This window comes from Dendrobates tinctorius, unplaced genomic scaffold, assembly GCF_039654945.1.
Source record: "Dendrobates tinctorius isolate UK_male_01 unplaced genomic scaffold, ASM3965494v1 ptg000496l, whole genome shotgun sequence".
NCBI classification, from domain to species: Eukaryota; Metazoa; Chordata; class Amphibia; order Anura; family Dendrobatidae; genus Dendrobates; species Dendrobates tinctorius.
The window spans coordinates 5,412-77,500 of record NW_027362156.1 but is presented as its reverse complement, the minus strand read 5'-3'; the positions used below and the strand labels follow the sequence as shown (position 1 = coordinate 77,500).

General features: G+C 43.2%; 1 protein-coding gene across 2 annotated transcripts; it reads right to left on the bottom strand.

The window, feature by feature from the left end:
• Positions 1 to 29,245: 29,245 nt before the first annotated feature.
• On the bottom strand, positions 29,246 to 57,867 carry LOC141078060 (transcriptional coactivator YAP1-A-like). 2 transcript variants are annotated; one of them, XM_073564869.1, is made up of 6 exons: positions 57,733 to 57,867; positions 53,305 to 53,406; positions 36,674 to 36,864; positions 35,201 to 35,331; positions 34,882 to 34,994; positions 29,246 to 31,509 (listed from the first exon to the last, which is right to left on the bottom strand). In XM_073564869.1, exons 1-6 carry the CDS (start codon positions 57,800 to 57,802, stop codon positions 31,271 to 31,273), a joined length of 846 nt encoding a protein of 281 aa, XP_073420970.1. In that variant the 5' UTR covers positions 57,803 to 57,867; the 3' UTR covers positions 29,246 to 31,270. The 2 variants fall into 2 exon arrangements, with proteins under 2 accessions (XP_073420970.1, XP_073420971.1); XM_073564870.1 differs by having other exon boundaries at positions 36,686 to 36,864.
• Between the last annotated feature and the right edge of the window lie 14,222 nt (positions 57,868 to 72,089).

The window sequence follows — 72,089 nt, the reverse complement described above, 5'->3', positions numbered from 1 at the left end:
TGTTTTTCATTCGTCTCCATCTCTGATTCGGATCAAATTGTAAGCCCCTCTGAGATCCAGCTTGGTGAAGATCCTGGCCCCTTGGAGACGGTCAAACAGTTCTGAAATTAGAGGCAAAGGGTACCTGTTTTTTACCGTGATCTGGTTCAGTCCTCGGTAGTCGATACAGGGCCGCAGGGATCCGTCCTTTTTCTTCACGAAGAAGAAGCCTGCTCCTGCCAGTGACGATGATTTTCAGATAAACCCTCTGGCCAAGTTCTCCTGGATGTAGTCCGACATAGCCTGAGTCTCTGCCTGGGAAAAAGGGTAAACTCTCCCACGGGGAGGAGATGTTCCAGGAAGAAGGTCTATTGGACAGTCATACGACCTGTGGGGAGGAAGTTTTTCAGCCTCCTTTTTCCCGGAGACATCCGAGAAGGACCAGTAAGTGGATGGTAATCCAGGCAGGGTAGCAGGTTGGACCGGGGGTGAAGCTGGTTCAATCCGGGTTAAACAACGGTCCGAGCAGGAATCTCCCCAATGTAGAATTTCTCCTGTTCTCCAATTAAGGACTGGTTCATGTTTCTGAAACCAAGGCAAACCTAGAAGCAAGGAGTGAGACAAACCAGGGTACACATAAAAACGGATTCTTTCAGAATGCATAAGACCTACCCGGAGTTCCACTGGCTCAGTCTGGAACTGGACGGGTTCGGTCAGAGGCTGGCCATCGACAGCAGTTACCCGCAACGGGTTGGGAAGAGCCTGAACTGGTAAGTGGTAGCGATCCACAAGCGTCTGCTGGATAAAGCTTCCGGCGGCTCCGGAGTCCAACAGACAGAGTCAAGAAAATTTTATTGCTCCGCAGGTCACGGAGACTGAGATCTGCAACGAAGGAGAGGAACGTTCTCTACCTAGGGTGGCCTCTCCTACTGAGCCTAGGCACAGAAGTTTTCTGACTTCTTTGGACAGGAGCGGATCAGGTGTTCGGAACTACCACAGTACAGACAGCTTCTGTTTTTGCGACGCGCCTCCTGGCTGCTCCATAGCTTCAGGAGAAGAGGATGAGGTAGATGTCTTGGAAGAATTAGAGTCCAGGTGGTAGGACCTCCTGTCACGCTTAATCTCCATGGAACGCACCTGAAAACGCAGGTCAATCCGGGTCGCCAAGGAAATCAGGTCATCCAAGATGGTAGGCCTGTCCCGTCCCGCCAGCTCATCCTTAATTTTTCCAGATAGGCCCTCCCAGAAGGTAGCCAGCAAGGCCTCATTGTTCCAAGATAACTCAGACGAGAGGGTGCCGAACTGAACAGCATACTGAGCCACCGTGAGGGTTCCTTGGCGTAAGCGAAGCAGGGCAGAAGCGGTCAATGTGACCCGGCCAGGTTCATCAAAGGTCCTGCGAAAAGTTTCTAGGAAAGATTGAAGATCATTAACCAGCGGGTCTCCTCTCTCCCATAATAATGGATTCAGCCAGGCGAGAGCCTCTCCTGCTAGATGTGACATAATGAAGCCCACTTTGGCACGGTCAGAAGCAAACATATGCCCCAATATTTCGAAGTGTAGGGTACACTGATTGAGAAAACCCCGACACTGAGTGGGATCACCATGGAAGCGGGTAGGAGCCGCCAGGCGGGGGCCCTTGCTTGTCATGACAGCAGGTACCTGGGTGTTTCTAGGTGAATCAGGAGCAGCCGGGTTCTGCAGAGAATCCATGCGGGTGGACAGGTTACGTAGATACGTCGTGATCTTATCCTGTTGATCTCTTAAACGGGTCACCTCTTGGCAGAACTCCAACGTCGGAGGCCTCTGGGGTCCAGCGGATTCCATGGCCGGAGCAATCTGTAACGAATGGAAGCGGAGGCAGAGATGGTGAAGTTCATATTCGTTTTTATTTTTAAAGTGGAACCTCGGGACCACGGTCCGGGGGGCTCCAAAGGGGGCGTGACTAGTGAGCCCCGGATACCCGTAGTAAGGCCCTTTAGCCAGGGCCAGAATGGAATACCCGGAGGACACAGGTGCTACCTCCAGTTAGACCCCGAACACGTGGCAGCTGTCCCAGCGGGACCAAAAGGGGTAACAAAAGTTACAGCAGAGTGCGTAATGCGCTGGGTCCTGGATCTGGTTAGTTGGTAAGGAGTCGGTTCCAGTGACCTTCACACAGTCCTTGGACCCGGATGGCTGTAGGCGGAACGGGATGGCTTAGGCCCAGATGGTTGCTGATATAACCAGGTAACACAGGATACTGATATGCTGTGGAAACAGAGAGCATTAGACAATGCTCAGAGACTGCAGATGCAGTGCAGACAGGTTAGCATGAGAACCGGATATAGCAATGATAGATACTCGTTGCTCCGGCGCTCTCCCTATGGAGGAGAGGCCAGAAATAGCAGCCAGTGCACTGCCATTGGTTGATTGCATTTTTTGAATAATGCACACCGCCCCTTTAAGAAGGCAAGAGAGCGGGCGGGCATGCCCTAATAGCCTTAGTTACAGATCTCCTCACAGGACGCCAGGAGGAGGAGTCAGGAGGGAGGACAGAATGCTGAGCAGCAGCATGAGAGGCTCGAGGTGAGTGCCCAGAACGGAGAGCAGCGGCAGGCCTGGACGCAGCGCCAGGACGGGGCCAGGTGTAACAGCGGCAGACCTGGGCGCAGCGCCAGGACGGGGACCGGGTGTAACAGTATCTCAGCCCTTCCACTTTACAACCCACAGAGTGGGCATCCATGAAGGACATATGCACCATTTTGAAGTGCTTCGAGAACTCCACTCTGATGGTGAGCGCGGATGCTGCCCTACTCAGCTTGACTATTCCCCTTATATGCCTTATAGAATCATCACTTAAAGGACTAAGGGATGAGGTTTCTCTGGAGGAGGAGTATGATGAGACACTTGCACCAACCAGGCAATCTACATCGGCCCGGTTGGTACAAAGTTCTGTGGGTGCCTCACAAAGGTCCAGGCAGGACACAGCAAGCGAGGAGGATGAGGAGGACTATGGGGATGAGCCAGAGGAGGAAAGTACACAGCGCTCTCTACTAGTAGTCACCAGATAGAGCGTGGATGGGGTGATGCAGAGCAGCCAGAGCACATTCCTCCAGCTGGTGACAGCGATGAATGGCCAGTTGGCAGCCTTCAGCACATGAGTGAATTCATGCTGCAGTGCCTGAGAAACGACCCACGCGTGGCTCGTATTCTCCACACAAATGACTACTGGGTGGCCACCCTCTTTGATCCACGTTACCGGGACAGCCTTCAAAGCCTAATTACTCCGTTGCACCAGGCGCGTAAAATGCAGGAGTACCAAGACACACTGGTTAATTTACTCATGTACTCTTTTCCACCGCATAGCAGTGATGCGCGTGCACTAGCAGGCACCTCAATGCGTCCTGGGCCCAGCAGAATCCATTCAGAAGCCGGTAGCAGAAGCAGTACATCTGCTACTGACAGGTTCAGTATACCCAACCTGTTCCAACGGTTTCTGAACCCGCAAACAGTTCGGGCACCATCAGCACAGACAAGTGCAACGCACTAGGAGGCAACGTTACCATGACATGGTGGCACAATACCTCTCCACCCCTGTCAGTGTGCTTCAGTATGGATCTGCCCCCTTCAAATTTTGGGTCTCCAAGTTGGATACATGGCCCGAGATTAGCCAGTATGTCTTGGAGGTCCTGGCTTATCCTGGTGCCAGTGTGTTTTCTGAACGCGTCTTTAGTGCAGCTGGCAATGTACTTACAGACCATCGTACCAGACTATCCACTGCAAATGTGGACCGGCTTACATTCCTAAAAATGAACCAGGCCTGGATTTCTGGTGACTTTTGCTGCCCTGGGCCAGAGTAGACAGGTTACATGCATGGTTGGTAGCAGTATGCATGCTCTGTCATGTGCCTATGTTGCACACAGCATCATCTGTTATGCCCGTGCTCTGGCCTCTACTACCAACATCTAGCACCTGGTTCTGTGACTGACTCTTTCACCTCATACTGTTTTCCATGGGCTCTAGTACCGCCAGCTAGTGCATATTTCCGTGACTGCTGATTTCACAGCATGCCGTGTTTCTAGGTTCTAGTACCGCCAGCTAGTGCCCATTTCTGTGACTGCCACTTTCACAGCATGCCGTGTTTCTGGGCTCTAGTACCGCCAGCAAGTGCCCATTTCCGTGACTGCTGATTTGACAGCATGCCGTGTTTCTGGGCTCTAGTACCGCCAGCTAGTGCCCATTTCCGTGACTGCCACTTTCACAGCATGCTGTGTTTCTGGACAACAGTACTGCCAGCTGTACCTCGTTAGACCAAAGTGGAAAAAAAGGACGGCAGATGCCAAACACCTATAGGCAGAAGCACAAGAGGCAGGATCCAGCCACGCCGGCTGTTTCCTGGCAGTGAAGTGCGGACACAGGTGCCTCCCCCGAGGGGTAAACCGAGTTCCAGCATCGCCAGCTGGTTCTCAGGAGTGCCCAAGGGCACGGGTACCTACTGCTCCAAACCGTGTTTCAACAACGCTCGCCGTTACACGGTTGTGTCCGCCGCACTGTTCCACGCCCCCGCCGTACATCATTCCGGCTCAGTTTGCTGTTATCCATGGTGTCGGCAGTGTAGGAGCTCCCTATGTGGACTCCGGGACCTGGCGCTCAAGGCTGGTCTCGACAGTGCCATTAGGCCCTGCTCCTCCCCTGCTGCGACTGCGGAATAAAGAAGACTGTGTCCGGGTTGCGGGGGGCAAATGTGGCTCTTGCACCTTCTGCCGAGAAGACATTACTCCGGTAGAAGACCCAAGACAGGAAGACAGATGCAGAAGACCCAAGACAAGAAGACAGATGGAGATGTCCCCGGACTCCTGTCTTTTTGCTCTTGAACTTGCGTCTTTGTGGGGGTTTTTTGGGCTTCTCGGCAGTGCTTTTGGCTTATGTCACTACTACATTGTGGTATCCGGGCTACAGTAATGTCAGCTGTTGCCCAGTACAGCCACTGGCACTTTTACGTTCTGCTGCTTATCTGGGTTCCAGTAACGTCAGCTGGTTCTCAGTAGAGTCAATGGCTTAGGTCCCTCCTTTGTGGTATCCAAGTTCCAGTATCGTCTGCTAGTCCTTGGTAGTGCATTCTGGCACAGGTACCTCCTGCTTAGTTAACGGGCTCCGGTATCATCATCTGGTGCCCGTTAGTTCCATTGGCTCTTATGCCGATTTCTGCTGCCTATATGGGTTCCAGACTCACCAGCTGGTTCTCTCAAGTTCCTGTGCCTGCTGTTACTTCTGTGTATTTCCTCTGGGTTTGGGACATTCTGCGACCAGCCAATAGCAGAATAACCATAGACGGAGGTTTAGGAAACAGTAGGAGCAGATGTACATGAACCAAAAGCAGAATATCAATATGCAGAATTACTGAATAACAGTAATATAATCAGCAGAAGAAGACTAAGCATGGTTTAAAGGGAGTGTATCTGTTCCTCCACGTGGTGCTCCTGGAAACTCCCTGCAAAGCAAGGTGAGCTGAACGCGGACACGTCAGTCAAAGGGAATATTGACACCACCATCGGCAGTTTTAATTTAATAATGTAAAATCACTAACCCTAACCCTACTAACCCTAAACCTGCTAACCATAAGCATAACCCTAAACCCTAACCCTACTAACCCTAACCCCTAACCCTACTAACTATAAGCATAACCCTAACTGTAAACCCTGACTCTACTAACCCTAACTAACCCTTACCCTAACCACTAACCATAGCCCTACTAATCCTAACCCCTAACCCTACTAACCATAACCCCTAACCCTAATAACCCTAACCCTACTAACCATAACCCTAACTAACCCTAACCCTACTAACCATAAACCCTAACCCTACCCCAACTAATCCTAACCCAAAGAAAAAACACCGCTGTTAAGAAGATGGCGACCAGTTTTTCTGCTACAGCTTTTTCTCTGTGCAGTTTTCTAGGGATTTTTTTTGCTCCTCTGCCTCTGCAAACTCCTTCCCCATTATCCTGAGGTGTTTCCCCTCCATTTTATCCATTATATAGCACTGTAGTGGTCATTTTGTAATTCCGATTTTTTTTCTCCCATTGACTTGCATTGATATCGGAAATTCCGATATCCGATATTTTTCAATATCGGAAATCGGAATTACGATACGATATCGGGCAATATCGCTCATCCCTAGTGGTGACGTGTTTCTATTATACTTTTCCTCTGATTGTTCCACTCATGGTTTTGGCTTACAAATACTGATGTAAAATACTGACCAAATACTGAAAATGTAAATATGGCTTCAAAGAGAGTCTATTAGCACAAAATGACTGATCAAACCAAGCACAGACACTTAGTGTACACTTGTTGGAGGCAACCAGTTCAGTACACCTGTTTTCCACCTATCACTCCTGTAAAGCTAGAGTTGTTAACAACAACTCATCTCTTACATGCCGACACTTTACATGAAGGTGGGGGTCTTAGCTGGGTGTATGAACTTTTTGGTATGGGGGACGCTACGCCCTTGCAAGGCCGCATGTTACCGACGAATTTGGTTGTCCAGTACCAGATGTTGAGGACCTCAATGAGGGAGACCACCAGTCAAAAACAATAACATAACATGGTAATTCTATGCAGTTGAAAGGGGGCACATAATTTGATGAACGTTTCCTTCACAATACGGAGCATTTTTCACACACAGTTCCAATTCCTTCCTCTTTACTTGCTTGTTCACCGTTACTCTCTACCTCACCACAGCCCATCCCAGAATTACAGTCGTATTCTCAACACGTGGTTCCTCGTCTTCTTTCCCCTCTAGGAACTATATAGAGTACTTATCTTCTCATATGCTCTGTAACTCGCGCCCTCGCTTTGTCTCATTTACTCTGTCTTGTCTTGGCCCGTTACCTCTCGGACTTCTACACTCTGGCCTTATTTCTAGGTGTCCTTCTCCTAGAGCTATCACCGATCGATAACTCTGCCTTTCGGTCACTTCTCTCCAATATCCTGTCACGGTCTACACTCCTATTAGGGACACCCACATCATACAGCGTTGTTACTGTCTAGATCTTAGGTCTACTCCAGATGCCCACAGGGCCCTATTTGTTGTTCTGACAGGAAACTGTCCAGCCCCTTTGCCCAGCAATTCCCACTCTGGGCTAGTCCCAAACTTAACTCTAACTTTCTCTACGGTCGGACAACATAAACATTAACACTATTAATGCATGTCACAGTTCACATCTTACACAATACAATAATACACATGTTCTTCGAGAGGGAACATGGGCAATGTGTCCATTTCATCTCCTTACAGGTGCACCGCGCGATTGTGCTTGGTTTGAACAATCATTTTGTACTGACAGACTCTGTTTAACTGTGATCACTACACACTATATAGTTACAGTATGTCCTCGCTTGGTGTAGACACGTCATATGGTGGCACTTAACAAAAAAGTGAAATAAGTAGGCAGATCCAAATATGTTGTGAATGTGATGTAAAAGCAAACAGAAAGAACTACAGAAAATCTGCAGATGGTAATCTATGTAGACGAACAAAGTTTCAACATGATTTGTTTCTTGTGTCAAAAACTCTACATTATTTCCATACTCCATTCATACATGAGGCCCAATGACTAGGACTAATTTCATGTTCACAGTGGAAATGAAAGTATCAGACAGACAGGCTCTACAGACTAAATATAGTTAACCACAGATCTTGTGCCCTAAGGCCCTGAGAACTGGCAGCGGCTCCTGTTTTTTTTTTTTTATTCTGCCACAGGCTTCACAATGTCATATTCTGCCAAGAACTAGCGTGCCTTTGTTGCCACAACACTCAATATGGAAGCATGAGGAACACTATTAGAGGGACACATGACTAGACAGAACTTTACATTACCTTAGGTAGGTAAACCGGTCACATTTGAGGTCAGCATCACGCAACACATGTTCGGCATGGGAAGAGAGTCTAAAAGAAATGGGGAAAGCCTTGGTCAAAAAATAAGAAATCAGTTATGAAATAACATGTGCAAGTGTTCTCTAGCAGGACATCGCAAAACAGTTGTGCTCCTAATTCATTGTTACGGTATGATTTTAGCAGTCTGTGTAGTATCCATATCTGATTTCTGAGACTTGTGGTGCCACCCCGAACGGAAGCCTGTGGGTTAATACCTTAACATTGTTGATCTAGTTAGCTCCAGGCTGTGAGCCTTGGCGGTGCCACGCTAAACCCTCAGCAGCTACTTCTAACTGCCAGTAATAGTTCATTGCTACCATGGTCTGTTGCTTTGTCTGCCCCTTGTGGCTTGTATCTCCTGGTATTTACTGGTTATTTAGTTCCTGACCTTGGCTACTTTATTTTTATTTGCCTGACTTCCTCACAATTCTGTCCCTGACCTTAAAGACACAGCTTGATCCACCCTTTTCACTGCCAGCTTTCTCTACCATCTACCACCAGCAGCTACTCCACAGACATAATCCCGGGCACCTTTCCTAAGTCCATATACCTGTATAGAAGTTAAAGAAAAAGCCCAGGGTCCCCTTGGGACCTGCTAATGGAGTAGCTTGTGCAAAGCCTTCTTGTGGAAGCTCTAGTAAGAGCTCATTTATATCTGGTTCTGAGAGCCAGCATGTAGGACTCATGCTAGCAAGATGACCCCAGGCTTGGACCTTCTTCCAACCCTTTGCTGCTCTAGAACTCTCCTCAAATAAATTTCTTTGAGGCCATAGGTCTCCTTTATGATGACCCTGTCTAGCATTAGCAGAAAGTAAAATAACATCCCTATGCCAAGCAAACCACTGCTCAGGAATTCTGTACTGAGCATATAGACTCTCAATGGCATTATCGGACCCTTCACTATCTTTTTCGTACTTGACTTTCTGACCAAATTAATGACGTCAGTACAGTTTCCTCCTCCTGATACCGACCTACCTCCTGTTACCTGGTAAGTAATGGTCACCAGGACAACATTGTACAATGGGAATATATCAAAAGCTTTTCCGAGTGATTTGTCGAAAATATGTATTAATTTTGCTGATGTCTTTTCGGTGTATCTGAAAAATTACCCAATACAGAGTTTGATTGTCTCATTAATCTGGTGCCTATCTCCCACCTCCTCAAGGGTGAAATCTATAATCTTTTGGGTTCAGAACATCAGGCCACAAAATATTATATAGCAGTTTGCAAAAAGGGTACATCAAACCGTCCACATCGCCATTAGGGACAGGTTTCTTTTTAGTTGCTAAAAAAAGATGGTGGTCTAAAACCATGTACTGCCTGCTGAGAACTTAAAATTACTGTAAGGAATCAGTATCCTCTGCCACTCATCCTCGATCTCTATAACCAGCGGATGGGAGCGCTTTGTTTCACCAAATTTGATTTCAGGGTGGGATTGTAACCTGATCCATAGAAGAGAAGGTGATGAGAAGACAGCATTCAATAAACCTGAGGGTCACTATGAACATCTTTTGATGCCTTTCAGGCTCAGTAATGACATATTCAGAGATATGTAACGGTCAATGTAGATGGCATATTCGTGTATTCACAAGATTCACATATCCTACTTGTATGCAATGTGCTTAGAAGACCCAGACACTTCTTTGTTTGCTTAAAGGGGTTGTCCGGGCTTGTCACATAATCTCAGTACATATCTGGGCTGCAGAATTATGACAATAAGTAATTTACTTTCTGTCACTAGTTTGCACGGTTTTCTAGATATTCTGAACAGAATGTCCAAGGGGGGGTGTGTTATGGCATTGAAATGAGAACTAGTCGTAACCTCCTACTCTACTCCAAACATGCCCTCTATAGCAACAACCCCACCCTCCATAGCTACAGGCCCTCCCCGTCCACACGAAGCAGCCCTCATCACACAGTAACGAATTCTTCCCCTCCAGCAGCCTCAGTGCCGAGAGCAGAGAGCTGCTCCTCCCCCAGACACACGCTGAACAGTGATCTATGGAAAGTGAAACTAGTAAGGAGGGAAAATCGTCCTGTATTCTGGGCCACTCCATGATTACAATACATAACTCATTATCAGTAATTCCTTCCCTCACTGTCCCAAGCTCCACCAAGCTCCCAGCAAGCTCCAGTGACCAGCACCACCCACTGCCCACTCATTGGCTGGCAGTAAACTGCACCAGCACTCATCTTTATCATCATTCCAGCATTGGAAAGAACACAGCAGTGATCCTGTATTTGTGAAAGCAGCACAATACATACATACATACACCCCCCAACACTTCACACTGTTACAGCTGCTGATTGGACAGGCTGCTCCCATCAGTATTTGTGTCATTAGAGACACAGTGTTCACACATACACTGCACCAAATCTGCTGCTGTGTGAAGACATCAGTGACACAGAGCTGTCTCATTCACACAGCAGAGGCTTTGTCACACAACAGATTACACCAGTGACTGCCATCCCCTGTGCTGATTAGAAGCTGCAGACCCCCATCACTGGCCATCACACAGTCTGTTCTCACTGCTGCCAGCAGTCTGGGACAGTGAGGGAAGGAATTACTGATAATGAGTTATGTATTGTAATCATGGAGTGGCCCAGAATACAGGACGATTTTCCCTCCTCACTAGCTTCACTTTCCATAGATAACTGTTCAGCTTGTCTGGGGGAGGAGCAGCTGCTCTCTGCACTGAGGCTGCTGGAGGGGAAGAATTCCTTACTGTGTGATGAGGGCTGGTTCATGTGGCCGGGGAGGGCCTGTAGCTATGGAGGGTGGGGTTGTTGCTATAGAGGGCATGTTTGGAGTAGAGTAGGAGGTTACGACTAGTTCTCATTTCAATGCCATAACACCCCCCCCCCTTGGACGTTCTGTTCAGAATATCTAGAAAACCGTGCAAACTAGTGACAGAAAGTAAATTACTTATTGTCATAATTCTGCAGCCCAGATATGTATTGAGATTATGTGAAAAGCCGGGACAACCCCTTTAACATAAAAAATAAACTTCCTTGAGTATATCTTGTCCACCAAGAGTTTTCCAAAACTCCGAGAACTTTGTAGAGCTTTCTTGGGTTTGCTAATTTGCAAGAACATGCAGCAGAAGGACAAACTAATCAAGGATACTAGATGTGGTAAAGAGGACCCAAGACAGGGTACTCAGAAGGAAGCTAAGAAAAAGGAAGCAAAACTTCTTTCCTGCATGCTGACCAATGCAAGAAGCCTGACCAATAAGATTGAAGATCTGGAGTTGGTAATGTATGAGGAAAAATACGACATAGTTGGAATAACTGAGACATGGTTAGACGACAGCTAGGACTGGGCAGCTAACTTGCAAGGACATGATTTTTTTAGGAGGGATCGTAAAAAAAGGAAAGGGGGTGGAGTCTGTCTATATATAAAGTCCACTTTAAAGCCCACACTAAAAGAAGATATACAAGAAGCAAATGAAGAGGTGGAGTCTCTATGGGCGGAGATACAAGGAGGGAAAAGTAATAAAATCCTCATAGGGGTTTGTTATAAGCCACCAAATATAACAGAAGCCACTGAAAATGTATTATGGAAACAAATAGACAAAGCAGCAAATCACAATGAGGTGATTATTATGGGGGACTTCAACTACCCCGACATAGACTGGGAAACTGAAACCTGCGGATCTCAGAAAGGAAACCAATTCCTGTCAGTGACCAAGGATAATTATCTGTCAAACTTGTGCAGGGCCCAACTAGAGGGTCAGCCCTTCTGTACTTAATGTTAAGCAACAGGCCAGATAGAAGTACGAGTCGATGGGCACCTAGGGAACAGTGACCACAATATAATACAATTCCACTTGTCCTTCAGTAAGGTGCCCTGGAAGGGGGTTACGAAAACGCTGAATTTCAGGAAAGCAAAGTTTGATCAGCTTAGAGAGCACCTTCGCCGAACTGATTGGGACAATGTCCTCAAAAATAGGAGTACAGAAAGTAAATGGGAAATATTTAAATCAGTTTTACACCCCCACTGCGAGCTAGCCATACCGCACAGAAATAAAAGGGCTAGGAACAGGAGAACACCAATGTGGCTAAATAAGGATGTAAAAAGGGCAATAAATAACAAGAACAAGGCATATAGGAAGCTAAAACAAGAAGGCAATGAAGAAACATTAAAAAGTTATAGAGAAAAAAATAAAATGTGTAAAAAAACAAATACATTTAGCAAAAGTGGAAACTGAGAGACTCATTGCTAAGGAAAGTAAAACAAACCCCAAACTATTCTTTAATTATATAAACAGTAAAATGATTAAAATTGATGGTGTTGGCCCTTTTAAGAACAATGAGGGTGAAATCATAGAGAGCGATGTGGGAAAGGCAAATGTTTTAAATACTTTTTTCTCAACAGTGTTCACACAGGAAAAGGATTTGCCAGGGGAAATGCAGAGTGATAATGTAAACTCCCCATTAAGTATTACCTGCCTAACCCAGGAAGAAGTGCAGAACCGCCTTAGTAAGATTAAAATTGACAAATCACTAGGCCCTGATGGCATTCACCCTCGGGTATTAAGGGAGTTAAGTAATGTGATAGACAGGCCTCTATTCCTTAAATTTAAAGACTCTATAGAAACAGGGTCTGTTCCTTTTGATTGGTGACAAGCAAATTTGGTACCAATATTCAAAAAGGGGTGTAAAAGGGAACCTGGAAACTATAGGCCGGTAAGCTTAACATCTGTTGTGGGTAAAATTTTTGAAGGGTTTCTATGGGATACCATTATGGAATATCTCAATGTTACTAAATGTTTAACTCCATATCAACATGGATTTACGAACGATCGCTCCTGTCAAACTAACCTGATCAGCTTCTATGAGGATGTAAGCTCTCAAATGGACAAAGGAGAATCATTGGATGTCATTTATCTCGCCTTCTCTAAAGCATTTGACACTGACACACATAAAAGATGGGTAAGTAAGATGAGAAAGCTTGGGCTAGGGGAAAATGTGTGTAGATGGGTAGGTAGCTGGCTTAGTGATAGAAAACAAAGAGTGGTTATTAATGGGGCATACTCAGATTGGGCCAGGGTTACTAGTGGGGTACCACAGGGGTCTGTATTGGGCCCCCTACTATTTAATATATTTATTAATGATCTAGTGTATGGCTTACACAGTAAAATATCAGTATTTGCAGATGATACAAAACTATGTAAGGTAGTTAACACAAAGGAGGACAGTTTGCAACTACAGACAGATTTGAGTAAATTGGAGAATTGGGCTGAAAATGGCAAATGAGGTTTAACACAGATAAGTGTAAGGTTATGCACATGGGAAGGAGAAACAGATGCTACAATTACTTACTAAATGGGAAACTGCTGGGGAAATCAGACATGGAAAAAGACTTAGGCATCTTAGTCAATAAGAAGCTAAATTGGAGTGCCCAGTGTCAGGCAGCTGCCACCAAAGCAAATAGGGTCATGGGATGCATTAGAAGAGGTCTGGGGACACGAGATGAAAACAATTCTCCCTCTGTACAAATCACTCGTCAGACCACACTTGGAGTATTGTGTGCAATTTTGGACGCCGGTGCTCAAGAAAGACTTTACTGAACTTGAAAGGGTTCAAAGGCGGGCTATTAAAATGATACATGGAGTTGGTTCACTACAATACCCAGAAAGGTTATCAAAATTAGGTCTATTTACTCTAGAAAAGAGAAGACTTAGGAGAGACCTAATATATATGTACAAGTATATCAGAGGGCAATACAGAGATCTCTCCAATGAACTGTTTGTACCATGGACTGAACAAGGGGGCATTCTCTTCGTTTGGAGGAAAGACAATTTCTGCACCAGCATAGAAGAGGGTTCTTCACGGTAAGAGCAGTGAGGCTCTGGAATTCTCTTCCTGAGGAAGTGGTGATGGCCAACTCACTGAATGAATTTAAGAAAGGAATGGATGCTTTTCTTGTGAGTAACAGTATAGAAGGTTACGAATAACAGAATATTATAGGTAGATGGTTGACCCAGCTTAGGGGAAGGAATTTTTTTCCCTATGGAGAAAATTGGCTTCTACTCTGTGGGTTTTTTGTCTTCCCCAGGATCAACAATGCAGAACAGCTGTACCAAAAAATAGGCTGAACTAGATGGATATAAGGTCTTCCTTCAGCCTTCAAAACTATGTTACTATGTTACTATTTTTTTCCAAGATTGCCAAATTGATTTAACTAAGAAAGAGGCTGATGTGATTAACTGGAAATTTGAGGCACTCGTGTCTTCACTGAGTTCAAGGTAGTTCCTTATCTGACCCTGTGTATTGGTGCAGTCTGATCTAAAATTACTTTTGTGGAGGAGGTTGATGACCTGTCTCACTCCATCTGTGTGTTTCTTTTCACAAAAGTTTTCATCTGCTGAGAAGAATTATGATATTGGTAATTGTGACTTTTTGTCAATCAATTGGGCTTTCAAGGAATGGCGCCACTTCCTCAAAGGTGTCAAACATAAAGTCACTTATCACGGATCACAAAAATTTTACACATCTAGAACCAGCAAAGAGATTGGCTAGATTAATTTTGTTCTTCTCTATGCCGGATTTTGTGGTGAAATTTAGAAATGGTAATAAAAACATTAAAGCCAATGCTCTATCATGACGTTTCTGCACATCTCGAACAAAGGATTCTGAACAAGTTCCGACCCTAACTGAAGGTCTAGTCATGTGCTCAGTTTCCCTGGAATTTGTTAAAAAAGATCTACAGATCTCAAGCATTAGTTTCAGGAAAATAGAATTATTCGACTTACCGGTAATTCGGTTTCTAGGAACCTTCCACGACAGTCACCTTGGAGGTTGTCTCTCCGACCAAATGGGGGACAAGAAACACAAAGAGGTTAAATAACCCTCCCTTCCTGCTACCTCCAGTGTTTTTTCTGGACATACTAGCATGAATAGTTACCGCCAGTAGAGCAGGAATCGTCCGGTAAGATATTAGATAGGGAGGAAAGTTAGTGCTGTCGTGGAAGGTTCCTAGAAACCGAATTACCAGTAAGTCTAATTCTATTTTCCCCAGTCACCTTCCACGACAGTCACCTTGGAGTTATACCAACACTAATTTTTAGGGAGGGACTACGGCTTGCAGAACGCGTCTGCCAAATGTTAGATCCCTATTAAAATTCAGTCTATAGTGTCTGGTAAAAGTGTGTACAGAGGACCAGGTGGCAGCTCTGCATATCTGCTCTGAAGACGCGTTTCCTCTTGCTGCCCATGATACATAGTGACATAGTTTTGAAGGCTGAAGGAAGACCTTATGTCCATCTAGTTCAGCCTATTTTTAGTGCAGCTGTTCTGCATTGTTGATCCTGGGGAAGGCAAAAAAAAACCCACAGAGTAGAAGCCAATTTTCTCCATAGGGAAAAAAATTCCCTCCCCTAAGCTGGGTCAACCATCTACCTATAATACTCTGATTCTGAATATTCTGAGTATTGATGATATGGCGACTGATCGAGTGGAGTGGGCCTTTAGCATCTCGCGAGGAGAGAGATCTCTTGATGAATATGCCAGGGAGATGGACTGCTTGATCCAACTTGCTATCGTGTTTTTTGCCACCTTCTTTCCCTTATTCCGTCCTGAATACTGAATGAACAGGTTCTGGTCAATTCTCCAATCCCTGGTTAGTTCAAGGTAATGGAGGACCACCCTGCGAACATCCAGGGTGTGGAATCTTTCTTCTTTCGTATTAGAAGGATTTGGGCAGAATGAGGGCAACACAATATCCTGGCCTCGATGGAAGTCTGACACCACTTTTGGCATAAAGGAGGGGTCTAGGCGCAGTACTATACTGTCCGAGTTAAGTAGGAGGCATGGTTCTTGTACCGATAGGGCCTGTAGTTCCCCACCTGCCTAGCAGTTGTGATTGCTACAAGAAAGACTGTTTTGAGTGTGAGAATCCTCAATGAAATTTCTGACAAGGGCTCAAAAGGGGCCTGTGTTAGGCTATTCAGCACTATATTAAGATCCCAGGGGGAACCCGACTAGGGAGTGTAGGCTGTATTCTGCTTGCAGCGGTCATGAATCGTTTAACCCAACGGTGTCTGGCCAGGTCTTGGTCAAAAAAGGAACTAAGGGCAGATACCTGAACCCTCAGTGTGCTTGGAGTAAGTCCTAGCTCTAACCCTTTTTGTAGGAAATCTAGGACGTGGGCAATATTGGGATGGAAGGGGTTAGGGACCTTAGGAAGACACCAGGAAGAAAATTTCTTCCATATTTTGCCATATATGGCATTAGTTACCGGCTTTCTACTTTTTTGCAGGGTCCGGATTACTTCATCCAATAGCCCTTTGGCCCTCAGAATGTTGGCCTCAATAACCAAGCTGCTAGACTCAGTTTGCTCGGGTTTGGGTGCAGTAAGGGCCCCTGGAAAAGGAGGTCGGTATTTTGGGGTAGAAGCAAGGGACCTTCCAGGGCCATGTCCAACAGGGCATTGTACCAGCTCCGTCCTGGCCACATTGGAGCCACCAGTATTGTCGTGACCCTGTCTGATCTGATTTTCTGCAGCGTCCTTGCCAGCATAGGGATTGGTGGAAAGGCGTAGGCCAGTCTGAAGACCCATGGATGAGCGAACGCATCCGTCCCCCGGGCTCCGTACGTGGGACCGAGGGAGAAGTAGGTTGTGGTCTTCGCGTTTTGAGCATTCGCAAATAGGTCGACTTCTGGGTCTCCCCATCTTAAGGTCAGAGCCTGGAAGACTTCCTGATTCAGACACCACTGTCCCGATTGGACGTCCTTCCTGCTTAGGAAGTCCGCCTGGATGTTTTCCGACCCCTTCAGGTGTACCGCGGAGATGGATAATAGGTGTTTTTCTGCCCATAGGAAGATTCTTTTTGCAGTCTTCAGACTGGCATACTTCATAAATACCCTTGGTGCCGGGGATACGCCAAATGGGAGGGCGTTGAACTAGAGATGGCTGATCCCTTGGTCGTGGGACACCGCGAACCTCAGGAACTTCCGGTGATCCGGATGAATTGGGACATGGTAATACGCGTCCCTTAGGTCTATCGTAGCCATCAGCCAGCCCTGTTCAGTAAGAGGGATTGCCGATTTTACTGACTCCATCTTGAACCTCCGGTATGTGATGAAGCGATTCAGGGGTTTTATGTTTATGATAAGTCTGTGCTTTCCGGAGGGCTTCTTCACCAGGAATAGGCAGGAGTAATGTCCTCTGCCTATTTCCTGTTGAGGTACGTATGAAATTACTCCTTCCCATAATAGATCTTCTATCTGAAGAAGTAGAACTTTTTGGAGACTTGAGGACTGTGTAGGGGTGACTCTTAAACAGTGGGGGAGAGGGTGTTTGAACTCCAGTTTTAACCCAAATTGTATCGTATGCAGGATCCACTGGTTCGAGGTCGTGGCCTGCCATTGGGCGAATAACTGAGTGAGTCGGCCCCCCCCACCGGGGAGTCACTGTTTGTCCGGGGGTTGTTGTTGCTGAGGGACAAGGATGTTTTTCCCTCTACCCCCCTTCGGGTAGCTCCATCGTCCCGTCTTGCCTTTCCCTCCTAACTCCCTTTGGGAGGCCTGCTTTCGTGGGGGACGAAAAAACCGTCTCTTGGCGACTCTCTGCTCGGGTAGCGATTTCTTTTTGTCGGAGGCCTTTTCGAGGATGTCATCCAAGACTGGTCCGAACACGTGGTGCCCCTGGAAGGGGATGGCACAGAGTTTTGTCTTGAAGGTGATGTCACCTCCCCATGACTTCAGCCAAAGGGCTCTTCTAGCCGAATTTGTAAGGACTAGGGACCTTGCTGCTACCCGCACCGTTTCTCCCGACGCATTGGCTAAAAAGCCTGTTGCTTTTTGGAGGAGGGAATCTAAGATTTCTTCTCTGGGAGTAACCCCCCGAGAGGTGTTCCTCTAACGTACGAAGCCAGAAGAACAATGATCTGGCGACGCAAGTGGAGGCTACGTTTGCCTTAAGCAAGTTCGTAGAAGCTTCCCAGGATTTCTTAAGCTGACTTTCTATTTTACGATCCATCAGATCCTTCAACTGGGAAGAGTCCTCGAAAGGGAGGGATGTCTTTTTAGTCACTTTAGAGACCTGCACATCTATTTTAGGAACTTCCCAAATAGACCTGTCACGCTCGAGGGGAAAGCGGCTTTTTAGTTCTGATGGTACACTAAGTGCCTTCTCGGGGGAGGACCACTCCTGGGCTATTAGATTTTGTATGTTTTCATGAACCAGAAAGCCTTTTCTACTTCTGGGTTTCAGCCCCCCAAACATCTCATCCTGGACTGAGAGCTTCACCTCCTCCTCCTCAACCCCCATGATATTTCTCACCATGGAGACCAACTCCTCCATATCCTCAGAGGAAAAATAGTATTTCTTTGCATCGTGCTTGGAGGTGGATGTGGAGCCCTCATTCTCCCAAATATCCTCTGACCCTGAGGAACGGACTTCTTCTGAATCTGAGTCGGCCTCCGTAGGTGCCCTTTTCCTCTTTTTTTGGGGGAGGGCCCTGGGTTGCCGGGGTCTTGGCCGCCATGGAGGGCTGAACCTCCTGTCTAATGAGAGTTTTTATGCTGTCAAACAGGGAGGGCTGTTCGGTGCACAGAATGTTCTGCGTACAGGGCTGGCATAGCTTCTTTTTATAATCAGAAGGGAACCTGGCACCACACATACCACATTTGCGAGGGTTTCTTGGGGCAGAGGCCTTGACATCCAAGAAGAGAGAGAAGGCTTGCTCAGACCCGTGCCGCCAAAGTTTGACAGTTTAGAGACCGGCCCTGCTACTCACGGTAGGAGGGGGAATGCTGGGCTCTGCAGATTCAGCAGTTGAGGGCTTGTCACCGTCCATGTCCGCACTCATAGACACACTGTGCCTACCTGAAGTCTGTGGCACCTTTATATGGGCGTTTGCAGCGTCCGTCATATTGTGTCCCTCCTTCCCCCTGGTCCATGGGGAGGAACTGCCGTCCGACCCCTGCTGCCATCGGATCCCCCGGGTCCCCGGCGTGCGTCCCCGTCCCGGGAGACGCTGGAGGACGCGAACCGAAAGTGCGCCGACATCACTTCCGGTCTGAAGCTCCGCCCCCCGACACGCGCACGGCCTCGAACAGCAGCGTGGGAGGAAGGAGAAGCCAGGGAGCTAACGGGAGGACACCGGCCAGCACTATACCGCCCCGCTTTGCCCCAGGGGGCGCGGGAGGGGCGGACAAGTCCCAAGTCACACCGGGAGGTGGAGACAGGAGCAGCGACACGGAGAGGCGAACCCCCCGACCTCGGCTGCCCAGCTGTATGTAGGAGCTCCGCTTGCTGGCCACGGCAGCCCCCTCTGTAACCTCTTCATGCCCCACTGGGGGGACAAGAAAACCATTGGAGGTAGCAGGAAGGGGAGGGTTATTTAACCTGTTTCCTGTCCCCCATTAGGGCGCGGAGACAACCTCCAAGGTGACTGTCGTGGAAGGGGACTGGAGAACTATTCCTTTCATAAAAAGTATTTATTCCTCCTCATTTTTGGCTTTGAGTTCTTCAGGAGTCCTATGATTTAGTATTTGCAGGTCATCCTGGGATTAATGATACTATCCATCTAGTAACAAGGAATTGTTGGTGGCTAACTATTGGAGATGATGAGAAATATGTGATTGTATGTGAAATCTGGGATCACGCCAAAATGCCCAGAACCCATCATGCTGGACTTCTCCTGTTCTTACCTACTCCTAAAAGTTCTTGGACCAAGCGGTCCATGGACTTTTTTCTATTGACCTCCCATCCTACAATGGGAAGACTGTTATTTGGGTTGGGGGTTGATAAAGTCAACACACAGTGTTCATCTAAAAGTTACCAAACATCTGAACATTAGTGTTATTCATAAAACAGCTTACATATTGGCATGGTAGTCCAGAAAATATAGTTTCTGAGTAACTCCAATCGTTTTCAAATTTTGGAGGGCAATCTATAATAAGATCAATATTGAATTGTCTTTTTCATTTGCCACAACCTCCTTCCCTCGGCCAGTGATTCTATTATAATTTTCCTGATTGTGTCACTCCTGGTTTTGGTTTATAAATACTGATGAAAAATACTGAACATGTGAATGTGGCCCAAGTGTTAATGGGGAAGGTCAGAGTTCCACTGGGACCTGCTAAATGGAGTGTCTTGGGCAAAGCGTGTCCATAAAAACCCTAATAAGGCTACATTCACACATTCAGTATTTGGTCAGTTTTTTGGATCAGTATTTGTAAGCCAAATAAGGAGAGGAACAATCATAGGAAAAGCATAATAGAAACCCGTCACCACTTCTGTATTTATGCCCCACTCCTGGTTTTGGCTTACAGATACTGACCAAATACTGATCGTGGGCTAAGAGCTGCTAGGATACCTCAAACTGAGCTTCATTACGCTGTGGTTTTAATCTTTATGAATACTTCCCGCTATGCAAGAAAATGTGTCAGATCAAGTGAAAATTTGTCTTTTTACTGATGTAAAAGTTCCACATTTCCTATACAATAATGACTGCAGCACTGATGTATCATGTCAGCGGTAAGCTCCTCCAAACAAAGCCATTATGATACCTATTCATAACTAAAGTTATCCGACACAAAACTGTCAAAAATTGAATACGTTATACGGGTTTGACAGCTTAAAATAAAAAACATTAACATGCAATTAACTCCCCTTTTTCCCCCCAGCCTCCCTTTGGATCTCTCTATTGCCAACTCCCTGTATTGAGGAGTCATTCATACTGATGACGAGTCACCCTAGGGCGCTGGCTGATTGCTGCTCCGAAGTGATATGTCAAAAGACTGTTTCTCGGACAGATTATGCCAGTTACTGGAATTCTTAGTAACATTTTCCCAACAATCTCTTTCCAGACTTGTTACATTCTGTACAAGAGCAACAAAAATCAACTCAGACCAAGTAAGAAACTTACTAGTAAATCAAGGTGTTATCCGCCATGCTCGGGTGCTAACCCAATGTCTTCAGCGTGCTCAAACAATATGTTCATGTCTCGCAGCTGTGCGACAGCCGCAACACATGTATGGACTGCCTGTTGGGATAGACAATTCCTGCATGTGTTGCGGCTGTCGAACAGTCACGAGACATGCAGCCGCAGGGTCTCGAACATATTTTTCGAGCACGCCGAAGACACTCGGCCAGCACACGAGCATGGTGGACAACACCTTATCACAGCATGTTCGTTCATCACTACTATTTATAGATATACAGTATATATTATATATACACACACACACATACATGCATGCATTTTGGGCTAACACCCTTTAGCCAAAGGTTTAAAGATTTTATACAATTTGGCTTCTACAGCCTCTATGCTTCACTGTACATTGACAGCAGAATGAGTTGCCAGAGAATCCATCATTGAGCTTGTAATGACGACAGGATTTGTAATCGTTATCCTTCTTTTCCTCAACATTCCTCTAAATTATAATCACATAAAAGTTCTATTTGGTCCAAAAATCATAATTTGCATAAAAACCTGGTGTAAAAATATAAAAAAAAAATTCCTGTAAAAAAACAAAACAAAAGAAACAAAACACAATCCTAACGCTACATTTTCATAATGAGATTTTGATGTTGTAGATTTTCTGCACCTATTAGGTAAACTGCGGTTTTTATACATGTGTTTTTAGTGTGTTTGTCTCTTTTTGGTGAGACATGTTTTATATAAAAGCTACCATTTTTCATACCTACTTTAACAAATCATTATTGATCGTTATATACAGATTACATGCGGTTTTGATGGGTTTCCGCTGCACAAAGGCACTAAAAAAAAAAATCATTCAGACCCTCACTTTTTCACGTATGTTTTCCATCCTTGTTTTTTTTTTTACAATCTATGGAGCTTTTCACATGTCTGCTTTTTGCAGATCTTGAGTCCACATGAAAAAAAAAAAAAAATCACTGAGATCCGTCAATTTTCGATCAGAGTCGCAGATCAAAATTACCTACACAAGTCTACGGGTCCAGGAAAATCTCAGACAGCACACGGATGGCTTCAGTGTACGTGAAAATCACCAGATAAAAACTCATGGTATAAACTGAAACATTGATGAAAATAAATCATGGATGTCTGAATGAGGTCCAAGGTGTAACGTTTCTCCCTATGGAGAGTGACATGCCTGGAATTCTTCAGAAGATCTCGACTCCCCTCCCACATCCTCAATATTTGAAAACAAAAGAAAAAATTGCGACCAAAGAGACCAATTAAGCAAAATATATATAAATTTTATTGAAAGTGCATATAGATATAGGGAGAAGGAGGAATGACACCCAAAAAAGGCACAAGTAGATAAAGGACACAGCCAGATCAGAGCATACATATACTATACACTAGGCACACATATGCATAGACAAAGTATAAATAAAGGCGTGGCCCCTTGAGAAAGGCTCCTCAGCCGAAACGCGCGTCGGGGTGACGCTCCCGGACACCGGCTCCTGCCCTTGTGTTTATTTCAGGTATTTACCGTCTTTCATACTTGCAATGGGGATACAGGTTGCTGTTGCATACGTACCTATGTGTAGTATGGCACGGTATTAACTGCTGGATTTATTTGCATTGTCAGTTTGCCTTTTTACTTCCACTGGCTACTTAGCCTTTATTTACACTTTGTCTATGCATATGGGTGCCTAGTGTATAGTATATGTATGCTCTGATCTGTCATTCCTCCTTCTCCCTATATCTATATGCACTTTCAATAAAATGTATATATATTTTGCTAAATTGGTCTCTTTGGTCGCAATTTTTTCTTTTGTTTTCAAGTGCTATGTGCGATTCCTGTTGTCTATAGGTCCTGATTATTTCGTCACACGATATGTATATGATTTCTCTGTGTGATGTATCTCACAAGTTATTTACATTATCCTCAATATTTGCCTAATTATCAAAGTATTGACCTATAGGTAGAGGACAAAAATAAAAAATCACACCTACACACACACAGTATATATAGATATATCTCCATCTATCACACCCTGGTGTATTAAGCTGGAAACAATATATTCAGAATGTATCAGTGTATTGCGATTTCCTAATTTGAAACCAATGTACATATAGTACAAAAAAAAAATAGATTGTCAAAAACATTGAATCATGACAAGTATTTGGTCTGTACATTTCGGGTTGCAGAAAATTTTAAAAGTTTAATTTTTCAGCTTGAAAAAACGGAGTTTTATGGACTGTAAAAATATAGAATAGCATAAAAAAGAAGTTTAAAACAGATAAAGATACAGTGTAACAGAAGTTTGCTAATAATACACCGGCACGCCGAAAATAAACACATACTATACATGTGGCTTTTCAAATGAAAGGCAAAAATAATAATGATAAAAATAAAAACGCATAGTACAATTGTACAGCCTAATTCTCTTGGATGAGAGAAAATGCTGTTCCTAAGGCTGGTCAAAAATAGTGATGAGCGAGCGTGCTGGGATAAGGCGTTAGCCGCCATGCTCAGGTGCTAACCGAGTGTCTTTGGTGGACTCGAAAAATATGTGAGTCCCTGCGGCTGCATATCTCATGGCTGTTCGACATCCGCAAACCAACAGGAAGTCCCTGCATGTGTTGCGGCCGTGAGACATGCAGCCGCGGGGAATTAAACATTTATCGAGCAAGCTGATAAAGACACTCGGTTAGCACCCAGGGACAATCGGATAACGCCTTATCCCAGTACATTCGCTCATCACTAGTCACTAACAGTTGGTAAAATCAAAGTCTGAGGCAATGCAATATCAGTCACTTAAGGCTTTCAAAAACTTTCCAATATTTTAGCTAAAAAGGTACTAAAGAAAATAAGATCACAGGCCATCATTTACCTGTAGACGGGGGAATATGGCAGAAAATATCTGATTTTCCTGCATCACCATTACAAATAAAGAATTATATTGCGAGAGCAGCCTTCATTCCATTCCGGTTAATAAATGGGAGATTTTTTTACTGAAAGCCTCATGTCTATTAATGTGTCCTAATATAAAAAAAAAAACAACTTTCTGAACACAGCAAGTGAGAGGTTAATATTGAAATTAGTATTAGTATGAATGATTTGCCGGATCCAGTCCGGTGGCCATGTCTATTCTGTGGTCGCTGCGCAGGAGTATTGAGAACCACTGTCTACCTCTTGGCCTCCGCGGCTCTTCTTGTGATTAGCCAGCCTGGCGCGACATTACATGCGTGTCACGCCACAATGACGTCGCTCTAGGCTGGATAATTCAATGAAAAGCCAAGGATCCCGTTAGGTAATGGGCCGTTTTCAAGGCTCCTATCCAGCGGCCACAGATTATTGACATGGCAGATCAACCGAGTCATGTCTGTTGATTCGCACCAACTCTAACTGGAATCATTAGTCCTTCAGAATGAATAATATTCTAAGACCAGATCTATGAATGGTTTATTGTGAACTCAATGCATTCATGAGAGAGTCCTGGCCAACACTAGTCATGTTCCTGTATGCCCTGGTGCTTATACATCAGATCACTGGACAGTTTGACGTTAAAATTTACATCAGCCACATCCAAAATCTAATGGACAATTTCATAGAACGCCAGTAAGTTTTATCAGCAACCAATGCAGGACAAAAATCTGAGATTTCCTTCCTTTCAGGGGTTTAGTACTTGATAGGGGTAGTTAAGTTCAGAGAGAGAAAAGTAAAATAAAAAAAAAATGGGGGGAGGAATATAAATAAAAAGTTAACTTCAACCCTTACTTGTCATTTAGAAGACCTATAAAAGGGTTACAATTAGTGATGAGAGCATGCCCGTATGCTAACAGAGTACTGTATCTTTGGCGTGCTCGAACACTATGTTCGAGTCCCCGCAACTGCGTGTCTTGCGGCTGTTCAAACAGCAGCAACCCATACAAGGATTGCTTAACAAACAGACAATACCCGCATGTGTTGGGGCTGTTGAACAGCTGCGAGACATGCAACCGCAGGGACTGGAACATTATGTTCGAGCACTCCGAATAGACTATTAATGCACAAGCATGCTCGGCTAACACCTTACCTGGAGGAGCACACTCGCTCATCACTAGTTAAAAAATAAAAAGTAATATTTGTGGATAGGAGTGTCCCAGATTAGGCACAGTCCTGTTCTACTCTGGCTGTAGGAAGGCATAATACAGGCCTCACCCCTGAGAAACCTGAAAGACGTCTTACATTGCCAGTAAACATACGGTAATTTATTGTAAATTTCCACTTAAATTCCCAGCCCTTAAACTGCTTTATCATCTTCCCAACTGACACATCAGTCAGAAATACCAGGTATTGTGTCATCAGCTGTATAATGAGGGAAAGTGTTGTACTCATATTTCCAGACACATTAATTTCTACATGCCCAATCATTTCTTCTCTTTCGAGACAGGATACCTATGGTGGTGTCTAAGGAGAACTCATGTATGCTTGGCGCCGCATGTTTATGAAGGTGACAAGTTACCCAACCATATATTAAACAAGGGTAATATTAGTCCCTCGGTAAGCAATGTCTGATATCTCCAAACATTTTTGCTTATTCTCAAAACCAGGAGAAGACGTCCATCATAAATAAGTCCTTGCAAATTTCCAATGTACTTTTTCGATAGGACACAAACTCTTATATCTCTCTAGAAATGGTTTAATATGTAGACAAAAGCCCATTGTTGATGCTAAAATACTTATGCCGGTGTCACACATGAATCCTGGACCGTGGTTGGATTACAGCACTCAGCCTGGGTCATCTGACCCGTCTCCCTGCCATACAGGAGGCACTTAGCTCAGGTCAGGAGACCCTGGCGTTCAGGCCTGGTATTGTGGTCCAAGCACACTCCATGTATCAGACACGTGAAACTGGCCTATCCCAATATGTAGTAGGTGTAAAAATGAATAAAAAATAATATTATTAGCAAATACCTGGCTCAGTGGTTAGCCTACAGCTTTGCAGAGCTGGGTTCAAATCCCGCCAAGGATGACATATGAAAGGAGTCTGTATGTTCTTCCCGTGTTTCCATGGGTTACTCCTGGGTTCCCCAGTTTCTTCCCACACGCCAAAGACATACTAATAGGGAACTTAAATTTGAGCCCCAATGGGGAAAATGGCAGATGTCTGTAATAATAATAATGTCTGTAAAGTGCTGTGGAATTAATGGCGCTATGTCAGTGAGTAAAATTAGAAATGTTGTATATACTTCTTCTGATTCGCTATGTCGCTTACCCCATGCGCAGGTCACTGCAGTAGCTTAGGCATCTATGGTTACGACCATTCATATAGTGACAGTTAGCTGTTAGTGGTCGTAACCATGGATACCCAAGCTGCAGCAATTCCCTGCACACAAGGTAAGCGACATACCGAATTTCTAATTGGATGTATTTGCTAGTAACATTATTATTACACCTACTACATATTGAGATAGGTTCTTGGAGATGGGAATACATCTTTAATACCTAAAAGGTGCAGAGAACAAGTCAGAATGTATTTTTGAAAGTTCAATGTAATTATTCCTAACACATCTCTATTGCTATACCAGCTTCTCAAGGGTTTTTTGTCCTGAAACAGACAGGACATTTTGTGAATCAAATATAGAAAGTTAAAAAAAAGTGAAAATAATTAAAAAATAGTATAATATTTCATTAGAATTAAATTAAAAAAAAAAATCAAAAACATTAAAGTTTTCTCTAGTAAATTTCAGGAAGGTGTGAGGACTTATTGGCGGGCTTATAGTGTACACTCCCTGACAGAAGTTATGTCGCTAATCCATGTTATGTAAATAAAAGCTTATAACCTGACGTTAAATTCATCCATTGGTTGTATAAATTATTCTTTTGAAAGCTGAAACCCTCCGAAATGTGGTTTAGGTTAAGAAAATAAATTGGCATCAATGCAAAAATATTGATCATTTAATGGACTCAGAATGGTCAGATTTTGGCAAAAGTTTTGTCCCCTGCTCATATAATGCACCCAATCCTAGTTTACATCCTCACCTGGTTCTCAGTAAATGATCGGTTAATTAGTGGGTGTCTATAAAAAGAAACCCAGCACCCCAGACCTTCACTTGAGCTTTGACAACATGCCAAAAATCCACCCTGCGACCAAAGCCTGGATTATCAAGGGCTGAGGACCAGATCCTCTGCAGAGTTGGCTGGCACCTTTAATGTGTCTCAGCATCAAGTACAAAGAATTAAAAAAAGATTCGAAGAGACTGGAGATGTGTTTGACAAGCCCACAAGACAACTGCTCAGGAGGAATGTTTGTTGGCTAGAAAATCCAAAGCAAGCCCCTCTTCCACTGCAGCAGAGCTCCAACAGGCCTGGTCACCTCAAGTCCCTGTGTCAACTAGAACAGTTTGTAGGATTCTGTCTCGAAATAGCCTCCATGGTCGAATCAGTGCCCAGAAGCCAGCACTAAACAAAAGGCAAATAAAAAACCGTGTGGCATTTGCACAGTCCCACAGCCTGCTAAACAGATGGACGCTGGAAAAGTGGCAGAAGGTGGATTTCTCTGATGAATCTTCAGTAGAATTACACCACAGCCGCCGCAAATACTGCAGGAGACTTACTGGAGCCCGTATGGATCCAAAATACACCCAGAAAACAGTTAAATTTGGTGGTGGAAAGATCATGGTCTGGGGTTACATTCAGTATGGGGGTGTGCAAAACATTTGCAAGGTGGAAGGCAATATCAATAGCCTAAAATATCAAGAAGTATTAGCTACCTCTTATATTCCAAATCATAAAAGGGGTCAAATTCTGCTGCAGGATGGTGGTCCATCTCATCCATCTCTACAACAAAGTTCCCCCAGGCTAAAAAGATCAAGGTGCTCAAGACCTGGCCAGCCCAGTCACCAGACATGAACATCATTGAGCATGTTTGGGGTAGGATGAAAGAGGAAGCTTGGAAGCCAAAACCAAAGAATCCAGATGAACTCTGGGAGGCATGTAAGACTGCATTCTTTGCTATTCCTGATGACTTCATTAATAAATTGGATGAATCATTGTTGAACCGCATGGATGCAGTCCTTCAAGCTCATGGAAGTCACACAAAATATTAAATATGACTAGTAGCACCACAGCTTCATTCACCAATGTTATGCAACATATATTTGTATTTTAAGTTAATTATTTGTTTGAATATCACATTACTTTCTGTGGCCGACAACTTTTGTCTTGCCAAAATCTGACCAATCTGAGTCCATTAAATGATCAATATTTCTTCATTGATGCCTATTTTCTTAACCTAAACCACAATTCGGAGGGTTTCAGCTTTCAAAAGAATAATTTATACAACCAATGGATGAATTTAACGTCAGGTCATAAGCTGTTATATACATAACACGGATAAGCGACATAACTTCTGTCTGGGAGTGTAGTCTTGCAAGTAGGAAGAAGGCAAATACATAACATTCATAATGTATAAGATTTTCTGTTGTTGGGGGTCAGTTATTACTCCTCTGTATACCTACACTAATATGTCAGCATATAGTCTGGAACACAATAGATGAAATAGTAAAAAAAAAACAAAAAAAAAACAAAAAAAAAACCTAACTTAATCCTTTTAATGTTTTTTTATGCAATCACTTTAAATAACAAAAACTGTGAATGATGTTAAATGCATGTATTAATACAGGCTTCAGTTTGATTAAAAAAAAATTAGAAAGAATAACTTTAAAAGGATTATCTCACGATAGATTTTTTTTTTATTAGTGTTTCTAATTACTTATGTCCCGGGAAACCTTTTTGACATTGACTGATATTGATGAAAATGCATCATAAATAATCGTCACAAAGCAGAAACCCAGACTCTGGTGAACATTGAGCCAACTGAAAACTTAGTTGTAGGTTTTTGGCAAGTAAAACGAAAAAATGAAAAACAGGACTACAATAGGGACGCCAGATCGTAAAAAGACAAAACTGTGAATATTTATAAAAAAGAAAAAACCCTGATGCCACAGATTTACTGTGCAAAAAACCCCATTGTGACTGACAGTCGAAGACTACACAGGGCCAAAGAGGTCCTTGGGAGGCCCGGTAAACCCTCCTCAAAAATACAGTTATTACGAGTGGTTGTATTGTATTTCAGGACATGGTTTTGAGCTGGGACTCAGGATCTTCATCTGATGCCTTTGTGGACATAGTTTGAGACTCAAGCAGTTCATAAAGCTCATACAGACAGGAGAGGATCAGTGGTGGATGACCTTTTGAAGTAGTTTTGGTGCAGTTTTTGTAACTTTTTTTTCTTTTAACTCAAAGTAAAAAAAAACAAAAACATTCTTCTATTCCCATCTAAAAGAATGCAAAAAGAAAACAAACAAAAACCCCAAAATATAAAACTGTAGCAAAAAAAAAAAAAAAAAAAAGAACTTTTTGCGAGTCACCGTCCATTCAAGGGAACAGACAAAAAAAACGACAATACTACTTACAATTGGCTATTTAATTTTCTAATAAAAACAATTAGGTGTACAGTAAGACAATCATTTAATAGTCATATACATAAAGGAGTCAGGTAACAATCACCCATTTGCAAGGACAGGTGGTGATAGACAGGTTTCACAAGATGCAACACACAATTTGCTTTATTTGGAAAAAGCAATGCTACATGTAGATCTAGCATTTTTTTTTCTTTATAGCCAAGGGACCCATTTGGGTAATTTGTTTACGAGGCACAAAAAAATAATAATATAAAGTCCTCACGACGGGCGTTACATACTAGACTTTTGAAGTTCACATAAAAAGACATTTATCTGTAAAAAGACAGGAGGTAGGTGGAATGATTTGTTCGATATATGTCAAAAACCTTTCTTTTAGTCAGTAATAAAAACACATTCTAAATATCTCTCTGGTACCACCTCCAATCCGCATAAAAAGTATAAAAACATCATCGAGCATATACTGGCACCTGCCGGCATCATCTACATCAGCATTTAAAAACAAATACTACATTACAGAGCCGTTCAATGTAGTGTTCAGAACCTTGCACAGACCCAACACAACTTATTTTAACCAATATACCGAAAAACAGCAACATTACATCAAGTACAGATCATATAGTAAAGCTCAATACTTCAAACATGATTGAATCAGGGCTTGCGATTGCCTAGAGTTGACTTGAATCCATAGGAGAATGCATATCCTCCCAGAAGACTAGAACATATACTATTACAGCTTTATGGGCTTCAATCATTTTAGATAAAAATTGGCATGGCTGGAAAAAAAAAAAAATATATATATATATATATAAAGTGATCACAGAATTAGGCAATGGGTGCCAAGCCAACCACAGATGCGCAGATGACTCATGAGGAGACATCAAATCTGTACGGTCGCCAAAAGTCCACCACCACTTTCTTGCCCTCAAGAGTCTTACATAGGACTACAGATGGGCGAATCAATTAAGAGTGGAAATGAATTCTGCTCAAATCTTACAAAAATGTGGATTTTTTTCGTAACTCTTTTCCGTGTGGATTTAGCAAAGTGGTAGCCATCTACCGCCATTTTTTCTGAACCGTAAAAGTCCATTAAATTGTTTTTGTTTTTTTAAAGAAAAACAAAAAACCTTATACTAACCTTAACTCTCTGGCACTTCCACTCCTCACCGTCACCCATCCAGTCCTTGGGGCATCTTCAAAGACCCGCCACTCGCGTTGAATTCACTGGGTTCCCAGGTCTCACCAGATGCGGGAACCCGGTTCCCTGTTTGAGAGCCTCGGTGAAATAAACATGAACGACAAATCTAAAGATGCGACAGGTCTACGTAGGACTAATTCTGACTCGGAGGAGCAAAAATAAGCAATAATAAGTAGAAGTTCTTTAGACACAGCATATCCCAAAGACGACAAAAGAAATTTAACACTGGTTCAAGGAATAATCAAGGCTTGTTGAGAACGATAAAACAGTCGTACGAGGTTGCTCAGCCCCTTTAAAAGGAAAGACGACTTCTTAGAAATAATGGTAAGGCTAAAAGTCGAGGGAAGAGAGGCAATGCCACCATACAAGTTACATATAATTGAGTAAATATCTCGTTCTTCCCAGGTAGGGGAGCTAATAATGTCAGTAGAGTGGGAAGCAAACAGTTACTGCATATATTTACAAAATGGAGAATCTACTTGTAGTACGTATTGCTTGACTCTTCCCATTCACTTTACATAAAAAGGCAGCAGGGAAATTAAAAAATGTTGATACCTCAGGCTCTTAAACGGTGGGGGAAGAAAAAATAAAAGTGTTTTTAATAATAAAAGCAGCAACGGGTGAAAAGAAAATACTAGAACGAGAAGATGAAAATATTAATAAAAAAAAAAAAAATTGTAGAAGTCCTTGAAAGTTTGCTTGTCTGGAGCACAACTCAGTCTACTTTGTGGCCGGTTTAGGCTTGTCAAGTTACAGGCACTCTTGATTGACAAAATCCTTCAGAGATTTTGGATGCAGTTTTCTAAAAAGGCCTCTATAACCATGTAAGGAAACTCTCTTTATCCAGTTTGGTGCCTGCAAGAACAGACTCCATGTCATTAAGGATGTCAGAACTCAAAGCTTCTTGTAGACTTGGCATTAGTTCCTCTCCTTCTACGTTCATGGCTTCCCCCTCGAGCGTACCAAGGTCCACATTAGTTCCTGGAAGTGCTTCCAAATAGTCAGGAAACCGGTTCTGTTGTGAGGGCATACTGCTTTGGTTGATTGCATCGCCTGAAAATTAGAAATGCGAGCGTTTTAGAAGAAAAAGAATAAAAGTTCATCAAAATAAATAAAAGTGCACAAATAAGTAAAAGAACAAATTATCCTAGACAGGAACGATAAAAGTTTCGGCTAAAGGCTTTACATGTTTTGGGCATTATGTTACTACTGTAGAAGATTCTTCTGCTCTACTGGATTTGTAAAAGTTCTACAAAAAAAAGCATCAATTTGCAGGTTACCGTATGTACTCGAGTATAAGCCGACCCACCTAATTTTGCCACAAAAAACTGGGAAAACTTATTGACTTGATTATAAGCCTAGGGTGGGAAATTCTCCATAGATTATTCCCCCATATGGTGTCCCCAGAAGAAGTTCCATAGATTATTCCCCCATATGCTGACCCCATAAGAAGCTCCTTAGATTATTCCCCCATATGCTGACCCCATAAGAAGCTCCTTAGATTATTCCCCCATATGCTTACCCCATAAGAAGCTCCTTAGATTATTCCCCCATATGCTGACCCCATAAGAAGCTCCTTAGATTATTCTCCCATGTGCTGCCGCTGCTGCTGCCGGTAAAAATAAAAAAAACAAATGACATACTCACCTCTCCGTCGCTGGGTGTCAGATACTCACCTGTCCTGCGTCCATGGCTGCTCACCGCTATCTGCCACGTCATCAGTCAGTGACGTTCAGACTGCAGGGGGCGCAGCGCGCACTAATCACGTCACCGCGCCCTCTGCTGTCTGAAGTCACTGACCGATGACAGACAGCAGCAAGCAGCGATGGACGCAGGACAGGTGAGTATCACTACAGTCATGGCCAAAAGTTTTGAGAATGACACAAATATTATATTTTCACATGATCTGCTGGCCTCTGGTTTTTATGTGTGTTTGTCAGATGTGTTTATCACATACAGAAATATAATTGCAATCATATTATGAGTAACAAAATGTTATATTGACAGTTAGAATGAGTTAAGGCAGCAAGTCAATATTTGCAGTGTTGACCCTTCTTCAGGACCTCAGCAATTCTCCCTGGCATGCCCTCAATCAACTTCTGGATCAAATCCTGACTGATAGCAGTCCATTCTTGCAAAATCAATGCTTTTATTTTGTCTGAATTTGAAGGTTTTTGTTTGTCCACCCGTCTCTTGATGATTGACCACAAGTTCTCAATGGGATTAAGATCTGGGGAGTTTCCAGGCCATGGTCCCAAAATCTCTATGTTTTGTTCCCTGAGCCATTTAGTTATCACCTTTGCTTTATGGCAAGGTGCTCCATCATGTTGAAAAAGGCATTGTTGATCGCCAAACTGCTCTTGGAGGACATTCTGGTACCATTCTTTATTCATGGCTGTGTTTTTAGGCAAGACTGAGAGAGAGCCCATTCCCTTGGCTGAGAAGCAACCCCACACATGAATGGTTTCAGGATGCTTGACAGTTGGCATGAGACAAGACTGGTGGTAGCGCTCACCTGGTCTTCTCCGAATAAGCCGTTTTCCAGATGTCCCAAACAATCGAAAAGGGGATTCATCAGAGAAAATTACTTTACCCCAGTCCTCAGCAGTCCACTCCCTGTACCTCTTGCAGAATATCAGTCTGTCCATGATGTTTTTTCTGGAGAGAAGTGGCTTCTTTGCTGCCCTCCTTGAGACCAGGCCTTGCTCCAAGAGTCTCCGCCTCACAGTGCGTGCAGATGCACTCACACCTGCCTGCTGCCATTCCTGAGCAAGCTCTGCACTGCTGGTAGCCTGATCCCGCAGCTGAAACACTTTTAAGAGACGGTCCTGGCGCTTGCTGGTCTTTCTTGGGCGCCCTGGAGCCTTTTTGGCAACAAGGGAACCTCTCTCCTTGAAGTTCTTGATGATGCGATAGATTGTTGACTGAGGTGCAATCTTTCTAGCTGCAATACTCTTCCCTGTTAGGCCATTTTTGTGCAGTGCAATGATGACTGCACGTGTTTCTTTAGAGATAACCATGGTTAACAGAAGAGAAATAATGATGCCAAGCACCAGCCTCCTTTTAAAGTGTCCAGTGGTGTCATTCTTACTTATTCATGACAGATTGATCTCCAGCCCTGTCCTCATCAACACCCACACCTGTGTTAATGGAGCAATCACTGAAACGATGTTAGCTGGTCCTTTTAAGGCAGGGCTGCAATGATGTTGAAATGTGTTTTGGGGGATAAAGTTCATTTTCTAGGCAAATATTGACTTTGCAAGTAATTGCTGTTAAGCTGATCACTCTTTATAACATTCTGGAGTATATGCAAATTGCCATTAGAAAAAATGAAGCAGTAGACTTTGTAAAAATTAATATTTGTGTCATTCTCAAAACTTTTGGCCATGACTGTATACTTACCCGTCCTGACGCTGTCTCTTGAGCCCCCAGCTTCTCTGCGCTCTCTCTTCCTGCGTTCAGCAGTCATGTGATACCGCTCATTAAAACTCATGAATATGCGCATATTCATGAGTTTTAATGAGCGGTATCACGTGACCGCTGAAGGCAGGAAGAGAGTGCAGAGAAGCTGGGGGCTCAAGAGACAGCGTCAGGACGGGTAAGTATGACCTGACACCCCCGCCCCCTCCGACCCCCGGTGTATATGACTCGAACATAAGCAGAGAGGGGGACTTTCAGCCCAAAAAAACTGGGCTGAAAATCTCGGCTTATATTCGAGTATATACGGTACTATGGCATGTATCTCTAATCGCTGAAGGGTCAATAACTGGGAAAGTCACCAATTACTATAAAACCACCTCTCGTTTTCACCAAGTTTTTTCCCCAGAGGTGCTTTATTGAAAACAGCCACCACAAGCAAGCTGGAAGACGACACGGGGTCTATATAATTTCCCAACCCTTTACACCAGTTTCCGAGCATCGAAAAATAGTCAAACTCTGGGGAAGGGGTATTTGTGAAAAATTTTTCGCAATGTTTTTTTTTTTATGCCACGCCCATCATTGACAAAAAATCAGGGTCAACCATGGCACAATATATTTGCTATACATTGCCATTAAAATAATAATAAATTTGGCGCCTCCTACACTAATCTTTAACCATGAGTCTACTGGAGTGTTATATGCCACTGTTGATAAATGACCCCCAAAGAGTCATTAGTGGCACAAGTTTATCATGGGACAACCAATGTTCAAAAAGGTGGCATTGAAAAGGTTGTAGTTTGTTAGAAATTGCTGTCCACCACCCACCCGACAAGAATAATACACTAGTTCACAGGTAGTGAGGATACATTTCTACTCCATTCAGTTTAATGGAACCAAGTTGTAATACCAACAACCCAATAAGCACCTTAATGTCCTAGATATTAACAGGATTGACCTATAGGTCACATGCTACCCAATTGGTGAACGTGCCCAAAAACAACTGACCTGTATCCATTTCATCAACACTGTTAAGGAAATCATCAGGTGTGCGGGGAACACTGTAACTACTCATGCTCAATCCACTGTCCGTACTCTCATCTCTGGAGTGATATGTGCCACTGCCAAAAAAAAAAAAAAAGGTTTGTCACAATTTTTGCAAAAAGGAAATAAAGTTAATCAATATTCTGAGGCTTGGGGCAAGTAAGGAAATTATCAGCCCAACTGAGAAAATCTTGTTAAATTTCATAGCAGTACCAACTCAGGGTTGACCAACAGGATAAATATGCAATTTACACAGTCGCGAAAGGGGGGTGGTTGTACGGACCTGTTGAGGAAAGGATCGGAGCTGTTCATGGTCATTGTTCTGAGCTCTTGAGTGATTCCGGAAGAACACACTGGATTTTGAGATCCACCGTCTTGCTCCATGGTTGGTAGCTGACTACGAAGAGCTAGTTCCTGCGAACCAAAGTAAACCTGTGTACTATTAAATTCAATAACAACATGACTAACTTTGACCTGGTCCCAACATAGACACTAAAACTACAGATTTCTCTTCCATACTAGGGAAATCCACTGTCGTCATACAGCCACCTAGCTCCACGGCCATTTTTGCAAGGCTCAAAATTTGCTTGCAAACTTTTTTTTAAAACCCTGCAGCCCAAAAAAGAAAGTGAATTTGCGACAATGCCATTGTTTCTTTGCAACTTCCAGGAGCTAAATGTCGCCGACAATCTCTAGCCCTATTTAGTATAAATTCCCGAAAGTTGGGGGTAACAAACCCTTTTAGTAAACTCTGATACTGAATTAAAAACTATGGGTAATTTAAAAAAAAAAAACAAAAAAAAAAACAAAAACATGTTATTAAAGTTAAAAATAACTACAGTAGAACCGTGCTTGGGCATTTGATCCTCCACACAGTACTACAAACTAGAAATTCACTCTAAAGTTAAAAAAAACAAACTTGGGAGATCAATACTACGGACGTTTATGCAAAGAACATTGACATCAAGACTGGTTCTTCAGCCCAGACCTGTCAGACTTGAGTGGTTTATTTTTGATCTTGCAACCTTTATACTTTATGAGACTAAAGGTGTCAGCAGACCATAGAAGGACAGGGAAATTATACATTATGCAGTCATAAAAGTAAGAAGACAGAATTAGCCAATGGGTGAAAAAGTTTGTTTTGGTCTGCAGGTTCTCATACATGATTTCCTTCCACAATGTCAAATTTTGAGGAAAAAAAAAAAAAAAAGGATGATGCATGTTGAGATCCAACATGTCCATTTTTTTTCTCCCACAATGCCGGCTTGTTTACTGGATATTGGTTTAGGGGCATATCTAAAGCGCATTGGCAACTCAATGTATTTCCTGACTTGGCCATCTACACAGCTATGATTGACTTCATTAGAGAGGGTCATTCTCATATGTGGTCTCCTTTTCCACATTTGACTGCTATTGTGGGTCAGGAAGGGTTCAGATCTCAGAAGAGAGTTGGGAGGTCCTCAAAATGTTTTTTGTTCCCCCAAGTTGTCTCCAATAATAATTTAATCCCACATCTGTGGCTGAAATAGTAATCTTTTCTTGTACTGGTGAATGCCGCAACATTGGGTCAACGTTGCATCTGTCAAGAAAAGCGGATGTATTCTTGCTTGTTTTATTTTTGGAGGCCCATGCACAACATGGACATAGAATGCTCAAATTTCCCAATAAATCCCATTACCCTTCCCACACACATACTAAACGACACAAAGACGACAAGACAAACATATATAGAGAGTAACAAAAGGTTGTTTCTAACCTGTGGCCTCACCTGCCGAAGCAGTTCTTGGTGCTTGAGTCGTAAACGTTCTTTCTCCATCTGAAGCTGTTGGAGTCTTAGCTGCTGCTGATTGCCGCCACCTCCCATAACACCACTCTGGGAGCTCTGGGTGACAAGTGGTGGAGGGGATTTCACTGGCGCACTCTGACTTAGTCTCTGTTGGCTCATACCTAAACGAGTTTAAAAAAAAAAAAACAAACAAAAGTTTACGTAAACTGGTATAAACCAATCGACCAAGAAGACCACAAAAATTGCCCTAATGACCAAAACACGGAGGACCGCGAGGCTAACAGGAACTTTTACAGAGAAACCACTAAGTTCCTCCAAACATTGATTATGAAACAAAATAATTGTTTATTGAATCAAACAATTTAAAAAAAAAACAAATTAAAAAGACAATTGGAGATGAAAGCAGACCATGGCAGAAATTGGAAATAGCAAAACACTGGACTATAGAAATAGATTAAAATTAAGTCTGGAAAAATAGATATAAAATAAATCACATCCACTATTACAGATATCTTAAAAGGTAAACATACTGATAGGAGTATACCACACAAAACATAGCACTTGTTTATGCCAAATAAAGTGCATAGTGCAAAAATTGTGCTATATGTGGGGGATGCAGGACACACGAATAAATAAATGAAACCGGACACTGCTGGGGTCTGTCACTGATCACCTCTGATGAAGCAAATAATCAAAAATAAAATTTAAGTAAATTCATATAGATATAACTCACAGAGGGGATTCAGAGACACATAGTGCACACCAAAGCTCAAGGTATATTAATATAGAAGCCTATGCATGTAGGAGCCAGGGACGGTCATAAATACCCAGAATTCAGAGAAGATCCAGTGTACCCCTTGACGTGAGTTTCAAAGTCAATCTTCCTCAGAAGGGGTGCATCAACGCGCGTCAAGGTGTACACTAGATCTTCTTTTCTCTGATCTAAAAAAAAAAAAAAAAAAAAAACAGCTGGAGAGCCACAGGTTGGGGAACACTGGAGTACAGTGACGAGAAGATGGACATAGCCCATGAGGGAGAAATACAAGGTAAAATAACTAGCCCAACCATTTCCCAGTGACGTGCAGCCCGATCTCAAGACCTGACTCTTCGCCTCCTACATATATTTACAGTTATTCCAAAATTTCTCATTAGGTTACACCAAAGTGTTTCAGAATCAAGTCTATGGGGTTCACCCTATCCATATAGTGGAGCAAAGAAAAAGTTCTCTTCACATTGCTTAACCAGGGTGGTTGCTTCCTCGCACTCTAATTTTCATCAGGTAACAGTGACATTAGTTTGCCAAGAGATAAACAGCTGCCTAATTTGGCAAACAAGTAATTTTAAAAGGTTTTTTTTTTTTTTCCCCCTCCGGCTGAGTTTTTATATATTAATGAGACGAAAAAGGGTTGTGTTCTCCCCACCTTTGGAATTCTGACTGATCCCCAAAAAGATCCAGTTGTAACTGCAGAGCTGCGCTCCTTTGCAAGGAACTGTGCTGCTGCTGTTAAACTCCTGAGACCTGGATGATTTTTATTTTTCAGCGCTTTAGTTTTTTTTTTCCTTCCCTTCATTCAAAAGCTATAATTTATTTTGCATTTTTACGCCAACACTGATGTAGGAGAGCTTGATTTTTATTTTTTTTGCAGAACAAGTTTAGTTTTGATTGACACCATTCATTTTACCATACAATTTATTGAAAAATGGGAAACAAATTCCAAATGCTATGAAGTGGGAGAAAAAACAAAACACTCCAGCAATTCTTTTAGAGGGCTTTGTTTTAACAGTGTTCAATTTGCAAAAAAAAAAAAAAAGGAAAAAAAAAAAAAAAGAAGCCTAGCAATACAATTTTCTAGATTAGTAAACGTGAATTGTTTTTATCATTTCAACTTTAAGGGTATGTGCACACGCTGCGGATTCTGCTGCGTTTCCGCAGCGTTTTTGGCCGCTGCGGACCCGCAGCAGTTTTAGCTGCGGTGTACAGTACCATTCAAATGAATGGTAAAAAAAAACGCTGTGTAGACGTTGCGGAAAAATTTGCGCGGATTTGCTGCGGTTTTGAAACCGCAGAAAGAAGTGACATGTCAATTCTTTCTGCGGAATCCGCAGCGGGTTCCTATCTCCACCATTGTGGAGATGGTGAATCCGCAGGACCTAACCACAGTCAAAACCGCAGATAATCCTGTGTGTTTATCTGCGGTTTTTGCAAAATCCGTGCGGATTCATCCGCAGCGGATTCCGCAGCGTCTGCACACACCCTTATAGTCGAATGGTTTTTTTTTCTTTTTTTTTTGCCCCAGTTTTTAATTAGTCCTCCATATGGGATTTGAACCTGCATTCTTCTTATGCTATGCAATAAAATGTTAACTGCAACGTATTGTGAAACAGATGATCTCTTGTGAAGCCCAGACATAGGCTGGGCTTCGTAAAACATTTCACATGGCAGATATCGGGGCCTTCAGTACAAACCTTGCAATCATGTCACATGGGGTGGTGTTGGTCATCCAAATGGACGGCCACCACCTTGAATACATTTACCGTAAATGCTAATGTCATGCTTGGTAGCGGCATTTAACGAAATAAACAGATGTGACAAGTGCTAGCTCTGATCGCATCGATTACTGTCGGGTGACAGGTATGTCAGCACCTGCGCTGCATGGAGTGGGCTCAGTGGCAAAAGTGAAGAAGTAGATTTTCGCTAGAGCTTTTGCTGCCAACGCTTGGACAGAATTAGAATGCTGCAGTCAATCAGGGATCACTAGTGATGAGGGAACTTGATGGGATAAGGTGTTATCCGCCATGCTTAGGTGCTAACCAAGTGTCTTCGGCGTGGTCGAATAATATGTTTGAGTCCCCGCAGTTGCATGTCTCGGTTTGTTAGGCAAACCCTGCATGTGTTGTGGCTGTCGAACAGCCGCAAGACATGCAGGTGCGGGGACTCAAACACATTATTTGACTACGCCAAAGTCACACAGTTAGAACCCAAGAATGGCGGATAACACCTTATCTGAACACGTTCGCTCATCACTAGTGGCCACCGATTGACTACGGTGCCTATACGACACCCCCACTGAAGAGACCGGCAGGGGGTACAACGAAAAGGACAGCAGTGCAAGATCAGTCACATCAATGGCGCAATAGTTCCTGCTAACAGAAATTCCAGCTTGGTCGACTTTTACTGTGTGATATAATTATACGCTGCTCAGTGGTACAAAGCACAGGAGGGTGCAGAAACTCTGTACAAAAAGTTACTGGAAAATCTGTTTCCTGGAAAACTCCGCTGCCTTCTGCGCAGAACATCGAGTCTTCAAACGTGTTAAAAAGTAAATAAGCCAATTTCATATTATTTTAAAGCCGGGGTTTAGACTGTTTCCTGTCAGATTCCCATACCCTTGCAAATCTGGAAAGCATTTGATTGGCATATGAAGCCGTACCCAGGCAGCTTAGACCTCACAGGCAGACAAACAAAAAAACGCTTTGTTCTGGTAAAGAGGGGAAATCAGGATATGGGGGTGGAAGGGGGCGGATTACATTTTCTTGAGCGAAAAAATATACAAACTAGAGACAACCCCCCTAATTAAAGCATCCACCTCATGGCAAACATTCTGCACCTAGACAAAGAGTGGAAGGAGGAGAGAGTGGCACAAGTGATAATGAAGGCTTACAGTATAGCAAACAGTAATTAAGATCACAAGATAATGAGCTGTTAGCAGAAGGGCTACAGGGAACCCACACAAGAGGTAACCAAGGTTCTTCTAAAATCTCACAAAAACGGAAATAGGCCACAAAACTAGCAAAGGATGGAAAATGAAGATCCAGACTGAGAAACAGGTTAGACAAGAAACTCTACTGCCACCCTATATGCCTTTATTTTGCCAATACCACTCACCGGATTGCACAAGTAGTATGAAACGCAAACTATGGAAGCCATTTTGAACCTCAGCCATATGTTAAAGTGAAGTTTCCATCTCAATGGTTTATGGTACATCCACAGGATCAGCTTTTAAGTTGTGTGATAGAGGTGGGACCATCACCTGTTGGTGACTTCCCACATTCTTAATAAACCAAGACATGGTTTCATCACTACAGTCCATAATGTCCCCCATACACTTAGACGGCTGTCAGCAAAACAGTGGTTTGGCAGATTGTTCGAAATTAAGCCATCTCAACTATTCATAGGAGCGCTCATGCTGCAGACATCTCCGCTAATCCCTGCATGTGTAGCAGGTGTCAAACAGCCGTGAGACATGCAACCGCAGGGACTCAAACATATTATTCGAGCATGCCGAAGTCACTGATGGCACAAGAGCATGGCGGATAACATCTTATCTACGTCAGAATACTAATCTGAACCAACCTATTTTCTAGACCTCTTACCATTTACCCCCTTCTTAGGTAAAGAGACTGGAGATATTGCAAAACTGTCTAAAGGATGAAAGGGCCCATAGCCAATCAGATCATAGATTTCGTTTTTCTTGAGCCGTTTAATAAAAGAAGGCTGTGCTATGATTGGTCAACATAGCCTATTTAAATATGCCGGCAATGACCTGATGAACAAGCGAGGGCGGAAGGTGCACTTGCGGTATTTCTGAGGCCATCTTACCAGGTATAATTTTTGCTGACACAATGTAAAAAAACGGTATATACTTATATGTGCACTTATATATGTGATGCCCTTATTGTTCTTTATTAGGCCACTTGGGAATGTGCAATAATGAAGGGTTACATAATGTTCACAATCAGAGTGACACATGATAACATGTTGTATAGCCTTTCAGCATGTGCGCCCTGATGCTCAGATGTGCATGTTTTTCCTTCCCATCCATGCTCCTGTACCTTTATAACTTTGGGATTATTGATCGTGGTTGTTTGGTCTCTGTTATGCTTTAAGGTTAGCGATTAAGCCCCACTGTTATGAATGGGTCACCGAGGAGAAAAAAACAAAACAAGCTAAGTCACAGAAAACCAGAGAGGTTGGTAACTATGCAGACTGCAGATCCCTGATCCTAACCACACAACTAGCAGCAGCCGTAGAGCGTGCCTACGATGATCCTAGACGCTTCGTCACAGCCGGAGAACTACATAAGCCTGAAGCAAGAAAAGGGGAAAACTAACTGCCCCAGAGCAGACCCCAAAGGAAAGACAGCCTCACACATGTATTGACGGTGAAACAAGATGAAAACACAAACACAGGCAGGAAAATAGGCTGAGCAAATGATGGGGCCCAAACTAACTAGAAAGGATAGGAAAGGAAAGACACTGTCTGCAATCTGCAAAAAACCCTACAAAAATAATGTCCAAACACTTCTGTTAGCAAAATTAACCCTGAAGTCACTAGACTTCTCCCGCTATATCAGCACTCTGAAATATTCTGAGACAGAGCAAAAAGAGGCCAATCTAATAAGGGACAAAAAGCAAATTGGCAAATACAGGTAAATAATAGTGGAAATTCAGCACAGCCCCAGCCGGGGCTGGCTGACCACACAAAAAATTGAATAGACCAACAAAATCAAGTGTGAACATTAGCAGAAAACTTAGCTTTAGATGACTGGAACAGAGCTGAAAACCAAGACCAGACAAGCCAGAAGGAATCACCAGCACCAGAATAGGGAGTCGGCTGTCTTAAATTCAGTCTGAGATTCCTGAGGTCCAATCGTCATCCTCATTATCAGGTGGCAGATCTCTACTGATTAAGTCAGCCTCACTACCTCCTGTTACCACCAGAGGGAGCCTGGCAGGAGAACTCACAACTGGTGGACCAGAAAATGAACTCACAACACCCCACATTGTCCATGATACTCCAGGCCATGCTCTATTTTGATATTAATTCATACTTTTGATAAATGAGTTATAGTGTGGTTACCATCAAGAATTGAAGGTATGTAAATATGCCGGCAATGACCTGATGAACAAGCAAAATACTTGCTTGTCAACGGATCTTATTTTTGCTGGCTAAAAAAAAAAAAAAAAAAAAGTACATTGCCTGTAATAAAGAGTAGAGATGAGAGAATTTTGCCATGTTTGCAATATGTGCCGAACGCCATTGGAGTCAATGAGAGTACAGATGAGCGAATATGTTCGGAAATGCTCGTCAAACAAATTCGGCACCAATAAGGTACGCCTATGGCACAAATATGGCAAATTCGGATTCAACTATCATTTTCCGAACATATTCGCTCAACTCTAATGAAGAGGAAGCAACAAAATGATGCTGTATGAGGACAGAACCAGGGCTGTGGAGTCAGAGTTCATTTTGGTGGAGTCGGAATAAAATGGACCGACTCAGACTCCTAAAATATATACTAAATTGGGTACAGTAATTCAATGCAGAATACGCTGAATATTGTTTCATAGGAATTTGGGAAAGTTATGAAATGTCCTATAAATGGCTGTTCTATTCCTGATCTAAGGCTACATTCACACACAGCGTTTTTGCTGCGTTTTTGTGGATACGTTTTTCAGCTGTAAAAGCAGATCAGCTTTTTAAAAAACCGCATCACCTGAAAGGTTTTTGAGCTCATAGATAATGTTTTCAATAGCAAAAGCAGATTAGAAATCTGCTCTATCTATATATCCATTTATCCATATCTGTCTATCCAGATCATATCTGTACCAAAAAGAATGAAAGCCGGATAGCACACAGACTAACACTGCTTTTTTTTTTTTTAGCACCAGTCAGGTACACCTCATAGCTGCCCAAAAGGACGCCCAGGACAGGCATTGCTCGTCTTCAGTAACATCAACTGATAGTTGGAATAAATAGACTGCATTCATCACCACATCTTCTTAAGTTGCAGGCTTTATTTCAAGTGTAGGGGTGTGAAGTATGAGGTTCTGCAGCAGCTGAGGTGTGCAGTATGAAATTCTGCGGAACAGTAGGAGATTCTGCCCCCCCCCAGGTTTGATCCTGGCTACGCCCACAGTGTGAATGTAGCCTGAGGATCTAGGCTTTATCGAGATAAGTCATGGCGTGTGTGTGTATACACATACACACACACACACATATATATATATATATATATATATATATATATATATATATATATATATATATATATATATATATATATATATATATATATATATATATATATATATATATATATATATACACATACACACACACACACACATACATACATAGTACAGGCCAAAAGATTGGACACACCTTCTCAATCAAAGCGTTTTCTATATTTTCAAGACTATGAAAATTGTAGATTCACTCTGAAGGAATCAAAACTACGAATTACCACATGTTGAATTATATAGTTAACAAAAAAGTGTGAAACAACTGAAAATACTGTATGTCTTATATTCTAGGTTCTTCAAAGTAGCCACCTTTTGCTTTGATTACTGCTTTGCACACTCTTGGCATTCTCTTGATGAGCTTCAAGAGGTAGTCACCGGAAATGGTTTTCACTTCACAGGTTTGCCCTGTCAGGTTTAACAAGTGGGATTTCTTGCCTTATAAATGGGGTTGGGACCATCAGTTGTGTTGTGCAGAAGTCTGGTGGATACACAGCTGATAGTCCTACTGAATAGAATGTTAGAATTTGTATTATGGCAAGAAAAAAGCAGCCGAGTAAAGAAAAAGGAGTGGCCATCATTACTTTAAGAAATGAAGGTCAGTTCGAAAAATTGGGAAAACTTTGAAAGTGTTCCCAAGTGCATTGGCAAAAACCATCAAGCGCTACAAAGAAACTGGCTCATATGAGGACCGCCCCAGGAAAGGAAGACCAAGAGTCACCTCTGCTGCGGAGGATAAGTTCATCCGAGTCACCAGCCTCAGAAATCGCAGGTTAACAGCAGCTCAGATTAGAGACCAGGTCAATGCCACACAGAGTTCTAGCAGCAGACACATCTCTACAACAACTGTTAAGAGGAGACTTTGTGCAGCAGGCCTTCATGGTAAAATAGCTGCTAGGAAACCACTGCTAAGGACAGGCAACAAGCAGAAGAGACTTGTTTGGGCTGAAGAACACAAGGAATGGACATTAGACCAGTGGAAATCTGTGCTTAGGTCTGATGAGTCCAAATTTGAGATCTTTGGTTCCAACCACCATGTCTTTGTGCGATGCAGAAAAGGTGAACGGATGGACTCTACATGCCTGGTTCCCACCGTGAAGCATGCAGGAGGAGGTGTGATGGTGTGGGGGTGCTTTGCTGGTGACACTGTTGGGGATTTATTCAAAATTGAAGGCATACTGAACCAGCATGGCTACCACAGCATCTTGCAGCGGCATGCTATTCCATCCAGTTTGTGTTTAGTTGGACCATCATTTATTTTTCAACAGGACATGGCCTCAAACACACCTCCAGGCTGTGTAAGGGCTATTGGACCAAGAAGGAGAGTGATGGGGTGCTACGCCAGATGACCTGGCCTCCACAGTCACCAGACCTGAACCCAATTGAGATGGTTTGGGGTGAGCTGGACCGCAGAGTGAAGGCAAAAGGGCCAACAAGTGCTAAGCATCTCTGGGAACTCCTTCAAGACTGTTGGAAGACCATTTCTGGTGACTACCTCTTGAAGCTCATCAAGAGAATGCCAAGAGTGTGCAAAGCAGTAATCAAAGCAAAATGTGGCTACTTTGAAGAATCTAGAATATAAGACATATTTTCAGTTGTTTCACACTTTAATTATATAATTCCACATGTGTTAATTCATTGTTTTGATGCCTTCAGAATGAATCTACAATTTTCATAGTCATGAAAATAAAGAAAACTCTTTGAATGAGAAGGTGTGTCCAAACTTTGGTCTGTACCGTATACATGTACACAGTGTATTACATATTTACAATTTATTACAGTTTTGTGTTCTAAAGTTGTATTCCAATAAATAGATATTATGTTCTAAATATCTTGATTATTGGATCATAGAAATGATTAAATGTCTGATGTTAACATTGCACTACAATAAATTTTTCACTTAAATATAAGCAATATATGTGGGAGTCGGAGTCGTGGAGTCGGAGTAAGGGAAATTGAGGAGTCGGAGTCGCAGGTTTGGCTTACCGACTCCACAGCCCTAGACAGAACGATCATATTAGGTCTCCCGCTGCTCCATTGGTCCCGTGTACCCTGGCTAGTAAATGAGCGCCACTGAACTTCTATATACAGGTGCATCTCAAAAAATTAGAATATCATCAAAAAGTTAATTTCAGTTCTTTAATTATTTCAAGTGTTTATTTCTGTTAATGTTGATGATTATGGCTTACAGCCAATGAAAACCCAAAAAAGTCATTATCTCAGTAAATTAGAATACTTTATAACACCAGCTTGAAAAATGATTTTAAAATCCCAAATGTATGTTTAGTAAATGCACTCAATACTTGGTCGGGGCTCCTTTTGCATCAATTACTGCATCCATGCGGCGTGGCATGGAGGCGATCAGCCTGTGGCACTGCTGAGGGGTTATGGAAGCCCAGGTTACTTTGATAGCAGCCTTCAGCTCGTCTACATTGTTGGGTCTGGTGTCTCTCATCTTCCTCTTGACAATACTCCACAGATTCTCTATGGGGTTAGGTGAGTTTGCTGCCAATCAAGCACAGTGATACTGTTGTTTTTAAACCAGCTATTGGTACCTTTGGCAGTGTGGACAGGTGCCAAGTCCTGCTGGAGAATGAAATTTTCATCTCCAAAAAGCTTGTTGGCAGAGGGAAGCATGAAGTGCTCTAAAATCTCCTGGTAGACGGCTGCGCTGACTTTGGTCTTGATAAAACACAGTGGACCTACAGCAGCAGATGACATGGCTCCCCAAACCATCACTGATTGTGGATACTTCACACTAGACCTTGGAAATCAAGGTCCCAGAGTCTGGAGGAAGAGTGGAGAGGCCACAATCCAAGCTGATGAGGTCTAGTGTGAAGTTTCCACAATCAGTGATGGTTTGGGGAGCCATATCATGTGCTGGTGTAGGTCCACTGTGATTTAAAAAGACCAAAAGGTCTCTCTGTCTCATCAGATCAGAAAATCTTATTTCTCAGTCTGGGAGTCCTTCATGTGTTTTTTAGCAAACTCTATGTGGGCTTTCATATGTCTTGCACTGAGGAGAGGCTTCCGTCGGGACACTGTCATAAAGGCCTGACTGATGGAGGGCTGCAGTGATAGTTGACTTTGTGGAACTTTCTCCCATCTCCCTACTGCATCTGTGGAGCTCAGCTACAGTGATCTTGGGGTTCTTCTTTACCTCTTTCACCAAGGCTCTTCACCCACAATTGCTAAGTTTGGCTGGACGGCCAGGTCTAGGAAGACTTCTGGTGGTCCCAAACTTCTTCCATTTAAGGATCATGGAGGCCACTGTGAACCTTTGAGTACTGCAAAAATTTTGTAACCTTGGCCAGATTTGTGACTTGCCACAATTCTGTCACTGAGCTCCTTGGCCAGTTCCTTTGACCTCATGATTCACAGTTGGTCTGACATTGTTGGCAGCGGATCACTCTGGATACTCTCCAAGCGTGTGACAACAGAGCTTCTTTATTCAGGAACAAACAGGAATAATATATGATAAGCTTAATAGATCAGGAATAAATCATTTGTGTGTCTGTGCATCATCTACAGCAGGCAGCTTCTCTCATACACATGCACAGGAAAAACAGGAAATACAGTCTCTGCTCTCCCTGTGTGAGCCTCTGGGAGATTTTTTTTTTTAACTTCATAAAAAACATACAAAAATCTAGCAACTGAACTCTCAAACAGGAATGGAGTTGTTGCACCAAACATATTCCAATAACCCCATTCAACAACTACTTATCCTGTTAGTCCCATTGCGGTTCTGTAGTCCACAAACTTGGCTCTTAATAATGGCTTTGTCATACCATCAGCTATCATGTTATCAGACTCGCAATAAAACTCGATTACACCACGTTCTACTAAGTCACATAAATGCATGTATTACATCAATGTACTAAAGCTGGAGTCACACATAGCGACTTACCAGCGATCCCGACAACGATATCAACGTGTCAGGATCGCTGGTAAGTCGCTATGTGATCACTGGTGAGCTGTCACACAGACAGCTTCCCCAGCGATCAGCACAGCGACGCTGAGCGCGCGGCGTCGCTGTGTTCGTTAGTTACCAGCTCGCTGATGCAGGGAGCTGGTAACTAACGTACACATCGGGGATCCAAGGGACGCACGTCCCTTAGATACCCGATGTGTACATTAGTTACCAGCTGATCGCTGGTCACCCGCCGGTCACACGCAGCGATGCATGCTGGCCAGCGGGAGACCAGTGACCAAAAAAATGTCCAGAGATTTCTTGCAGCGATCCCGGCAGGGGGGGCGGTCGCTGATCGCTGTCACACACAGCGATCTCGCTGGCGAGATCGCTGTTGTTTCACAAAACTTGTGACTCAGCAGCGATCTCGCTATGTGTGACGGGGCCCTTCGTCCTTGCACTAATCTTCTCACTGCTGGAAAGTTTATTGCATCCTTAGTTGTCCTCATAGATAACTGTTGGTTGAGCTAATGGCTTGCAAAATCATCCAAAAGTTGTTTCAACCAAATTACTCCTTGACTTGCATAAGCAGCAGACATATATTCTGCTTCTGTAGAAGATAATGCGCCTGACACTTGTTTTCTGCAGATGATGGCTTCTCCCCAATACGTTGTAGGTAGATTCACATCAAACAACATACTTCTTCCACTTTCACAGAGAGTACGGTTCTTTCCCTCTGCAATGCCATATTGTATGGAATGGTAGTCTGGAACACGATTCCATCCTTTTTCAAAATAGTTTGCACCTTACCACTTGTATATTCGGTTCCATCTTCTGCACGCAGGGCTTTCGGCATTCTTTCAAATTTGTTAAACACTACAGCAAGATAATCTTCAAGTTTCTGTGGAATTTCATCCTCACTGTGAAGCAGGTAGGCGACTGTATATCTGGAGTAGTCAATCAATAAATGTGAGAAAATATCTCTTCTTGCTAGGAGTTTGAACACTCATTGGACCTCATACATCTGTACGTATCAGATCCAGAGGCCGTGCAGATCTAGTCGTGTTTATTTTAGGAAAGGATTTTCTGGACATTTTCCCTTTAAGACAGCTAGTGCACTTCATCACTTAACTACCCGGGGTGATTTCAGTACCATTTACAAGTGGAGCTAGCTTCCTTACTGCTTCTCAGTCTCTGTGCCCAAGACGCCTGTGCCATACATGGACAGTTCTTATGTAGATCTTGTCTGGCACTGTACACTTTTTCTTTGCATTTTAGCTGATAAAGTTCATCTTGGATTTTTCCCCCTGCAAGAGAGTGTGACCCTTCTTTGAGATGATGCAGCTGTTATCTCTAAAAGTAACTACATTCCCCTTTTGCATGAGCTTCTTTACAGACAGAAGACTGCTTTCAAGGCTGGGAACATAGAAAACATCCTTTCCTGGGATCTTTCTGCTGAGGAAACTGGACAGTGGAGTAGCCGTCTCCTACTCCTTCTGAAGTCATATAGTAACCATTAGCTAAGATGACCTTTTCTGACTTGCTTTCATTAAAGTCAGTGAAGAAATTCTTGTCATTTGTCATGACTGCTTGCGGCATTAAATGCAGTTTCAACACATGCAGAATCTTCCTTTACAGCTGTTTTAAACCTTTGATGACTGTTCTGCTTTTTTCGCTAACTCATTTTTGCTTTCCAAATTCTACAATCTGATTTAACGTGGCCGGGCTTTTTACAGACAAAACATTCACGAGTTTCTCTTAGAATGCTCATATATTTAGGGAAATCCTGTGTCTTTAATGCTGTTTGTGCTCTGTATTCATTACTGCTGCTTACATGCTGCGTTTTCTCTTGAATTCATCCACAAGTGTGCCTTTAACATACTCCAGTGTCTGCTCATCATCTGGCAGTGCATCTAGTGCAGTCTCAAATGTGTTATAACTCTCTGGAAGACCACTTAATATAAGTGCAGCAGCATGAAAATCTTGAATTTCTTCTCCAATACCCCTGAGACGCTCCACAATCTCTAGGATGTTTCTTATATAGTCTTGCAAATTCTGTCATTCACTTAGCTTAGACTGATAAAGCTTTCTCATGTGAGAAAGCTTATTGCTGAGATTTGATTTTTCATGCACTTTCTGTAACTCATCCCACATCTCCTTTGCACTTGCATATATACACAATATGATTATAATCTACACTGAGGGAAATAGTGCTTTGTGCTTTCTGATCCTTCTCTAGCCAATCATCTGGTAATAGGTGAGGCACTTGGTCCTGAGTATACTTCCCCGTACCTTTTCTTAAGCATCTTCACCTTGAATTTCCAGAACTGGTAAATCTGGTTAGTGAGGCTTGGCACTGAGAACTTGACAGGATTGCTGCTAGTGGACATCTTCTCTGTTGCTTTGTGCTGCTTTTGCTCTGGGCTTCTGTTGCTGTGTTACTCTGGGGTTCTGCGTCACTGGGCCCATAACCTGTTGGCAGCGGATTATTCAGGATACTCTCCAAGCGTGTGACAACAGAGCTTCTTTATTCAGGAACAAACAGGAACAATACATGATAAGCTTAATAGATCAGGAATAAATCATTTGTGTGCCTACATCTGTGCAACATCTACAGCAGGCTGCTTCTCTCATACACAGACACAGGAAAACAGTTTTTTGTTCTAACCTTATGAACAGCATACAAGTCTAGCAACTAAATACTCAGACAGGAATGGAGTTGTTGCACCAAACATATTCCAACAGACATGCACTCTGAGCTGTGAGGTCCTATATAGACAGGTATTTTCCTTTACAAATCAAGTCCTATCAGTTTAATTTAACACAGCTGGACTCCAATGGAGGAGTAGAACCATCTTAAGGAGAATCACAAGGAAATGGACAGCATGTGACTTAAATATGAGTGTCTGAGCAAAGGGTCTGAATACTTATGACCATGTGTTATTTTGTTTTTTCTTTTTTTTAATAAATTTGACAAAAATTCTACATTTGTTTTTTTTCCCATCAAGATGGGGTGCAGAGTGTACATTAATGAGAAAAAAAATGAACTTTTTTGAATTTACCAAATGGCTGAAATGAAACAAAGACTGAAAAATTAAAAGGGGTCTGAATACCTTCTGTACCCACTGTATAAGATCAGCGTCAGTTTAGAAAAGCTTATGATCTAGAAAGAATATAATTTTATCCACCCCTCTGTAGTACAATGAATTTAACAATTTTTCGCATTGCGGAACCAACAAGAGATCTTGAAAATGGTGGGGAATTGGAAATATATTAGAAAGCTGCTGAACTTTTTACCTTCGCAATAATTAAAAGGAAACCTGTCATTAGATTAATGCTGCCCGAACCCTCGACTGCAGCCAGGTATGAATGTCGTTCTCTGAAATGTTGCAGCATTTCAGAAGAAACAGTTTGAAAAGCAGTCAGGGGACTATATGGAGAGAGAGTCCAGTGCGGCCCTTGGCTGGCTTCACCCTGCACCACTCCAGGAGATGGACAGGTCTTCCTTTATGTACACAAATGGGAGAAACCTATCAATCAACCGCAGCGTGGTGAGAAGAAGCTGGACAGCGGCCACTTAGGACTAGTCAGATTTCACCCTATAGTCCCCAGCTGACTTTTCAAAGTTGCCCTTAGCCGAAATGCTGCTACGTTTCAGAGAATTACATTCATGGCTTAGGATTCGGGCAGCATGAACATAATAGTAGGTCACCTAATTTCAGCATCTCTTAGTTCTCCTTCACAAGGCATCTTGGGCTTCATTTTAATCTGGTGGAGAACCCAACCAAAAGGTAGATGGATAACTTTCTGTCTTTATGACCCTGATGTAGGAAAAGTGATATGAAGTGTACATGACTTAACCCAAACTTCTAGAGTATAATGTTTATCCTAACATGGCCCATGGATACAGAAAGTCTTTCTCAACGACCCCCCTATTTCCCAATCACTTGGGCGACCCTATAAACATTACATAGTTGTCTTCTATCTAATGTGTATGGCCGGCCTAAAAATCAGATAAATCGCACATAACAGGCACCTATATTTTCTCTGGTGACCGACAGACCATTACTGGTAAGACCAGTAGTGAGATCTTCTCTTCATTTGCTGTTCAAACACCATCGCCAAATGCCTCTCATATTTGGAGTGTCTGAGACACTGGCATTCTGGAAGACAATTGCCCTTTTCATTCATAGCAGATGAGATTTTCTAAACAGGATTAGACAAAAATCTGAGTTCAGAGCTTTGTAGACGGCATAAACCATCTAGTGAACGGTACATTGACCGGCCTCACAGGTATCTACAGAACCTAAATACCGCCCTGATCTCTGCAGTCTTCATACACAGCGCAGAATTCTATAGCATTTAGCAGAAAATAAGTGGCATGCTCTGTAGGATACCAGATTATGGAGACTACCTCTGGGACATGTCAAATAGCGGTTTGCCAAATTTGTATCGCTCGCTTAAAAGGGTAAAAGTGAGAAATAACATGATAAAATAAAAAAAATCTCCCCTCTTTAATCCTACAACAATGATCTGGTGGCTCTAGGAAAGTTCTTTTAGTTCCTTGCAGTGATGAGGTCACGTACATCTAAGTGACCACTGCAGTCAATCATTGGCCTCAGAGGTCTCGCGCCGTACGTGCTAGTCTCACCATAGAGGCCAGTATGTGGTATGAGCAGTCACATGAGTGCATGATATCATTACTGAAGGAAAATAAAGACTGGCATGGAGCATTAGAGTGTTGGTGCTGAAGCATCAGGCGATTGAGTAGTATGGAGTATTTGCTATTTTTTTTCTACATGCAATTCCTTTTTTAGGTTTTTTTCCTTATTCTCAGATAACCCCTTATTAGGTAAAAAAAAAAACCTTCTCCTTTCTACAGTTAGAAATCAACTATCATCGAAAATCAATCATCATTGTAATCAGTAAGGCTTTGTTCATGATAAACATCCCAGGTGGTCAAAAGTAGAGAGATGGTAAAGTCAATACCCGTGGTGGTCTAGCGCAGTTATTCTCTCTACTGATCATCTCAAGTCCTCAGGAACCACCCAACACGATTCTTTAGACGATTTCTTAAAAGAGGATAGAATTTGGGATAGTGGATTAGTTATTAACTTAGTTGTCCCCTCTATGGGAAATCTTTAAAACAATGTCCTGTTGAGAGGACCTTTTAGGATCACCGTTGAGGAGTATAGAAATATGATATAATGGCGCCATGACTTCCAGTCTAGGGCGGTGAACAGGTTAATGTTAGCGTCCCTGCTGGTCGCTCTTCCCTTCATTTATCAAAGTTTACTTAGCCAAGGTGGAGCAAGGGAGTCTCAAGGTTCAGATAGGCTCCTATTTACCATGTGGAGGCCAAGAGGAAGTCATTTTGGCCTTTTCCATCTCTGTATTTGTCCGACTACAACGTATATCAAAACGCTACATTCAATGCCTTCCTACAGAGAGGGCCAAAAGAAAAATTCATACACCAAGCGGTAATGAGGTGCTTTCATGGTTGGATCCATCTACAATATTGGAGGAATATGCATGACAGTGGCCACAAAGCCAAGTGAACTTAGCCCAATTCTGTCTGCAACGAGTGGACTTATGATGTGCTCTCCTAAAAATCTGCGTGAACAACATTAAAACCGTTGAGGCATAAACTAATATAAAAAGCTCTTACCGAAACGTGGGTCTAGCCATGATGTGGACTTGTTTTTATGATTTATGTAGTACGTTTCTCCTTCAGGAGTAAGGGCCTGCTCCCACCCGTCTGGAAGTGGACCTACAACAAAAATAATTGAAAAAATAGATTTTTAAAGCTTAATCTTAATTCATTATTGCTTGTTCATGACTAGACTTAGATTATTTAAGAGTTTAATGTGTTAAAGGTCAATGTATCTTATGCCTCTTAATGGTCTAAAGCAGGGCTCCTCAAAATTTTTAATTTTTTTCTACTGGAGCCTCACCATCGGTGGTGGAGGTCCATGCCAAAATTGAAAATTAATCACTCCATTTATTTCATATGTCTAGTTTCTTAAGCGTTGTATAGCACTAAACTTCGTAGAAAAACATTTAGAAGGGAATGAGTTGTCAGAAAACGGTCTATTGTTTAAATCAAGTTTTTGCGTTACACGTATTTTTCAATATCGTTTTACAATTTTCTTTTCCATATTACGATCTTGGATTAAAAAAATTTTTTTTTAAAAAAATCGCAATCTGCAATTATCACACTGGCAACTGGGGCTATTTTAGACTCTATGTTTATACTGTCTGTACTTTCCAAAAGAGTTTTCTGCAGGCTCATTATCATCAGAGGCAGGATTGCAATTATAGGTTATAATGCTAACCTCTATACACAGCTGATGACACAGGATCTACCGTACCAATCGCAATAGTTGACCCTGCTCCCCCTTCCTTCACAATGACCTTTGCACAAGCTCATTAGATACTCCGATACCTAAGATAGGGTGGGGTTTGTTCATTGCTGCTAATGTACATGTGTTTCCACGAACAACAGGAAGTTAGAGTTTAAAAAAGTTCTAATTGGCTAATGTAAAAATTGCAAATGTTTGAATTTGGAGAGGGGAGGAGGGGTAATATTGGCAACAATAAAATATATATATATATTTTTTTTTTTTTAAATTAAATGGGTGTGTGCGCACACATTAAACATTTGGTGCAGACATTTCTGCATCTCTTGGCAGGAAGAAGACTCTATATAATAGGCGCTGTTTTCCATGTTTTTGGTTGAGATTTTTCTCCATTCATTAGTAGGAGTGAAATCTGCAGCAAAAAGACTGATATTGACATTCTGCAGATTAACATCAGCATTTCAAGGAAAAACTGCAGTAAATGGAAAAATAAACCTTAAGGAGGTGCAACATTAGGATTACGATGTCTCCGCGCTAGTTCTCCCCTCTGGTCAGAATTTCTTCTTCAACTAGGCTTTCTGGTCAAAAAATAAAAAACTAGAATATGAAGATGGCTATAATGTGGCTGCTTTTTAGCATCCAAATTACCATCACAGGACCCAGACTCGACCCCACATTTTTCGTGACCAAACTTGGATCGCCAAAGAATCATGCGGTGGTCTTAAAGCAACTCACTTGTTTCACAAGGGGCTCAGGTACTAGGGCTGTAATATAGACATCAAAAGATGGGGCCCACTGAATGAGGCCTAATTCACATGCTCAGCCCACAGATGGATTGGGATGAAGTCATGTCAGTCTGGTTGGTAGAAATTCATGAATATATTTCCAAAGTGGCTGTCAAGTAGTCCATTCTTAGCATCCGGTCTGTCTCCGATTACTTTGGTGTAAACTTTAAATCATAATATATAGTGAGCAGTTGGAGGAAAGGAAAGATTTTTCAAGGCTTACTAACATTTTTGCAAAAAACAAATCTACACTGCCAGAAATGTGGGTCCATTCTAGAATTAACAGTACCGTAAGTGAAATGTCACTTTTTGAAGATGATGTGGTGGAGAAAAAAAGCTTAGGGATTTGAGCTGAGCTACTATGACAAGGGCCAAAGGGCAATGGTTTGAGGACTCGACAGAGCATCTAAAATATGTCAGGTCTTGTGGGTGTTTCGGGTATGCAGTGGTTAGTACCCATCAATAGTGGTCCATGGAAGGAGATTGGTAAAGCGGTGGGTGCCGAAAGCTAGCCAAAACTCATGACAAATGAAAGATTGCATTGTCCAACCCCACAGAAGATCTACCATAGCATACATTGCTGAAAAAGACTAATGCTGACAAGGATGGAAAGGTGTCAGAACAAAGAGCGCCACAGCTTGTAGTGTATTGGGATGTATAACTGCAGGGCTATCAGCCTGCCCATAAGGACCCCTGTCCATCGCCCAAAATGCCTGGAAAGTTCAGCTGAGCATGACAACGGGAAGAAGGTGTCCTGGTTCAATGAGTCACGGTTTTCACTTATATGATGTGAACGGCCAGGTACATGTATATTATTTACCTGGGAAAGAGGTGGCACCAAAATGAACTATGGGAAGAAGAGCCAGTGTGATGCTCTGGGAAATTTTTTGATGGCAAACCTTAAGTTGTGGAATTTGTGTGGATGCAACACATACCAAAACATTGCACATGACAAGTACCCCCAACCTCTCTCTCCTACCCCTACTTCATAGCCATGATATTCCTTAAAGAGAATCTGTCACCCCATTTTTTGACTATCAGCTGCCGGCACCGCCATCAGGGGCTTATCTACAGCATTCTGTAATGCTGTAGATAAGCCCCCGATGTAACCTGAAAGATAAGAAAAACGAGTTATATTATACTCACCAGAGGGGGTGGTCCGGTCCGATGGGTGTCGCGATCCAGGTCCGGCGCCTCCCATCTTCTAACGGTGATGTCCTCTTCTTTGCTTCCCGTCGCAGCTTCTGCGCAGGCGCACTGCTCTACCCTGTTGAGGGCAGAGCAGAATCCTGCAGTGCGCAGGCGCTGGACCTCTCTGACCTTTCCCGGCGCCTGTGCACTGCAGAACTCTGCTCTGCCCTCAACAGGTGCAGGAGCCACGACAGGAAACAAAGAAGAAGACGTCACCGCTAGAAGATGGGAGGCGCTGGACCCGGACTGCAACACCCATCAGACACGGACCGTCAATGGGTGAGTATAATATAACTCGTTTTTCTTTTCTTTCAGGTTACATCGGGGGCTTATTCTCAAGCTGATTCAGCACATGTTGGACTTGCAGGAAATAAGTACTATCCAAAGAAGCCACAATTCACAACAAATTATTCCAAGATGGATAAAGCCTTAAAGGTCTGTAAAATTGGCCAAGCTGATCTACAGCACCAATGATCGAATCGCTGAATGGCGATACTACTAGTGTGGAGTGTGCCCCCACCGGCCACGTGTCGTCCACATGTAAACAAAGGCCAATAGTACCGCAGGATGGCCGGCGCTAGATTGCATGGTGTAAAAGTAATCCATATAAAAAAAAAAAAAATCTACTGCTAGCATCTTGGTTCCAGATACCACAGACCACCTTGAAAAGTAGTGTTTTGTCAGTGTATTTAATGATTTGGCTGATCAGTATAAATATAGCACAATGTACAAAGTCTAAAACTAAGCACCCTTATGACAAAACAACAGAGACATTGAAAAAAAAAAGAAACATGTCTAGGGATTCAAGCTGCCTAAATAAACCAGGGGCAGTGTGAAATGGACATTGGCGGTATTATTGCATCCATGTATATTTTCGGTTGAACCAAAGCAGGACCCCCGGCAGCTTCTTCGCACCTTCCTCCCCTATACAGATAGGTCATTCCCTATATGTGGGTGTATTGGGAAAGACCTGTTAATTTAGGGAAAAAGAGATGGGAGAAGCTGCCGGGGACCGGCCTCTGTCTTCATCAGAGATGCAGTGTCCCTGGCCGGCTTTTCAAAGTACGTTTTCTCTGAATCGATGCAGCATTTCTGGGTGAAACATACCGTACATGGTTGTAATAACAGAGCCAGTGTCTGATCCATACTGCTCCGTTGTTCAATACATCACATGCTTCTGAATACAATTTCCGGAAATCACAGAAATAAAGGCAAATAATTATGCACACAGGAGAGACGTGTGCAGAGGGTGTGTAAGAGTTTGTGTAGCTCTGTAACAGGGATTGTAGGCGCGCTCCATGTGCTGCCATCTGATGTCTTGGACAACTCCATATTATGGAGAAATTCTCCAAATTCAAGGTAGCTCCATAATACTGGATCAAATAGAACATGCCACGAAACAAAAATACCCAAGTATGTCTACATATAGAATTGGAGTCATTCAGAAGTAGAGGTCTGTAAGAATAAGGACTAAAAAGTAAAACAGGAGTTCCAATCCAACCCATATCTCCCCAATTGTTTTTTTTTTTCACCAAATTGAGTAGAAGGTTGTCCCAACTTTCATCTGTATGAGACAAAACCACCTGAACTAGCTTTTAGTGTCTTTTGGTTCCGCAGAAAACGGAAGAACAATCTAACAACCAACACAAACGCCAATTATTTTTACCCACAACTATGCTAAATGATTCAACAAATGACGAGCAGATTGAATGCATTAAAAGGAATACTTCACCAATGAAACACAGACAAATTGTAGCATACCTGTTGGGTTCATGAGGTTCTGCTGCAGCGGTGGACTGGTCGGAGCAGTAACATTCATCTGAGAAAGCATAGCCTTCCTTGGATCAAGCCATGTAGTAGTTTGTTCAATATGGCTGGAAGGAAAAACAGAATCAGAATGTGAAAATAAAAACAAAAAAAAATAAGAAATTACTCAACAATCACGAGAAGACATCATATTGAATGTTTAAAGTGCTTTCATCTTAAAAACATTTCTTCAAATCCTTTTTCTACTGTATTACGAATTCTGGAACCGGGCATATATTCCAACAAAGCACAGCTAGTACCGGGGTGTGGACAAGCCAAAACAGAAGGAATGCTGACTTTCAATGTCCTCATATTATCCTCGGGGAAGACAAGCACAACTTCGGTGTCGTGCAGAAGTTTGCTTCCCTTTCTTTATTGAGAACACATGCACCCCCAGGCAAAATACAGCATGTATGACTAAGGCAGTTGGGAAGACACTTATTTGTCCGACAGCTTTTAACCTAAATTAGCCATTTTCTCTTCTAGATTTCTTCCACTCGATGTGGTCTTATAAGCAGTGCTTCTTAAACAATGAGGCTGGCCTCACCATTGAGGCTAATCTGGGGAAATCAGCAGTCACACAATCTCTAGTTTACTAAAATAATGGACTCATTGAGCAATATTTTGCTTAACTTTGCACCACTAGTGGTGGGGGCCCGGGTACCATCTTGGTCTATCTGATGAAGCCAAATAGGATGAAAAGCCCCAGTCTTCAGAACCCAGTTGGAGAACCAATGCTAAAGAGAAAACCATAGCTAGTAGGTGACCACACACACATTACATAGAAGTAGACTGATGGTGAGCATGAGAAACCATTGAAAAAATGATCTGACGCGCAACGGTTATGCTGATGCACCCATACATATTTTAGTCACTATAGACGTTCAAATTGGCCAAACATGTTCAATGACACGTTGCAATGATCCTTTTGGAAAATTTATGAGAACGTTCTTTTAGGATAGATCTTTTATGGGAAAAAAAATTAAGCATGAGTGAATTTGACCGACTTCTTTCCAGATGATGTCTTTTGGGTCTTTAAATTTGATCCGATAAATAATCGTTTTGGTTGAAAATGTCTTCTATGATCAACCTCAGATTAACATGTATGGTCACCATCATGCTATGTTGACTTGTCTCCGCAGACAAAAATTTTTCCACTTTGCACTCACTTTATTGTGAACATTAGCGTTAAGATTCTTAGACATTAAAAACTGCTTACTTATCCAAACCTGGTTGAAAGACATTCTTCTTGTGTTGTCACATTTTACAATTCCATCAGCACAAGATTATAAACATGGAGAGAAACTAGATTCCGTTCTGTTACTAGTACCAGTCTGTACCACTTACCAGTGGTGGGGAAAAAAAAATAAGACCACCTGTTAAGTGCACAAACTGCACTGCACACAGTATCAAAAGCGTTGCCTAAGATTTATAAAAAAAAACAAAAAAAAAAAAAACATACCACTATCCCCTTCCATCCCCCTTCCCACCCGATAACCAGGACCATGGCTTTATGGGTTGTGTGTGGTATTGTAGCTCAGTCTCAATTACTTTCATGGAGACGTAATATCAGACAGTTCACGGACAAGACTGATGCCATCCTGGGAACAAAATCCATGATGAACCAAAAACACTCAACACAAAGAACATTGAAAGGCGTTGCACAACCCTCCCTTGAAGAATTACTGTTGTAGGCAGAAAGGGATAGGTGCAGAGCAAGTAGCATGCACATGTCCCAAAAATTAGAAGAGGACATCCAGCTTATATGCTATCAAAGGGGACATGCCACTATTATTATTATTAATATTTATTTATATAGCGCCATTGATTCCATGGTGCTGTACATGAGAAGGGGTTACATGCAAATTACAGATATCACTTACAGTGAACAAACTAACAATCACAGACTGATACAGAGGGGAGAGGACCCTGCTCCTTCGGGCTTACATTCTACAGGATGGTGGGGAAGGAGACAGTAGGTTGGGGGGCTGCGGCAGCTCTGGTGTTGGTGAGGCGGTAGCTCCAGTAGGGGTGAGGAGGTAGCAGGGTCATTGCAGGCTTTCTTGAAGAGGTTGGTTTTCACGTTCCGTCTGAAGGATCCGAATGTGGTTGATAGCCGGACGTGTTGGGGCAAAGAATTCCAGAGGATGGAGGCTATTCAGGAGAAGTCTTGGAGGCGGTTGGGTGAGGAGCGAATATGTGTGGAGGAGAGAAGGAGGTCTTGGGAGGATCAGAGATTACGTGAGGGAAGATATCAGGAGATTAGTTCAGAGATATATGGAGGAGACAGGTTATAGATGGCCTTGTAGTTCAGTATTAGTAATTTGAATTGGATACACTGAGGGAGTGGGAGCCAGTGAAAAGATTTACAGAGGGGAGAAGCGGAGGCGTAGCAAGGAGAAAGATGAATTAGTCGGGCAGCAGAGTTAAGGATGGACTGGAGAGGTGCGAGGGTGTTAGCAGGGAGGCCACAGAAAAGGATGTTGCAGTAGTCGAGACGGGAGATGATGAGGGCATGCACAAGCATTTTAGTAGAGTGAGGGTTGAGGAAGGAACAGATTCTGGACATATTTTTGAGATGGAGGCAGCAGAAGGTGGAGAGAGCTTGGATGTGCGGTTTGAAGGACAGGGCAGAGTCAAGGGTTACTCCGAGGCAGCGGACCTCCGGTACGAGGGAAAGCGTGATGTAGTCAATTGTTTTAGATAGGTCAGGTAAGGAATATCTGTCAGATGGGGGAAAGATGATCAGTTCAGATTTGTCCACATTCAGTTTGAGGAAGCGGGAGGAGAAGGAGGATATGGCTGATAGACACTCCGGGATTTTGGAGAGCAGAGAGGTGACATCTGGGCCAGAGAGGTAGACCTGAGTATCACTGGCATAAAGGTGGTACTGGAATCCATGGGACTTTATGAGTTGCCCCAGGCCAAGTGTATAGATTGAGAAGAGTAGGGGTCCTAGAAGAGAGCCTTGGGGGGGACTCCAACAGAGAGAGGGTGGGATGAGGAGGTAGTGTGGGAAACGCTGAATGTGCGGTTGGAGAGGTATGAGGAGATCCAGGATAGGGCGAGGTCTTTGATGCCAAAGGAAGAGAGGATCTGTAGTAGGAGACAATGGTCAACGGTGTCGAAGGCAGAGGACAGGTCTAGAAGGAGTATAGAGTCTGTTCGCTTTGGCAGTAAGTAGGCCGTTAGTAATTTTGGTCAGGGGTATCTCAGTAGAGTGATGGGGGCGGAAACAAGATTGTAGATTGTCAAAGAGCAGGTTAGATGAGAGATGGGAGGAAAGTTCAGCGTGGACGTGCTGCTCCAGGAGTTTGGAAGTGAACGGGAGCAGCGATATTGGGCGATAGCTGGAGATAGCGGTTGGGTCGAGGGTTGGCTTTTTGAGGATAGGCGTGATTGTGGCATGTTTGAAAGCAGAATGGAAGTTACCGGAAGTTAGTGATAGGTTGAAGAGGTGGGTTAGAGATGGGATAAGAGTGGTGGCAAGGTTGGGGAAGAGGTGGGATGGGGTAAGTGGTGAGGTGTGATTTGGAGAGAAGATGAGCAAGCTCCCCTTCAGTGATGTTGGAGAGGGAGGTTATGGGGTTTGGGCATTGAACTATGCACAGTATATTGCTAAAATAAGCCAAAACACTATAATACTCAAATCCCAGTCAACACAGGGCTAGATAACTACTACGTTCCCCTAACAGCAGCGTTCATGGCCACCTGCTATTCAGGGAACTTACAGCATAATCCCACTTATTTGTGCTATAGTTCCCTCCACATTGGTTGATCGTCAGGGCTGCTGTGGAGGGGAAGTCCCTAAGAAACTTGCTCCAGTTCTTCTTAGAATGGACTAGAGGGAAACCCATCAGTCGGAACCTCATCTGATCTAAAGACTAGAACCTTAAGTATTGGGAATACTCATTTAATGCCTTGACTTTCAAATTGACTCCAAAATGCTAGTAATTCAGGGTTATTCCCCATTGTGCCATCGGTGGTGTCCATCAGACTGCCATTACACTCTATTATGGTGCCCAAATGAAAAAAAACTTGGAAACAAAGTCAGTTCTCCAACAACCCGACGTAACCAATAGTGGAAGGACTATAACCAAGGGAATATACACTCACTGGCCACTTTATTAGGTACACCATGCTAGTAACGGGTTGGACCCCCTTTTGCCTTCAGAACTGCCTCAATTCTTCGTGGCAGAGATTCAACAAGGTGCTGGAAGCATTCCTCAGAGATTTTGGACCATATTGACATGATGGCATCACACAGTTGGCGCAGATTTGTCGGCTGCACATCCCTGATGCTAATCTCCCGTTCCACCACATCCCAAAGATGCTCTATTGGATTGAGATCTGGTGACTGAGGAGGCCATTTGAGTACAGTGAACTCATTGTCATGTTCAAGAAACCAATCTGAGATGATTCCAGCTTTATGACATGGCGCATTATCCTGCTGAAAGTAGCCATCAGTTTCCTGTTCTTAGCTGAGAGGAGTGGTACCCAGTGTGGTCTTCTGCTGCTGTAGCCCATCTGCCTCAAAGTTCGACGCACTGTGCGTTCAGAGATGCTCTTCTGCCTACCTTGGTTGTAACGGGTGGCAATTTGAGTCACTGTTGCCTTTCTATCAGCTCGAACCAGTCTGCCCATTCTCCTCTGACCTCTGGCATCAACAAGGCATTTCCGGCCACAGAACTGCCGCTCACTGGATTTTTTTTCTTTTTCGGACCATTCTCTGTAAACCCTAGAGATGGTTGTGCGTGAAAATCCCAGTAGATCAGCAGTTTCTGAAATACTCAGACCAGCCCTTCTGGCACCAACAATCATGCCACGTTCAAAGGCACTCAAATCACCTTTCTTCCCCATACTGATGCTCGGTTTGAACTGCAGGAGATTGTCTTGACCATGTCTACATGCCTAAATGCACTGAGTTGCCGCCATGTGATTGGCTGATTAGAAATTAAGTCTTAACACACAGTTGGACAGGTGTACCTAATAAAGTGGCCAGTGAGTGTATACCTTAGTGTACAATCAAGGGATATACGGACACTAGTGATGACCCCTTCCCTCTTCTTTGCCTTGTTCATTTTGCTTTTATAACTTACCCTCCTAAGGTTAAGAAAACATTACAGGCAATTACAAAATTCTGATTTCACTGGAAATGACATCAAGTAACACAGGCGTGTAAGCAAATGGAGGCGTGAGTCATAAAGACCATGTCAACTCAAACAGCCTCCTTGTCAGAGAAGAGCGAGGCATCTATACTTGAAGGTACACTAAAAACCAAGCAATATTTGCTTAGTAAATAAAGGCTTGCTTATCCCTGTCATCACTTGTAGGACAAAGCTGCAGTGTGAAGATGCAGAACGAAACATATGGACTCAAGACGACCCATAGAAGAAGCTCAGTGTGCTCACAAACCACCATTTCTGACCTCGAGATGTTCAGGATTAGAGACCTTAACCCTTGACATTCCTTCCCCCAAGCTCCAAACTGGAGTCTTCTGACAGAACCTATTCAACCTGGCACTGGACATTTTGTCTTAATGTGTAGCACCCCTGGGCACTTCAGTTTTTTACTATGAATATCTGGCGTTGGTTCTCAAGATTCCACCCATGCATGTGCGGCTGTACGTCCAGTGAAGACGTGATGAGCTCCCTGTGAACATCGTCATGTATCGACAAACCATCACTCAAGGCAAAGCGGAGGAACAGAAATGCGCTGTCATAGAAGAGTAAAGCATAATGTTTTTCCCTTTTAAGTTTCGAAATTTGACTGCTTGTCACAGGCAAAATTTGCTATATTGGCACAATTTGGTGCAAAATTGTCCTGCAGATTTCCTTGTCACTTTCTGCAAAAATTTCCACAGCACGTGACTATACCCTTAGGCCTGGTTCACAGGCAGTTTTTTTGCTGCGTTTTTTAATACAAATAAAAAGCTTCGTTTTACAGTCACAACATGAGCTATGAGATTTCAGAACTTATGCACACACTTTTTTCTTTACCGTTCTTGGTGAACAAAACTAACTTTATTAAACATGCAAACAAAACACGAATGTATGCCACACCCAAAAAAGATCCACAAAACGCAGCAAAACAGGTGTTTTGAAAACGATATTTTTTTTTTTTTTTTTTCCATTTTACGCAGAGTTTTTGGCTGGGGAAAAAATGCTGTGTGTCAATATAGCCTTAGGATTCTTTTGATAAGCAAGCAAGGCTCTGAAGACGGGTTTTCCAGTGTGAATTTTGTAGAAGATTTTTCTCCAAAAACCACAGAAAAAAAAAAAAATTACGCTTCAAATACTCTTTGAATGAGCTTCCTATTTTCATGCGGAAAAATAAGCAACTTGACAGTTCTTGACTTTGGGCCAATTAAAATGACCCTCTAAATTTGACTACAGTAGTCAAATGAAGCAAGGAAAAGGCTCCATTCAAAAATATGACAGAAACACACCAGAAAAGCATTTCTTTCTGCACTGATTTTTCTACCAGAAAAATCCATTGACCCTGTGAAACCATACCCTACACCTTCAACTCTTGAAGGCTTTCTCCCTCTCCTGGTCCACCAGAAGCAACAAGACACAAATTTACCTCCCATGGTATTTACGGTATGTAACATTTTCCCCAAGTTATTCATTTATGAAGTGTGGCCTCCGATTTTCATAGGAAGCCAATTAATCCGGAGTTTAGGAGGAAACAAGAGAACTAGAAAAATTCCTTGTAAACATTGGGAACCGTGGAAACATCAAGCAGATGTTGACTTTGTTGGTTTTCGAAAACCAGAACCTCAGGGCCTCAAGACAGAATCCAATGAGTGTGGTAACGAATCGTTACAACATTTTTTGCCCCCACGTATACAAATTGTTTATATGGGCCCTAACAATCTACGTCAGTACGATTACGAGAACTTGAACTAAGCGGCCCAGTCGATGGGGTAAGAGAAGCAGACTTGGGGAATCCCACACGTTGCTGGTCATTCCGGCACGCACTTGGAGAGCGTTTCCCCAGAGGCACTGACTCAGCGATTGCTGACATAAAGCCGACCATTTGCTCCTCGTTGCTTTCTTTTCTGCTTTGTGGAACAAAGGCCTCGCCGACCTCCCCGCTGCTATCAGAGCACAAGAGGAACAGCTCTCCTTTTGAGAGGCCCCCTGTGAAGGTCATAGAGACCAACTCCAAAGCCTTGATGCCTGACTTCCTCGTGACGCCAGTGTATAGATTCCCTGCCGTTTTACAGAACTCCCACTACACTTTCCTGCCAATAGTGGGGCTGGTCATGGAAACAGACAAAAGACCCTTTAGGAAAAGGGGTGGAAAAACTGGGATGAGATAATCTGCTCTCCGCACACAAGGAGTGACAAGGCCTCATCTCACAGACCACAATTAGCTCTGCAGTTGTACATTTATTGGGAGGACACACCATACCGGGCAATGCAATTAAAAGGGACAATTAGAGCAGTGTCATCGCGTTCCCTCACATTAGCTTAAAGGGGTTTCTTCCTTTCAGAAAACTTTTGGGTATAAGCCAAGTCTGTGTGTTTTGTTTTTTTTTTTTTTTAAATAACTACATGCGTATTATTCACCCTTCCCAGGTCCGCTGCCCTGCACTGACATCACGTGATTACGTTTCCCTCCCGGGTCCAGAGCGGAGCCTCCGCTGCTGCCGCAGTCTCGTTTGTCTGCAGCGCTAAGATGACGTCATTGCTCTGGATCCGGGAAGGAAGAGTCGAGTCTCTACCACTGCCCCAGTCTCTTATCTGCAGTGCTGACATCATGTCAACAGCGCTACCTCCCATCGATGAGCTCAGCGTCCCCCGAGGAGCCTGTGCCGTCTATACAGGAAAGCCCGCTGAGGTCACCGGTTGTCTGCAGTGCTGTCGACGTGACATCAGAGCTGCATATAAAACAGAGACCAGCACACGGGAGAGATTCTGTGTTGAACCTAGAGAAGGGCGAGGAATACCAGTTTTTGATTTTTTGGAGAGGGGGTTATGAAGCTTATACCCAAAAGTTTTCGAAAAGGGGACAATTCCTTTAAAGAAGCAAGCCCAACAAAAAAACAAAAAAAACAAAAAACCACACTTTTATCCCTTAATCCCCTCTAAATGAGCCAGTTAATAGTGTTTGGGCATTAAAGTACTTATCCACTGCCATATACCCGGGTCAGTGTCTGTTCTGGAGCACTTAGACCGCAGACTCGTAGGATCACACAGCGGTAAATGTGTGTATCGGATTTTATATCTGTTGAGCGCATTTTATGGTCTAACTATAGCAACTGCGGATTTTGACAAGGATTTCCTTTTGCTGCAGATTTTTCTCTGCAGCGTTTGGATGGGGATTTCCTAAGCACTGTAAGCAGCAGATATTCCGCCTCTGTGTATACTCCGGTGCACAGAGTCTAAAAGGATTTTCCTATAGTAAGCATATGCATAAACCATTACCATCGCAAACTGATGGACAGGGGACCAATTGTGGCTCCGACATTCCCCAAACAAGAGAGCATGCCATCGCCTTTAGGTATTTGTTCCTAGTGTCACTCACTGCGATATCGCTTCAAAGGGTGTGAAGGTAAAGATACGGTATTTATTGAGGTCCACTGACAATAAGGGACCCAACTGGGACACCCGTGTTCAGGCACCCATTTAGTGGCTTCATTGGGGCCTTAGCCCGAACCCACCGCAAACCGGGATTCAGGTGTATGCTGGAAAGGGACAGTCAGACGCACCTCCCGTAGGCGTACACGCCCAAAAGTGATGCATAACGCCCGCACAGGTTGACTGTCGGTACGATTATAGTCTATGGCTACGTCAGCGCATACGCCTGAATCCCGATTATTAAGCCCAGACTGAGCCACTTCCCCTGCAGTGCCCCCAAAGTAGACATGACACATTACATGGTGCTGTCTATGCAATGTTTGAGTCCTCCAGACCAAGACAATGTTTGTTACCACACTATTGCCTGATAAAGACCGGGGAGGGGGGTACTTATTTTAACAGAACTCACAATTATTTGAAAACAAAACAACCCTGTGTTCTGTTCTTGTCAACTAAAAGGACAGCAGCATAATGTAAAGATAGAGACCCTGGTTCCAGTGATTTATCACTTACTGGGCTGCTTGCTGAAGTTTTTGTAAAGTCGCTGTTTTATGAGCAGCAGATTATGACTAGAGGACTAGTAAACCTGCTGCAGTCTAGTGTAGCATGATCATGAGCTCTGTCTAACCTCGCCATCACTACTGATTGGCACTGATTCTGCCTATGCACAGTGTACACAGAAAGCAGCCAATCAGTGGAGTGGGCAGGAATACACACAGCTCAGCAGTGAACTATGAGATCTGTGGCAGATAAAACAATGATTTTATCAAAATGACAGCAAGCAGTGACAGATCGCTGGAATCAGGGTCTCTGCCCCTATATCAGGCAGGTCTCTGATGGAGGAACAAAATCCTGGTGATAGATTCCTTTAATTGTAGCAATGTCCAGTTAACACAGCATATTCTGCATTTCCTTCTACAACGCGACGTGAATGTGTCGGTCATAGGGATCACATGTGCTGACATCACTATCAGTCACGGTTTCTTATGCAGGTGTAATTACTGCTTTACTGACATTACTGTGAGACCATAACCAGGTAATCACTTTAGTTGCTTTGAAAGGGTTCCAAACAAATTAACAGTGGAGGAGGACTAGGGGTTACTCACTTCTGGATTATTAACCCCAATGTCTCCAATTAGCAGACTACAAGCACCGCTCCTGGAACAGAGAATAGGCAGAGAAAGCTCCTGTTCCTCTCCATTTGGCTAAGGAATAAATAAATGGTGTGGTGCTCACTTGGTGGCCACTGACTATATACGGGACTAATTTCCGGTGCAGAAAAATTGCTGGTAACCAGCAGGAATCCACTTGCTGTATTGTATCGACTGGCCTTGTTTACTAACATTTACCCTGTCGCTTGAAACCTGCACAATATTTGCAATCAATCATCCCTGAGTAATGATGGGCGAACCTGTGGATCTTTGGGTCTGGCGGGATGGGCTGATCATTTAAAACAAATTTTGATCCAGGTAATAGAACAGTCCCCCAAACCCAATTCATCTGAATGGTAGGGCCGAGCATCCGTTGTTTGCCACACTGTCATCTATGCGACAGCCCAGGAAACATGAGCTCTGGTCGTCGGTAAGATAGTTGGCACCAGTCAGAAAGCAACGGCTCCCACGCTGTCAGATGACAGTATGTGAACAAGCAGCTGTGACTGGCGGTAAAAAGGTTACCGCCGGTCACAGGCGTCAGCTGATGAGAGTACTACTCTGATCAGCATACACCTGCTGTCGCTGGTAGTGTAGGAAACAGCAGATGTTCGGGGGTGCTGAACCCGAACAGTAACATGGACTTTCCCGGAGAAGTCAGTGTTCGGGGTCGGTGCACAGACACTAGATGTTCTGTACAGATCCTGAACGTTACTGTTCGGGCTCGCCCATCACTATTAGTGAGATCGCATGTTTCGCCCCTCCTCTCATACATTTGACATAATTAGAAATTATTTTGCATTGGATTATAGCAGCATTGTAGATTAGATTTCACCAAATCCCGTGTATGTGGCACAGCATGGACTGAAAGCCACTATGGACTTGAATGTCAGTGAACCACAGATCCACTCTCTCACCTGCAGGTCTCCAGACATCAGTGTTCATGTGACACTCCCCAACCACCCAACATGGAGACCTGAGTGGGAGGAAGCAATGAGTAGGTGAGTGGCGCAAGTCCAGGAGGAGAGTATCATTTTTTATATTTTTTTCTCTCCCTTATTCACACTTCTCTAGGACCATTAAGTGGCTGTTCAGTAGTGGACAACCTCTTAAAAGGGGTTGCTTGGTCACAGTATATTGATGACCTATCCAAGTCATAGGAGCTGTTCTGCAGTACCCAGCAGCAGCTGCTACGCAATTAATGGAGCTTCGCAGCTCCGATCAAAGTGTTTAAATCCAGTCGGAGCAAATAGCAGTTGATTGGTGTTGAACCCCTCTGCCAATCTCGTATTGATGACCCATCTTGAGAATTGGTCACCGATATGCTGTGATAAACCCTTTTAGGTTCCTCCATACATAGAAAGACACTCTAGACCAGAGACTTATTATTTATTACTAAAAAGTAATTAATTACCACTCAGTTACGAAGGCCGGAGACGTGTAAAGGGGTAAAGTCAAAGGTGGCACTATTTTCTCATGAAGTACGTACACACCAGAGTACATGGCAGAGCTGTGGAGTCGGTCAGCCAAACCTCCATCTCCGACTCCTCAATTTCCATGACACCGACTCCACCAAAATGTGCTCCGACTCCACAGCCCTGGTGCCTGGCAGGCCCAACGCAGATTATCTCTACTGAAGATTTCACTGGCATGTACTCTAGTATGAAGATCTTAATTTACTGACATACTGGTTTTACAGACCACTTACTGTACATATCCCACCAACATAGATTTGGCAGTCTGCACTATCCATTCAAAAGAGTCTACTCATTAGCAACCCTTGACAAGTTCTTCAAGATGGGCAGAAATTACTTCAATACATTTCCCATGAGATGCTTCTTAACCAGACTTCTGGTCATTCATGGTAGAGATGTGTGTAAAATATCAATGGGTGAATCAACGAAAAGTGGGCAAAAACTGCCTATATCCATTGGGTCCATCTTATGCTATTAGAGGACTCAGGGACTTAACCACCATGGGAACATTTTTTCAGCTGCCTTAATGTACGGTAGTTAAGCTGATCTATTGAACCAGACATGACATCTACCCGGCTACTATGAGGGACCTTGAACACAAATGTCGCAAAGCACTTAAAATAATTCACTATAAACACTTTGTGGCCAAAAGCAGCTGAAACATGTGCACCTTCTACCCAACTTTTGGGTTTGTGGCTCTTTTTATTGCCAGACTATATGTTATATGGATCAACCAATTCACCCGTATAAATATTTGGTGTTTTTTCTTCCCCTCAAATTACAGTAATCACCAAATTACTGGTGAAGCCTTAAACTTCCAGCATTGTCTGAAAAACAACGATTAATCTACGCAACATAGAAATGCTGGAACAGCACAACCGGGAGGGACATTCATTGAAAACAGGTTGGCAGATAGGATTTATGTCCCATTGAAAAATCCCACGTTATTGTGCTGGGGATATTTACAGTGTCACATGTGATGGGATACTCAAGTTTGTAAAAACCTCCATGCTTAATTGACTCCACACATCATGCTGTATTGTCCCTTTTAATCCTCGAAAAGGCTGATGTCCTAAGAATCACAAAACCAAAGCAAGTGGTACTATTGCTAGCGATGTAAACACGTAGCCATGCCCAACCTCACCGCCATGGGAGAGAAACCGGAAGTGTGACGAAAAAAAAACCATGGATGTAGCCTACTGGCTTTCCTTTTCAGGAGGATCATTTCACCAGAACATTAGTGACTGACCACAAAACCATATATTTGGGTAAATGTCTGTCAACACTACGGGTCATGCAAGGTAGTGATAAAAAGAGATATTTTCCCACCAAATGGTTGATAAACGTGATCGCTGGGTCCAATTGGTGAACCCTACCATCAGGAAATCAAGGGTGCCAATGCCCCCTGTGTGGGTAACAAGTCACTTGTTGTAGTCTGAACAGGAATCTTACAGCGGGTAGCCATATGCTTATTAGTCCCAATTAGCTATGGGGTTTACCCTCATGCGCATCTGCAGTAACAAAGACTGCAAATCCACGTCAAAAAGAAGTGTCATGTTCCAAGGTCTAGTCCCTTACATACAAGTACCACTATTACTGGAAAAGATCTCCGCAAGGGAGCTTGTAACTGTAGCACCAGGAGCTTTAATAGTAGGTAGATGGTTACAGGACCTGAAGGCACTGGGCTTTCTGCCCTTAATGGTGGTCACACACAGATGATAGTTGATCGATTGACCACATCCAATTAACTCCGCTGGTTCAATCATCTAGGTGACTGGCGATGTCCCAAACGTATCCTGATGGCATAAAAAAAAAAAAAAAAAAAAAAAAAGAAGGACCAGACATGATGATTTTCAATATACCCGATCATTTATTCTCATAGGAGATCAGCTGCAGCCGGAGGTTGTTGGTAGTAGCTTAGTTCTCCTCTCCCCCACTGAGAATACAAGAAAGCGCAGCGAAGTTGAAGGAGTTGTAACAACTTTGGAAGCTATTACCGATAGCTGGAGGTGCAACCAATGAGACCTCAACCAATCCCAAAAACAGGCCTGTCTGAATGGAGCAGAGGTCAAGCAAGCGTTGGCTGGTTTTCGCCACTTCCACTTAGGTACCGTTACACAAAGCGACGCACCAGCGATCCCGACAACGATGCGACCTGGTAAGGATCGCTGGTGCGTCGCTAAATGATCGCTAGTAAGATGTCAAACAGTCAGATCTACTCAACAATGCAGCAACGATCTCGGCCGTCGTTGGGACCTTGTCACACAGCAGCGATTCTGACGACTCCCGCCTGCGTCCATGATTTCTGAGTAGCTAACGAGGTCGCTCGTCGGTGTCAAACACAGCGATGCGCGCTGGCCAGCGGGACATCAGCGATCAAAAAATGGTCCAGGCCATTCGAGCACGATCAGCGACATCGCAGCGGGGGCCTGGTCGCTGCTAAGTGTCACACGTAACGAGATCGCTGGCGAGGTCACTGTTGCATCACAAAATCGGTGACGCATCAGCGATCTCGCTAGCCATCTCGCTTAGTGTGAAGTACCCCTTAAAAATAAAGGTATTTGCGCTTTCTTGACCTCTGCTCCATTAAGACAGGGCTCTTCAACTCCAAATTTTAGGGACTGGATCAGGAAGTTACCCCTTAACCCATGGGATAACTACTTGGCCCGACTCCTTTAAGTGTCCAGTACATAGTTGGTTGTAGTGTGAAAAAGCATTTGGTGACAGCTGATTGACCATCTGAAGACTTATGGCCTAACATCCTACCTCCCTAAAAAAGACACACCCAGGATCAAGAGGAAAGAAAGGACATTCATAATCACATCAGAATAAAGACATATCACTCTATACAACAAGCCTTAAAAAAAAAAAAACACAAGACTTTTCCTCTTTCGACCATACAATTCAATATGGTCCACAAATTACAGATCATCAGAGTGGTATGATATCCCCACAGAATTATCAGTCCATAATTATAGTGGGTGAGTAGTATTTTTTTTTTTTCTTTCGAGAGGGTACAGAAAAAGAAAAATGGACAACTGTTCGAAGGATTTGCATTTTTTTTCCTTTTTGTTTAAATGCTCCCGGTTGAGGGACCC

What these genes read in the sequence shown, in the direction of transcription:
- LOC141078060 (XM_073564869.1), bottom strand. Translation starts at nt 57,802, where the DNA reads ATGCTTTCTCAGATGAATGTTACTGCTCCGACCAGTCCACCGCTGCAG. An exon ending in GAACCTCATGAACCCAACAG is followed by an intron (nt 53,407 to 57,732) that starts GTATGCTACAAT and finishes TTTTTGTTGTAG; the next exon opens with GTCCACTTCCAGACGGGTGG. An exon ending in TGTTGATGAAATGGATACAG is followed by an intron (nt 31,510 to 34,881) that starts GTCAGTTGTTTT and finishes TCTAATTTTCAG; the next exon opens with GCGATGCAATCAACCAAAGC.